Source organism: Tamandua tetradactyla, chromosome Y, assembly GCF_023851605.1.
Source record: "Tamandua tetradactyla isolate mTamTet1 chromosome Y, mTamTet1.pri, whole genome shotgun sequence".
NCBI classification, from domain to species: domain Eukaryota; kingdom Metazoa; phylum Chordata; class Mammalia; order Pilosa; family Myrmecophagidae; genus Tamandua; species Tamandua tetradactyla.
In genome coordinates, this window is record NC_135354.1 from 11,579,595 (window position 1) to 11,651,683 (window position 72,089).

Sequence of the window (72,089 nt, forward strand, 5' to 3'; positions counted from 1 at the left end):
GAGAAGAGGCAATTTTTCCTATTTCTCTCAGTTCCCCCTCTGTTCCTGACCATTTATTGGGCTACTCTCACCACTTATCATGGGTGGCTTCACCTATTTTATCTAGGCATAGGTACTTCTCTTTCTGACCTTTGTTGGGCTTGGTGGATGCTTGTTTGAGCAACATAATTGACTTAGCCTTTCTCCCCCACCTATGGGAACCACATACATATTTTGTAAAATTCATTGAATTAGAGAGATAAAACAAGGAATTACATGAGGTAATATAAGAAGCATGTCAAAAAACTCCATTTGGCATAGTTTTAATTTTAGTCCAGTGTCCAGGGAAGAAGGAATGAAAGCAGCTGGCCCAAGAGGTGGTATTCACACCAGAATGTTTAGCTAGTTCTTCTGAAAGGGCCATTAGGCCTTTGTGTTAGTTAGGATTCTCTAGAGAAACAGAATCAACAGGAAATACCATAAATATAAAATTTATAAAAGTGTCTCACATAACCATGAGACTGTAGAGTCCAAAATCTGTAGGGCCAGATTATGGAGCTGTGCTTCAATGGAGGGTCTGGATAAACAGGAGAAGCTTCCTGTCCAAAGCAGAAAGAGAGAGACTGTCTTTTCTGAAGCCTACTTAAAAGGCTTCCAGTGATTAGATTAAGCATCACTCATTGCAGAACACTCCCCTTGACTGAATACAAATGGAACAAACTGCGGTTGCAGCTGACATGATCATGATTTAATTCTATGAAATGTCCTCATAGCAACAGGCAGGCCAGCACTTGCCCAACCAAACAGGTACCACCACCTGGCCAAGTTGACATATGAACCTGACCATGATAGTCCAACTTTTGTCAGTTTGGCAGCTATACACATCACCTTAAACCACACCTAATCTCTAAATAGAAAACAATAAAAGACACATTTTTTTCCTCAACTGTCCTGCATATAACTGGAAACACATTAAATTTTGTTAGAATATGGTACAAGTCCGTGGGTAATATTCTTTCTTAAACTGGATATCTTACAACTTAAAAAGGATAGCATGAACAAAACAGCATTACAGTCCTTGTTTTGTAACTGATCACATGATCATAATTCATATTTATCACTACCTTCTTCGACTACTCATTCCATGTTCCCTTTACCCTCAGAAAGCACTTCAGATGTCCATGATTCTTTGCCTGATAGGGTAACCCAAACTGCCATTCCTGGAGTTTAAGAGCCATTGGTAGTCCTGTTTGATTGGGTTGTTTCAATTTTCCATTTATTTTAATCACAAGGCACAGTAGTACTAAAAGATGTCATACAGTTGGTCTACATACCAGGAAATCTCATCTTTACCTCCATTGAGTATTTGCAGTCCTATTTCTCCCTGATAGTCAGAGTCAGTCACCCCAGCCAGTAATGTAATCCCCTTCTTGGCTTGTTAATCCAGGGGCTTGAATAGCCTAAGGTGACCAGGTGGCAGTCTTAGATTCCAGTTTAATGGAGTAATTGTTGTTTCTCCTGGTGGAACCACTTTCCTTTTGGAACTAAAACCTGTAGAAAAGCAGAGCTCAAGTTCACAGGGACAGAAACCAAAAATTTTCCTAGTTGATCACTAGGAGTAATAGTGAGTGGTGCCACTCACATTTCCACCCCTTGGTTCCTGGACCCATGGATCCTGGCTATGGGAGAAACAGCAACATACTGTTGATGCTGATTCAGAGCATACACAGAACATTACCCCAGCCCTTCTAGGTATTGCCACCTAATTTGCACTGTAATTGAGTTTTCAAAAGACCATTCCACCACTTTATCAATCCAGCTGCTTCTGGATGATGAGGGACATGATATTACCACAGAATTCCATGAGCATGTGCCCACTCCCACACTTCATTTGCTGTAAAGTGTGTTCCTTGATCAGAAGCAATGCTGTGTGGTAAACCATGATGATGGATAAGGCATTCTGTAAGCCACAGAAGATAGCTTTGGCAGAAGCCTTGCATGCAGGGAAAGCAAATGCATATCCAGATATGTGCCTATTCCATTTAGAACAAATTGCTGCCCCTTCCATGAAGGGAGTGGTCCAATGTAACCAACCTGCCACCATGTAGCCATCTGGTCACCACAGGGAATGGTGCTGTATTGGGGGCTGAATGTGGGTCTATGCTGCAGGCATACTGGGCACTCAGCAGTGCCTATAGCCAGTTCAGCCTTGGTGAGTGAAAGTCCATGTTGCTGAGCCCATGTATGACCTCCATCCCTACCATCATGACCATTTTTTTCATGAGCCCATTGGGCAATGACAGGAGTTGCTGAGGTAAGAGACTGACTGGTTTCCACAGAAAGGATCATCTTATCCACTTAATTATTAAAACTTGCCTCTGCTGAAGTCACCCTCTGGTGTACATTCACATGGGACATAAATATCTTCATGCTTTTAGTTCACTCAGAATGATCTATCCACATACCTCTTCTCCAGACCCCTTTTTACCAATTTTCCAATTATAGTCTTTCCAAATCCCTGACAATTCAGCCAAACCCTTAGTAACAGCCCATGAGTCAATATACAAATGCATCTCTGGCCAGTTCTACTTTTAAGCAAAATGAACAACCAGGTGCACCGCTCAAAGTTCTACCCATTGGGAGGAATTCCTCTCACCACTCTTCTTCAAGAACACCCCAGAAAGGGGTTGTAGTGCTGCAGCTGTTGACTTCTGAGTGGTACCCGTATATCATACTGAACCATCTGTAAATGAGGCCTGAGTTTTCTCTTCCTCAGTCAGTTCACTGTAAGGATCTCCCCAAGAGGGTATAGCTTTAGTCTGAGAAAGAGAAGGTAATGTGGCAGGAGTGGAGACCATGGGCATTTGGACCACTTCTTCATCTAACTTACATGTACCTTCATTACCTACTCTGGCCCTATCTTGTATATACCATTTCCATTTTATGATGGAGTGCTATTGTGCACACCCAACTTTATGGCTTGGTAGGTCAGACAATACCCAGTTCATGATAGCAACTCAGGTCTCATGGTATCTTGTAGCACATGGTTAAGTGTTCAGTCTCTACTAAGTTCCAGTAGCAAACCAAAAGCTGTTTCTCAAAAAGAGAGTCGTTATCTGCAGCCAATGGTAAGGCTTTGCTCCAAAATCCTGAGTATCTGCATTGTGATTCTCCAAAGAGTCCTGCCAAAGGCTCCAAACAGCATCTGTATTTACCACTGACACTTCCAGCACCATTGGATCTGCTAGGTCATATGGTTCAAGTGGCAGAGCAGCTTGTACAGCAGCCTGGACCTGTCACAGAGCCTCCTCTTATTCAGGTCCCCACTCAAAATTGACAGATTTTCTGGTCACTCAATAAATGGACCAGAGTAACACACCCAAATGAGGAATATGTTGTCTCCAAAATCCAAGAAGACCATCTAGGCATTGTGCCTTTTGTTGGTCATATGAAGGGCCAGATGCAGCAGCTTATTCTTCACCTTAGAAGGGATATCTTGGTATGCTCCACACCACTGGACACCTAGAAATTTCACTGAGGCAGAAAGTCCCTATATTTTTGTTGGATTTATCTCTCATCTTCCAATGCACAAATGCCTTACCAATAAGTCTACAGTAGTTGCTACTTCCTGCTGTACTAGGTCCAAGAAACATGATATCATCAATATAATAGACCAGTGTGTTGTCTTTTGGGAGGGAGAAATGATCAAGGTCCCTGTGGACAAGCTTATGACACAGGGCTGGAGAGATTATATATTCATGAGATAAGACCATGAAAGTATACTGCTGACTTTGCCAGATGAAAGTGAACTTTTTCTGGTGGGCCTAATAGCTATTGAGAAAAAAAAACATTTTCCAGATTAACAGTTACATGCCAGGTGGTAGGGGATGTATTGATTTGCTCAAGCAATAATACCACATCCAGAACACGAGCTGCAATCAGAGTTACCATCTGGTTGAGCTTATGATAATCCACTGTCATCCTCCAAGACCCATCTGTTTTTTGCATAGGCCAAATATGAGAGTTGAATGGGATTGTGGTGGGAATCACCACCCCTGCATTCTTCACGTCCTTAAGAGTGGCAGTAATCTCTACAATCTCTCTAGGAATATAGTATTGCTTCTGATTTACTATTTTATTAGGTAAGGGCAGTTCTAGTGGCTTCCACTTAGCCTTTCCCACCATAATAACCCTCATTCCATGCATTAGATGGCCAATGTGGGGATTCTGCCAGTTGCTCATTATGTCTATGCCAATTATACATTCTGAAACTGGGGATAAAACAACAGAAGGGGTCCGGGGGCTCACTGGACACACTGTGAGAAAGACCTGAGCTAAAACTCCATCAATCACCTGACCTCAATAAGCCACACTCTCACTGGTGGACCAGAGTGATGTTTTGGTCCCCTGGAATTAATGTCAGTTCTGAACCCAGTATCTGATTATTCAATAATTACCAAAATATTTGATCATTTCATATTTCCCCCGGTAAAAGGTCATCAGTATCCTTGGGGAATGTTTGGAGGAAGATTAATGGTATAAATCTGTGGTAGTGTGATAGGGTTCTCCTCCAAAGGGACCTGGCCTCCCCTTCATTCAAGGGGCTCTGGATCTATAAACTGTCTCAAGTTTGGAAGTTGATTAAGGGGCCATGACTGTGTGTTTTTGTAGTTCAAGTTAGGCTTCTGTTCACTTGACCTAAAACTCTTTCGTTTACACAGCTCAAACAAGAATTTAATAGACTGCCCATTTATTGTACTTCTAGGCACCCTGTGATTTACTGGCCAGTGCCACAAATCTCTGCAAGTTGGATTATTTTGACTCCTGCTTTGAGTTTGCTGTCCACCTGTCTTTGGGGATTAAGTGCTGCCACCTGGCTTCTGCCAACTCAAAATCTGGTTATCCCCATTATGTTTAAGGATTCCAGCTCAGTGACAGCACTTCTCATGGTAATAGCTGACCTACAGAGAAGTGCAACTACAGAGCTGTTCAGGGATGATGGCATTTGTCTCACAAATTTATTTCTCACTGTTCTGGTAAAGTGTATATCCTACAGAGATTCCTGGGGTGCAAGAGCAGGCTTTGCATGATAAATCCACTGTAACATCCCAATATCTTTACGTCTCTGGATCCCCTCATCTACGTATACCAGAGAATTTCTGGCCTTTTAACCTCAGGTAATTTTGGCCACCTTTGATCCATATTTCAGCTAATCATCCAAACAAACTGTTAATGCCTTTTCTAACCCCTAGAGCTATAACAATAAGAACCTCTGATTAGTGCATCCATATCAATAAATTCAGCCTGATCCAGCTTGTATTCCTCCCACCATTATCCCTCACCCTTAAAGTCCATTGCCACACATATTGCCCTGATTTCAGTCTATGTAAATTGGAAAACTATACACAGTTCTTTTGGGGTATAACATACCTCCTCATGTGTGATACTTTGTACCTCATCTTTAGGGGCTCACTGAGACTTTAATCTAGTTATAGGTCTGGAAGAAATGAGGGGTGATGGGGTGGGTCATGAAAAGAATTAGAAGTCTCTTCCAAGCCATTTGCTTCAGGACATTCATTTGCAGTTTCATCTGGTGAAAAAGGATTAATCACTCGAGGGCTACTCCCTTCAGGTGGAGGTTGGGTGGTCAACTACTCAAGACAGGCTGGAGGTGGGGTGACTATATCCTCAGGGCAGACTATTACAGGGTTATCTAGAGAAGGCTCAGTATGACCTAGGATTTCAACCTCAACCCTGACATCATTATCAATCTGTATGACCCCATCCCATTTTTCGGAGTCCCACTCCTTTCTAATCTATGCCCTCATTTTAATGGCAGACACCATGCAAGATTGAGATTTCAGTTTACATTGTAAAGTTGCTACTCTAACAATATGTTTCTGAGTCTGATTTTTGGAGATCTCAAGTCTATGGCTACACAAAATAAGATTTCCTTCAGGACACTTATAAAAGCATTTACATCTGTCAGACTGCTTAAGCTTCTCATTTGAAACCTTGAGGCTATCCCTTTCACTCCTTAATGTATCCAGTGTATCTAACAGCAATCAGCCAACATCTCTGTACCTCCCATTTCCACTAAACTCTGTTAAATTGTCAAAAATATTATCTCCCAGAGCTTGGCTTCATACATGAAGCATTAGAAGAATTGAATAGTGATATTTTGACTATCTGTTTTGCCAAGTCACTCCATGGATTAGCAATATCCATGCCAATATAGGAATCAGGGTCTTTAGTGCTTTTGAGTCTGGTCAAAGTAGAAAATCTTTGGAATAAAAACATTTTTAAGGTTCTATTTCTAAGAACCACTCCTGGTACCAAGTTGTAGTAGTTAGCTTTCTCTATATAAACAGAATCAATAGGAAATATCTGTAAATATAAAATTTATAAAATGCCTCACATAACCACGAGAATGTAGAGTCCAAAATCCATAGGACAGGCCATGAGACTGATGATTCTGATGGAGGGTCTGGGTGAACTCCACAGGAGAGGCTCACTGGCCAAAGCAGGAAGAGGGAGGCTGTCTCTGAATCCTCCTTAAAAGGTTTTCAGTGATTAGATTAAGCATCACTCATTGCAGAAGACACTCCCCTTGGCTAATTACAAATGGAATCAGCTGTGGATGCAGCCAACATGATCATGATTTAATTCTATAAAATGTCCTCATATCAACAGGCAGGCTAGCTCCTGCCCAATCACACAAACAGGTACCACCACCTGGCCCAATTGACACCCGACCATGACATCTTGTAATGCTCTGATAACAGATCCATTGGGTGCTATGTTATTTGGAATGAAGGTACAGCAACTTCCTCCTATTATGACACAAACTCCTCCCCTTTTTGCTAACATCATGTCTAACACTAGTCTATTTTCCCAAGCCATCTGACTTGTTGCATTCAATTGTTGAAAAAGGCCCCATGTAGCATCTCTTGGGTAATTTATGAACCTTTATTGGTTATAGATTAATCCAATCTGTATTTTTATTTATAGTGACCCACAAAAACACAGAAGACTTTAATCCTGATGCAGTTTGGTTGTGAGCCTTATATCTATCAGGAGCTCCTCTTGGAATTCCTATTATATCAAAAGAGACTTCAGGGACTTCTAATTTACACTGAATTCCCAAAGTTGCCCTTGGCTGGTGATTTGGTTCAGATATGCCATGGTAAAAGTAGTAAAGGGGATAGCAAGTTGTGCTAGGGCATACATACCATGCCAGTTGACTAGAGTCTAAGTGTGGGTCCTCCCCACATCCACCCAAGTTCTGCCCTTGACACCATTAAGTTGTGGTAGTGGGGATCTTCAGTGACATTACACATTTGACTGCAGGTGCAGTGAGGGGTCAGACTCTCAGCTGCAAACTGTGAGAGGCACTCAGTGTGACTCCAGAGGATCTCTTTGGCCAGAGGAATTCTCTTATTCTAGTCTTTACTGGTTGGGGGAAATAGGATTGCCAGGGGGCTGTGGTTGGTGTAGTTTACAAAGCTAGAGAAGAGGGAGATCACACAATGAAGCTCTGCAAAGTGATGGTCCATTCCCAAGGGAAAGGGGACCACCTGAGCACCAGATGGCTGGCTATACAAACATAACCATTACTTTTTCCCAGGCTTTCCATGGTATATCTTACTCACTCCCACCAAGCATTTGTTTACTGTATCTGTCTCTATTTTAGATTATCCTTTGTGCTTTTAATGGTTATGATTTTGATATTGGGAGCCTTTGGAGGGGACAGGAGTTCTAGTTCTGTGGGAGAGTCTGTGGAGCTTAGGGAGAGATAGAAGTGTTAGTCCGAGGGGGACCACCAGAATTCTGAACCTAGCTATTACATTTGCTTTACTGGATCTGGCAAAATGATAGTGAGATTACATTGGTTTATGCAGCATTCCCCATTCACCTTCCCTCTGGAAAATACTAATTACCTAAGTGATGTCCAGTGTTTGCATGAGGACTGCAGGCCAGTTCCAGTGGTGCCACTGCTGGGGACATAGGGGTTGCTTAATGCACCAGGGCACCAATGCTGTTGGAAAGATGTCCATCCTCTAACTTGTGTAGTCCACCACATATCCTGCCATGGCCAGCATGGACTCTTCACCCACCCAGCCCCCCTTGCTTGAGGACATAGATATTTTTCATAAAGGCTTAATGTTCTTTAATTCTCCAACCAGCACAATCAATTCCTACTCAGGTACAGAAATAAAACTGGATAGTTTGGGAAATTTTTCCTTCATTAAGCATTATGGTGATACAGGAAAAGAAACTTTATAGTGTAGGCTAACTTGGAGAAGGATTGAGAGGAAATTGGGGAAAGAGGTCATGTTCAGAAGAGGATACCACTTATTTTGAGAACGTTATTGGAGGTAGGATGCAGTTTCTTTCTCTTCCTTGTGGCTACAGTCCAGGAGGAAGGAATTCCATGTCCAGGCATTGAGATGGAGATGGGTTCCTTCACACCAGTATACTGGATCCAGCCCTTCTCTACAATTCTCTACTGAGGTACCCATGGTTAGCAGAGCTTGGAACAGGCTAACCCCTTCCCAGGCAGGGGTTAGCTTATTATCTTCCAGGTGCAGATGAGGACCCAGTCTTCAGGCTGAAGCTGGTGGTCTGGGAAGCCCAGGGGAGGACTTTGGGCAAATAAGGCCTTTTTCTGAAATGAAGAGAATGTTGAGGCAAGAGGTTGTACATATTTTCTTAAAAATTTGTCTTTACTTTCCCATGGAAAGGGGGACCCCTTTTTTGTTGGATAAGGGCATTTGAATAGAATTTCATATCAGGACAAGCCAAGATCTCTTGTAGGCTTTATCCTAATCCTTAGTAATTCTAGTGGCAGGCATTTGGTCCATGGTAAGCCAGTTTCTAACATTAATTTTGTGAGTTGCCTTTTGAGTTCTTGATTAATTCTTTCTGAGTAGAAAGAATTCCTCTTTCTGAGGAAGGGAGATGCCAAGGGGTGTGAAAGTCCAATTAACCTCCAATGCCCTATTAACCCTGTAGGACTTGAGCAGTGCAATGAGTTCTATTATCCAAGTCATGGTTTTCGATGAGCCCATATCTGGGAATAACATCTTCTAACAGTAATTTTAACTACAGTTTACACAGTGGCCTAGGGAATGGGATAGGTCTTCACCCAGAAATGAGGTGATCAACAATTACCAGGAGGAATTTTAATTTTCCATTGATGATACCTCAATGAAGCCCATTTGAGTTCTTTGAAAAGGCCTGAATCCTAGAGGGCACCCCACCACAGAGTCTTATTCCTTAGACTCTGTTTATTTATTTCTTTATTTATGTTTTACAGATTATACATCCATTGACCTCTTGAAAGGCCATGGCATATAGCTGCACGCATGCAAAATGAGTTAGGACTGTGTCACTTAAATTTTGAACATCCCAATGGCTGCCTTGGTGGAGGTGATTTAGGAGTCCCCTGGCAAGGACCTGATTTATGATTTCTTTACCATCTTTTAAAACCCATTTCCCATCCTTAGCTTTAATTTCCCTCATTGCCTTTTCTCATGGTATTTTCTTGTCTTTAAAGCTGGGCTTGCCAATTTCTATGGGCAGACTGGGTATTAAAACCTTCCTCTACTCCTGCTCTTTTTGCTTCTTAATTTGCCAACCTATTTCCCCTTGCCTCAGTCATGCTTCCCCTTTGATGGCCATTCACATACATGATGGCAAAGGAGTCTGGGAGAAGTAAATTTTATAGCATTGGACTAACTAGGTTGATGTGCACCAATTCTTTTCCTTTGCTTATTATCATTCACCTTTCTTCCCAAATTTTTCTAAAAACATGTGTAACCGCCAAAGCATGCCAGAAGTCAGTATAAGTGCTTCCTTACTGGTTTTCTAATAGCTTTAGGGCCTGGTTTAAGGCATACAATTCACAAGTTTGGGCTGACCAAGAGCCTGGTAACTGACCCTTTTCTACAAGGGCTGACCTTTTTCCATCCATACACATTCCTTCTTTTCCCTTCTACCATCTGGGAGGAGATATCAATGAACAGGTTGCTTCCCAAAGGCAGAGGGGTTTCTTGTAAGCCTTCTCTAACTTTTGCTTAGTATTTTATTTGTTCACTGGAATTATTCTCTTCCCCTCCCAGGCTTTCTTCTTCTTTGACTGTTAGGACATATTACCCTGACTTGGGAAGCCAAAGGGCAGTATAGGAATATCCTTTCTTGCATTTGGGTTGCTTTAGATTCACATATAAATTTAAGCCTAGCAAATCCAGTCCTCTGCATAGCCAGACTTTATAGCCACTCTGCCCTTAAGGAGAATTCCAGCCCAAATTAAATGACAATATTTTATCATGGTCTTTTTACTTTTTGCCCCTATATTTTGAAAGATCACCCCAATTTTTCAATTTTGTCCCTAATGGGCTACTATCTGATACTTCTGGTAAAGTTTCCTGCCAGCTGCTTTTAGAATTGACTTTTCCCATTTTCACTCCAGATACTTCTGAGGGGGTATTGGCCCTCAACTCCTACTTTCTGCCCTGTATCTTGTCTGAGGTGTCATGTAGTACTCAACTCACAGCCTCAACAGGATCTTTCAGAATCAAGTCCCTCCCCACTTCACCTGAGTCACCCAGGACACAAGGTTCATTACCTGGGTCTGTGCACAGACTTACACAACTCCTCTCATCTCAGCCATTCTCTAATTTTATGGTCTGGACTTTTCTTCTCTGTTTCAACCTCTGATTCCTTCAGGTTCAAAGGCAGTGAGATGCAATAATGTCTTTAGCCTAGAAAGGATAATGTGTTCAAACACCAAGGACCACCATAAAACTTTGGTGGGATGTCCTACAGATTGAAGAGGGAGTTTGAGGGCCTCAGCCTGGCCCCCAGATTCTGGATAAGCCCCCAACTGAGTGGGACAATAGTTGTCTACCCAAAAGAAGATTTCTGAAGACAAGAGGTTAAATCAGAGACATGCTTCATTTTCTTTCTTTCGTACAAGAAAGGGGACCCACCAGACAAGTGGTAGTAGGCTCTTTGTTACTGGCTCTGCACAGTAACAAAGATTATATAGGTCCCCAGATGCAATTACCCCTTCCCTCTACTTACCCATCTCCCTTTGGTTGGGAGTTGTGGGCTTACAGTCTTGACTATGAGAGTTAATCTAATTAGAAAAAGACACAACCCTTGAGCTTGAAAGCCAACCCAATTACGAAGAGAATGACATTTCATTTGGAAGGTCTGCAGTTACTGTAAAGCCCCTTATTGATGTGGATTGGGGGATATGGACCAGCCTAGAGGAATGCAAAACTTAACTTGCACTTATTGGGACTTAAACAAGGAATGAGAATGTAGGAAGTTTAGCAAACAGGAGGGTGGCAAGCAGATCTGAGCCATTTTGTTTCCTGAGAAGAGGCCATTTTCTCTATTTCTCTCAATACTGTGTCCCAAAGGGGGCAAAGAATAGCCCCTCAGGCCGTGCTTTTTGCAAGTGAATAGAACTGAGGATGCTTGAAGCCATATATGGCTCTGATGTCTTCATAACTAACTAACTTGAAGGAGCCCCAGGTTATACTCAATAGAACATGGCAGATTATTATTTCATAATTAATACTGGAGCCACTATGTTAAACTGTCACTTTGGGTATATCTCCATTCAGACATAACTAGTTATGAAAATTGACTGTAAAGCAAAGACTAAAGTCTGCATTATTCTTTCTAGGCTAAAGACATTATAGTGTCTTTAGCAATTTCTCATTGTCCCTGAATACCATGCTCCTTTCTAGGAAGATCATTTTCACTTCCTGGGGATCACTTTAAGTCTAGTAAACACAGCTGATGTTTATCCCCTTGTTTTATTTGAGGCCTCTACTGGATTGAGGGCTCTTGGCATCCCAGAGAAGATCCTTAAGCAAATAAACATGCTGTATAGGATGAAGGTATACCAGGACTAGTCTCCAAATAACCCTGAATGCAGGCAAATTTTCATTATTAAATCTTAAAAATGGATTTTTGATTCCTCTTCACTTAAGCTCTCAAAATTTATTTGTCATTGAATGCCAGGGACTTAAAAACAAGATTTGTACCCTATTGAGACAATGCTGCCCTAGGGATATCAAGATAATCCCTAAATCTTTAAAAAATACCTTAGCAGCAGAATGTAGTAACATCCAACAGCCTCAAGGTGCAGCACTGCAATACTGTTAACTTTGGAAATATTCCTAATGTTAGAGTGAATTTCATTTGTTATAATCATTACTAACTGAATAGTTACAAAAAGTTGCAGAAGGTTTAATGAAATGAGTTTTGTAGTCCTTACTGATTTAAAGTCCTGAATGGGTGCAGAAGATGGTGGAGAACTTGATGGTTTTGATTAGTGGTCACTTCTGACTACAGGAAACTATAGAGAACTTATAAAAATGAATTGTGTCTGTCCTAGCCAATGCCATTCTTTGTTAAATTGCTCTTAATGAAAAGCAATAAAAATTATTCTTAACTATCAGAGTACTGTATCTAAAAGGAAAAAATTTTACATCATATCTGAATAATATGCTGGTTAATATTTATGCTAATCTTATCCTTTATGTCAGAAAATGACTTCTCACTTTTAAAGGAAAACTGAAAAAAAAGGCTGTGCTTTCTCACCTTGTAAGGTATTAAAATAGTTTAATATGTTACCATAAAGAGTGCTCAATGAGTATTACAATAATTAATTAGAGATTTTCTATCTTTCTGTTAGCTAAATTTGCATAGGTGAAATGTTACTTAACTATTTAGAAATTGTTTAGGATTCCTAAATAATTAACAGCATTATTGTCTCATAATACTGAGCCATATGTAAAAATTTACAAATATGTACACTAAACAAATTTACTTGTCAGTTAACTATTCTAGTCTGACTTCTCTAAGTCATTAGCTATAAGTTAGAACTTCATTTTCAAAAAAAACTTTAAAGGAGAAACAAGGAAAGTATAAAAACTATGTTCTATCTGTTAATTAACATTCCCTGGTAAATGTGTAAAAGTAAAACAGAACAAAACTTCCGCTATAGTTTGTATTTAATGACCCCAATATAAAACAATTACCAAACACTTTTATTTCTAAAAGTACATTAATTTAAAAATACTTATAAAATATAAAAATTAAAGTGTAAAATCATAGCAATCACATTTATTCCTAAGCTATAACTGTTACTTCTAAATTCTGAGATGCTTTGTTCTTTCTGTAACCTAGTAGTTCCCTGAAACTTTTATTTGTGTAACACTCAAGACTCAGAATTAAAGTTCTCCAGCTCTGAAAATCAGCTTTACTCCAAACACCAAAATGTAAATGATGCAGATCTATTTAGAACTAAGATAAATGTAATGTTCTCTATATTCTAAAATGTTAACTGCTGAATTAAATCATAAAAGAACTAGAGGATTTTAAGCAAAATAATAATAAAATATATATTTTTATAAAATCCCTTAAACTAAAAATCATGAAACGATTCAATTTCCCCACCAGGGGAGTTCCTTCTAATGTCTTAGGCACTAAGGGCTGTCTCAATTTAATATGCCAGAGCCTGACTTCAGGGACTTTAGGTCAGAAAGTAAGCAAATTACCATCACTTGAGCTCTAGAACTTGTAAATGGAAAACTATATGCCTTCCTAGTCCTGATAAAGTGTCTTTTATATGGGGAAGAGTTTAAAATATTCACAGTTAATTAGAAACTGAATTCTTCAGCAAAAGCCCTGACTTGGAGAAATAAATATTATAGGGAGTTCTGCAAGATGAAAGGAAAAAGAAGTAAGCAGGAGAGGGTAGAAATGAAGATTATCAATAAGGAAAACTAAAAGGGAAAAAGAAAGACAAAAATAGGATAATATATATAAATACAAAGGATAAAATGGTCAAAGTAAGTATAGCTCATTCAGTAATATCCTTGACTATTAATGGATTAAACTTCCAAATAACATAATAGTTTGGCAGAATGGATACAAAGTATTTACTCAAGGACTCAACTTAAACCCAAAGATGCAAGTAAATTGAAAGTGAAAGGTTGGAAAAAGATATTCCACAAGCAAATATAGCTTTACTAGTATGAGATGAAGCAGGCATTAAATGCAAAACCATTTTAAAGACAAAGAACACTATATATCAATAAAAGAGCAGTCTACCAAGAAATAATATCAATCCCAAATAATTGTGCACTCAACAGAAGTGCACTAAAATACGTGAGGCAAATATGGCCAAACTAAAGGGAGAAATAGACATCTTGACAATTATAATTGTTACACCAAATCATCAATAGAATATCTAGTCAGGGGGACAGTAAGGAGATTAAAAAGTAAGAATAAGGTTAATGAACTGGACATAACAAACATATCACAACATTTCACCTCAAAACATCATGACTCTTTATAGGTGCTCATGAAAAATTCCCTAGGATAGGCCTTATGTTTGGAGACAAAACAAAGAGTATAAATTTCAAAATATTGAAATTATGCAATCACTTTCTCTGATCAAAGTGGTATGAATCTAGAAATCAATAAGAGGAGGATAAATGGAAATTTCACAAGTATATGAGGTTAAGCACTTTTAAAAAATCAGTGAATCAAAGAAAAATGCAAGAGAACTCAATAATTATCTTGAGATGAATGAAAACAAGAACTGAACCTATCAGAAATTATGATGTGCAGTTGATGCAGTTCTTTGAGGAAAGTTTATATCCTTAAATGCCTACATTTCAAAAAAATGAGGGCTAAAATAAGAGACTTAATTATACACCTGAGGGGCCTAGAAAACAACAGTAAGCTAAAGCCAAAACAAGACAAAGAAAAAAATTTTTGAGAAGAATTAAGTGAAATAGAGGATAAAAAAATAACAGAGAAAACAGCAACATCAAATGCAGCCTCTTTGAGAAGAGCAGTAAAATTGACAAATCTTTAGCTACACTGATAAAGAAAAAAGAAAGAGGATGCAAATAAATGAAATCAGAACTGAGAGGGATGACATTACTACAGACCCCAAAGAAATAAATAACTCAGAAAAGGACACTATGAATAACAGTATTTCACAAATTTAATAACTTTTGTGAAATGAACAAATTCCTAGAATACACAAATAACCTAAACTAAAAGAATCAAAGAGAATAAAAGAGAATAACCAAAGAGAAGAACCAAACCGAACATAAAAGTATGGAATTTTAATCATTCATCAAAAACTTTCCAACAAAAAAAAAGTCCAGGACAAAATGACTTTTCAGATGAATTCTCTCAATACTTATTATCAGCCCTGTTTATATTCTTAAAAAAAGTTGAAGGAAGGGAATACAGCCTAACTCATTCTACAAAGCCAACGTCTCCTAATACAAAACAAGAAATACTACAGGAAAAGGAATTTTCAGATTGATTTATCTGATTAATAGATGTAAAAACTTCTCAAAAGCTACTTGCAATTAGAATCCAACAGCACATTTAAAGAATCATGCATTATGATCAAGTGAATTTTATCCAAGTTGCACACAAATGGTTCAAAAGAGTATATAACACACCACATTAACAAATCGAAAAGAAAAAATGATATGATCTTGATTGATGCAGAAAGGACATTTGACAAAATGCAGCATACCTTCCTGATAAAAACACTTTGGAAGATAGGAATAGGAAGACATTTCCTCAACATGATAGAGGGCATAAATTAAAATCCTACAGCAAACATTTTACTCAATAGTGAAACACTGAAATATATCCATCTAAAACCTGGAAAAATACAAGGAAGTGCCCTGTTGCCAGTATTATTTAACACTGTGCTAGAAATTCTAGCAAAAGCTCTTAGGCAAGCAAAAGAAATAAAAGGGATTTAAATTGAAGAGGAAGTGGTAAAACTTTCATTACGTACAGATTGTATAATCTTATAAAGAGATAGTCTTGAAACTACAGCCAAGAACCAGAGGTAATAAACAATTTAACCAAATTGGCATAAACAGAATAATATGCAAAAATCATTAGCGTTTCTACACACTTGTAATGAGCAATCCGAGATGACAATCAATAAAAATGTTGTTTTGATAAAAACTAGAAGAATCAATTATATACCAGTAAATTTAATCAAGGATGTAAAGGAATTGTAGCCTGAAATTGCAAAACATTACCAAAAGAAATCAAGGAAGACCAAAATATATGGAAGTATATTCAGTGTTCTAGGATTGGGGGACTAAATATAGTAAAGGCATCAATTTTACCCTAATTGATTTAGAGATAAAATGCAATCCTTATCAAAATTCTAACAGCCTATTTTGCAGAAAAGAGAAATCCAGTTGTCAAATTTATTTGGACTGCTAAGAGATCCCAATGATCAAAAGCCCTTTGAGGAAAAAAAAGAAGAGTGAAGTTGAATGACTCACATTTCTGACTTCAAAGCATATTACAAAGCTACAGTGGTTATAAAGCATGGTATTGGTATAGAGATAGAAATATTGAACAATGAAGTAAAATTTAGAGTTCAGAAATAGACCTTGAAATCTATGGTGAGCTGATTTTTTATAAAGTGGCCTAGTTTGCTCAACTGGGGCAGAACAATACCTTCAATACAAAGTTCTGGGATTTCAGGATATACACATCTAAAAGAATAAAATAGAACACCCTCTCTCATACCTAATGTATGATTAACTCAAAATGGATCAAAGACTTTAATATAAGAGCCACAACCATAAAAATCCCAAAAGATATGTAGGAAACTACCTCCATATGGTTCCCTAAACCAGATAAGTCTGAAACCTAGAGGGGTCTCTCCAGAACATCATCTAATTCCATCTCCCTACACTGTATTACTGACAGTCCCTTCCAACATGAAAAGTTAGACTGCCATAGCCCAAATACTTCTCAAGTGAGAGATAGAAAGATCAAAGGTAATGGTGGGATTATTCAGACAAGAAAGGGATTAACAAGTGAGTATGAGTGCTGAACCATTATATTGGTATTTCCTTTTGTTTCCAGGATCTTAGAGCAGCTAGGAGTAAAAACTTAAAATTGTGGAAATGCAACCCCTACCAAACTCTGCAAACTGTTCTACAACTAATTGTGCTGTAGTTTGAAATGTATTGCTTTTTTGTATATAGATATTTTCCACAAAAAAGAAAAAAAGCCAATTGTGATAGTAAAAAGTATTTATTCCTTCTAGCCTCCTATATTCTAGAGCAGCTAAAAGGAAAAATCTAAGATGATGATATGGTGCCCATGACACACTCTGGAATCTGTCCTGTAACTTCTTGTTGAAGACTGCTTTGAAATCTATTGCTTTTTTCTTTCTTTGCTTTGTATATATGTTATATTATATGATTTTAAAAGTTAAAAATAATAAAATTACATGTGTAATTACTGTACATTAAAGTATCTGCTTGGCAAGCTAGAACTCTGGAACCAAATCTAATTGCTGTCCATAATTTTTAATTAAGTTTAATTGGGACACACACACACACACACACACACACACACACACACACAAAGAATATGTAGAAAACATTCTTTGAGATATTGTGGCAGTCGATGGTTTCATAGATTTTGTACCCCAAACACAAGCAACCAAAGAAAAAAATAAATAAATAAATGGGATTTCCTAAAAAAAAAAAAAAAAACTTTGTGTTCCATGGGACTTTGTCCAGAAAGTGTAAAGCCTACTCAATTGGGGGAAAATATTGAAACCACATATCCAATAAAAGATAGTGTCCAGTATATATAGAGAAACCCTGTAAATCAAGGTCTTTATAATAAAGTGGTGTTTTTAGTTAGCTAATGTTGCCAGAATGAAATAGCCAAGAGATGAGCCAGTTTTTATAAAGGGGATTTAAGTTACAAGTTTACAGTTCTAAGACCATAAACATGTCCAAACTAAGGCATCCAGAGAAAGATATCTTGATTCCACAGAAAGGCCAATGTCTATCAGATTGGAAGGTTTGTGGCTGGTGTCTGCTCATCCTTTTCCTGATTCTGTTGCTTCCAGCTTCTGACTCCAGTGGTTTCCAGTGTAAAGGAAAGTCTGGTTTCAACTCTTAGATCAACATCTCCCAGGGACAGGCATTTCTTCTTTTCAGGTTCCTGTTATTTCAGTGAGTCTTTGCTTTGCACCCAGGCATTTTCTATATTGATCACCAAACATTTGTGCTTGTGTCAGTTCTGAGCTCCTTCTCTCTCTGTGCACTCTCTTAAAGACATCAATAAACTAATTAATAGACATGCTTAACGGGTGGACTCACATTTCATCTAATAAAAAGGGCACACCCACAAGTGGATGTGTCACAGTGGGTGTGTCCCATCTTCATTAAAACAACCTAATCAAATGATTTTACCTACACTATTGGATGAGGATTAAAAGGTCATGGCTTCCCTTACAAGATTGGACTAGGATTAAAATAATATGGCTTTTCTGGGATACATAACAATTTCAAACAGCACATTTAATTCTATGAACTCAGAGAAAACATATTCTTTCCATGTACAAGACACACTCAGTCTATCACATTACCACAAAAGCCTTGAACAATTTCAGTAATAATTCAAATATCCCATCAAGTTAAAAAATCCCATCAGGTTAGTTATAGGCATGGTCTATTTTAAGGCATAATTATCCTCTGTCAAACTCAGAACAAGTTATCTGTTTTTAATATAAAAGGAGAAGCAATCTAGGATAAGCAATCTCATTCCCATATGGAGAAATCAAAAGTAAAACAGACATAACTGGACCCAAGTGTTCGAAAAACCTACAAAGCAAATTCCATTATATATCCAAATCTGATGAATCATTTATTTATCCTTAGGGCTTGGGAGGACAGCAGTCCCATGCTTTCCAAGGGCTTATGCAGAGGCCTTGTTTCCTCCAAATGCTGGCATGAGGTGGCAATTTTAGGAAACCTTGGGAGATGATCTTTTGTCACCTCCACCTTCTCCAAGCATTGGCAGTACCTGGACTCTGTTCCATCTCCAGGGCACATGCTTTCAGGATACTGGCAAGGAAGTGAGGCTCCCCTCAACTCCAAAGGAATGTGCTCTACCCTCTTCAGGTCTAGGATATCAAAACTCCTCCTGAACATCAAGGCAGAAGGTCTGTCCTCTGTCTTCAGGGTAAATATACCCTTTCCACATATATAGATGGATTTACTCTCCTTGTCTGAGATTTTCTAACTCAAAAGTTTAGTCTATATGATTCTGCCTTGGAAGTAATGTCTCCTTCAATTTGTCCTTTTTATGCCCTTTTTAATCCAGAAAGGCAGTGGTACTGATTCTAAAGATTCCACAAAAATTTGTTGGTGAAAGGTTTAGGAGGAGAAAGGGTGAGAAGGAAGGAAAATAGACAAGGAAATTTAAAGTCGTGGGGGGGAGTATTTCTGTGCTCCTGGGCAGAGCTCACCGAATCCAAGATGTAGGGAGGTGCATCAGCGCCTGGGTGATGGCACGGGCAGTTTTTAAGTAAGGGAGTCAGGTGAGGTCCACAAGGGGTGGTTCTCCAGAAGTCAGCTGTCCAGAGGGGTGGTTCTTCGGAAGTCAGTTATCCAGAATGGGTGGTTCATCAGTTCTGGAAGTTAGGTGACCAGAAGGGGCAGTTCTCTGGAAGTCAGGTGTCCATAGGGGTGGTTCTCCAGAAGTCAGGTATCCAGAAGGGGTGGTTCATCAGTTCTGGAAGTTAGGTGACTGGAAGGGGCAGTTCCAGAAGTCAGGTGTCCAGAAGGGGCAGTTCCGGAAGTCATGTTGGGTGGGGCAACACAGCCTCTGCAACTCCAGTTGCAGTGCCCTTCCCAGTTCCCCTGATTTAACATTCCAACCATAGGGCGTAAAAGTTCTTCTGGCTACTTTCTGCTATACTGGGGTGATGTGGGGTGATAGGCTGGGGTTGTCATGGTCAGGGGAGGGAGGAGGTTAGCTATTGGAATCTGATGAGGAGGGCAGGCGGGGGTAATGATGCAGGAACATTTGGTTGGCTGCTACCCATGACAGTTCCTTCATGCATCCCGAAGGAAGTTGAGGAGGCAGGGAGCTAGAATAAAAAGAGACAGATTAGGATAACTGGTCCTAGTAGTGGCACGAGCCATGTCACCAGGGGGGGAAGAAAACCAGTCTAAGGCAGGGGTGGTTCCTTGTTTTCCATGGTAGAGATCCTCTTTTAGTTTGTTTAAGGTTTGGATATTTTGCTTCACCAGACCTGACTCATTGATGTAATAGCAGCATTCTTCTTGGAGGAATATGCATATCCTTCCTTTTTCAGCTGTTAGCAGGTCTAAGGCCCATCGATTTTGAAGAGTTACCTAGGCTAGTGAGGTAAGCTGTCATTGTAGAGAGGAAAGGGATTCTGATGTCGATTCCAGGGCTATATGTAGTTGAATCTCAAAGTTTTGAGAGGTTAAAATACCATGTCCCAGTGCCCCTCCCACTACAGTTGAGGCTGTGACTGAGGCAGTTAGGCTGATGTCTACCAGGATGGGAAGAAAGGCAGCCCTTTTGGAGTGAGGAGAGGGCAGTAACCAAGTTAGCTCAGACTTCCCATAAAGGGTTAATTGAGGAACAGTAGTTACCAGGAAACATGGTCCTGGGGCACTGGAGTTAAGGGACTTGGTAAGAGTTCCATTACACCAGAAATATTGTCCTTTGGGGGCATAGGTTGTGTTGTGGATAGTGATGATAGTTTGGCATCTATTATGAAGTTGTGTCTGATTTGCAGTTGTGTGTGTAAGATAGCAGGTATTAAGGGAGTAGGGAAGGTTTTTGGGCTTTGGTTCCCAGAGGGGGATGTTCTTTAAAGGAGTATGGCGGGAATCAGGGTTATGATTATGTATTTGGGTTAGATTTATAGGGACAGCTGCCAATAGTGGCTTATTTAATGATGCATAGAGGAAACAGTGGGTTACATTAGGGAGTATTTGCGTTTGGTTGAGGAAAAGTAAGGTTTGTTGGAAGATTTGGAGCCACATAAGAGAGGCTGGTGAGGCAGAGGTTTGGGCAAAGTAGCTGGAGAGGCTTTGCTAAGCTCGCAAAGTGTCAATGGACACCTGGGTAAGTGGAGGATTAGTGAGGACATATTCTTGGTGTATTTCAATGGTTCCTATAGGGTATTGGAGAGTGGGGAGCTGATGCTAAATTTGTGCAGAACTTTTAATTAGTTGATTATTACTATTTGGAATTGGATAGAAGTGATAGTAGTCTATGAGGAGTGTAATTAAAAGCTCTGAATTTTGCATGTGAATGTGATTGAAAAGTGAAGTTGATGGTTAAGCATTTCTCTAGAAGGAGAAAGCAAGAGGGTAAAACATGAAGTGTATCACATAGTGAACCCTTTTGTGGATGATGACTGTGGTTAATATTACATATATATGAGTCTTCTTCCATGAGCTAGCATAAATGCATGTCATTATTATATACAAGTTGTTAGAAATAGGCTGACAAATGGGAAAATATCTGTGGGCTATAGTTATGTAACTATATTTTAATATTCTTCCATCAATTTTGACCTTACCAATGCTAATTGCCAATATTAAGGGGGTATAAAAGTTATGGAGATTTTCTTTTGAGGTAATGGAAATGTTCTGAAATTGATCATGATGATAAATACAAAATTATTTTTTATATTCTGTGAGCCTCCGATTGTACACTTTTAATGGATTTTATGGGGTTTCAATATATCTCAGTTAAACTGCTTAAATAATGCAGAAGTAATCACAGAAAAAAATGATTAACTTGACTACTTAAAAGAAAAGTGCTGAAAAGGAACAGTCAACAAGTGAAAAGACAATTGAAGTTTTGACACAATTTTTCTGAAATATGGCAAAGGGATAATATCCCTAATATATAAATTATTTTGAAAATGAGTGGGTAAAAACCTTACAGAGACATGAGAAAAAAAAAGAAAATTTGTACACACATATATGAATACACATACAAATTACAGAAACATATGAGAAACACTCTAACTTATCAATGAAAATGCTTGGATTAAAACCACTCTGAAATACCATTCTCACATATAAGTAAGCCAAAATTTAAGATATTCTATTACTGGTAAGGAGAAAATAGACATTTCAAACATTGCAATTAGAATGTGAGGTTACCACAATATACTAAAACTTACCGGACACAGGAAGTCACTATTCAGAAAAAAAAAAACATCATACCTGTAAATTCTACATTAAAAAAATACCAAATTAACAATAATCATATCACCTTAAAACCTTAGACAGAGCACAAATTCAAACCAAAGCAAGGAGAAGAAGGGAAAAATAATTAGGACAGAAAGAAACAAAGTAGGAAGAGAAATAACAGAGAACCAGCAAAAGCAAACATTTATTCCTGGAAGAACTCAAGAAAATGTAGATGATTTCAGTTGGGTTGATCAGAATAAAAAAGAGAGGAGTTATAAATGAATAAATCAGGAACAGAAAGAGAGATGAGATATTACTACCGACCTCACCACATAAATAGTATTATAATGGGACAGAACAATGGAACCAAAGTGAGATAAATTAGATTAGACTAATAGATTACAAGAAAGAAGAAACTACCCAAGCTGAACCAATAAAAAAGGGAAATCTTAAAGATCAGTAACAAGTAGAGATGAGTTATTAAGTTTAGAATATTTCCAAAATAAAAGCTTTCCACTAGATGGCTTCATCAGTGAGTTCTATATACAAAACCTTCAAAATATTTTCTAAAGAACAGAAGAAGGGAAACTTACAAACTTATTACTTTAGGCTGCAATTTGGAAATTCCTCAAAACGTTTATTTTTGAGGAATTTATCTCAAATTCCTTTATCTGAGTAGCAGTTCTTTTAGGTATATATAGGAGAAATGAAAAAGTATTTCCATATGTCTTGCAAATGAATATAAATTTTATTCACAATATCCTAAAAGTGTAAACAACCCAAACAACTATCCATGGAGGACTGAAAAAACAAAATGTGGCATATATATATATGTATATATATATATATATATATATATATACATATATATATACAATGGAATATTACTTAGCTATAAGTAAGATTCTTCAACAAAAGCTTTAGAAATATTCTAAACTTACTAACTCATCTATTTACTTATTATTGATCTGATAAAGGAAGATCTGAAAGGCCAAAGGCAAAAACAGGAGAGGCATTTGGCATAGTGCCAAGAAATGAAGTTTCATTAAGGGTAACTAAAAGAACAAATGCAAAACCCAAAAGTACTGTATCTTCAATATGCAACCCTACTCTTTAATTCCTATAAGAGTCAGAATACAATATAATGTAAAAAAAGGAAGTATTTCTTGATAATGGAATGAAATATTGAGATAATGTGGAACCAAAGTAACATAAAGAGGGGAACAGAGGGATATGGGGACAGAGAAGATGTATGCTATTTAACCTAAGTTGGTATATTTGCAAATTAGTAGGATATAGGTGTGGATTGTGTAATATAAACCTTGGAGAGCACAAAGAAAGTAAAAATATTCAGAAACAGAAATGAGAAAGGTATCTATCTGATAAGAGATGCATCCCAAGTCAGTTTTATCGCAGATATACAAGGATGGTTCAACACTAGAAAAGCAATTAATGCAATGTACCACAATAACAAAAAAGGAAAACTACATGATCCTTTTGATTGATGGCAAAAAGGCATTTGACAAAATTCAGCTATCTTTCTTCATTTTTAATTTTAGAAATTTTTTATCTAATATATTACTATAGTTTCCTATTGTTTTGTTTTGTTTTTACATTTTTGCTGTAAACAGTATATACATGAAGAAAAGAAGAAAAAAACAATACTTTTCAAATCACACTTCGACAAACAGTTATAGAACAGTTCCAGAGTTTGTCATGCTCTACATGCCCTCAACTCAGATTTTTCTTTAGAGTTGGTCCAAAACACTGGCAACTTTATCAGAGTCATAGTAATGTAATCATACACTACCTGTCCATTTGTGTCTGATTTATTTCATTCAGCATTATTTCTTCAAGGTTATCTATGTTGTTCTATATTTCAGGATATCATTTCATCTTCATGCTGCATAATCTTCTATTGTATTTACATACAAAATTTTGTTTATCCACTCATTTTTTGATGGGCACCTGGGTTGTTTCCATCTCTTGGAAATTTGACTAGTGCTGCTATGAACATCAGTGTGCAAATGTCTGTTAATGACATTTCCCTCAACTCTTCTGGGTATATACAAAGTACTGGTATTGCCAGGTGCATTATTTAGGGTTCTCTAGAGAAACATATTCAACAGGAAATATTTGTAAATATAAAATTTACAAAAGTGCCTCACATTACCATGGGAATGTAGAGTACAAAATCTGTAGGGCAGACTGTGAAGCTGATGGTTCCAGTGGAGTGTCTGGATGAACTCCACAGGAGAGTTCTCTAAGCCAAAGCAGGAAGAGAACCTGTCTCTTCTGAATCCTCCTTAAAAAACTTATGGTGATTAGATTAAGCATCACTCATTGCAGAAGACACTCCCCTTGGCTGATTACAAATGGAAGCAGCTGTGGATGCAACTGATGGGATCATGATCTAATTCTATAAAGTGACCTCAGACCAGCCAAACTGGTCAACTGAACAGACTAGCACTTGCCCAACCAGACAAACAGGGGTCACCACTTGACCAAACTGACACATGAACCTGACCATGACACTGGGTCATAGAGCAATTCAATATTTAGTTTTCTAAGGAATCACCAAACTGACTTCCAGCAGCTGATCCATTTTACATTCCCACTGACAGTGAAAAAAGTGTCCCAATTTCTTTGCATCCTCTCCATCATTTATAGTTTCCTGCTTTTTTATTTTTAGCAGGAAAAAGACATTCTTATAGGTGTGAGGTGATAGTTCATTGACATCTTAATTCCATTTTCCCCATAAACAATGAGAATGAGCAGCTCTACATGTGTTTTTTTAACCATTTGTATTTGCTCTTCAGAAAAGTGCCTTTTCATTTCCTCTGTTCAATTTTATAATTGGGTTGTCTGTTCTTTTGTTGTTGAGCTGTGTAATTCTTCATGTACACAGGGTATCAAGCCTTTATCTGATATGGGGTTTTCAAATATTTTCTTCCATTGAGTTGGCTTCTTCTTCATCTTTTTAACAAAATTCTTTGAGGCATAGAAGCTCTTGATCATAAGAAGTTTCCATTTGTCTATTTTTCTTTCACAGTCTGTGCTTTAGGTGTAAATTTAAGAAGGTAACTCCTATTACTAGATTTTGAAGATGTTTCCCTATATACTGGCTCTGACATTTAGGTTTTTGATCAATCTTGAATTAATTTTTGTATAAGGTGCAAGGTAAGAGTTCACTTTCATTATTTTGGCTATTGATATCCAGTTCTCCCATTCCCACTCATTGTGAAGACTATTCTGTCCTAATTCAGTAGATTTGGGGGCTTATTAAACAATAAATGTCCATAAATTTGATAGCCACTCTCTGCACACTTGATTCTATTCCCCTGTTCAATCTTTTTATCTTTGTGCCAGTACCATGGTGTTTTGACCAATGTGGCTTTATAGTAAGCTTTAATGTCAGGAAGTGATAGACTGCCCAGTTTGCTCTTCTTTTTTTAGATTACATTTAGCTATTTAAGGTCTCATTACCTTCCATAATAATTGATAGCCAGATTTTCCAGGACCTCAAAGTAGGTTCCTGAGATTTTTACTGGTATTGCATTGAATCTATAGATCAGTTTGGGTATAATTTGGTAGAAACCCAAATATCTTTAACCTTCTTGCCATGAGTATGGAATATCTTTCTATCTGTTTGTTTTTTTTAAATTTCTTTTAGCAAATTTTTGTAACTTTTTGTGCCTCAGTCCTTGGAATCCCTGGTTAGGCTTATTCCTAGAGACCCAAGTGTTCTGGTTGCTATTCCAAATGGATTTTTTTCCTTTATGTTATCTCAGATAGGTCATTGCTGGTGTATAGAAGCTTTACTGATTTTTTAAAATTAATCTTGTGTCCTGCCACTTTACTGAATGTTTTAGCCCAATTAGTTTTGCTGTAGGTTTCTTAGAGTTTTCTAATTATATGATCACATCATTTGCAAATAATGAAAGTTTTACTTCTTTGGATGCTTTTATGTCTTTCCCCCGTGTAATTGTTCCAACTAGTACTTCTAATTTAATGTTAAACAGAAGTGGTGACGATAGGTATCCTTGTTTCATCCCTGAACTCAAGGGAAATTATTTCAATTTCTCACCATTGAATATTATGCTGACCATGGATTTTTCATATGTGCCCTTTATGATGCTGAGAAGGTTTTACTTTGATTTCTACCTTTTTACGTGTTTTTATCAGAAAATAATGATGGATTTTGTCAAATACTTTTTCAGCATCAACCTGTATAATCACATGACTTTCCCTTTCAGTTTGTTAATGTGCTGTATTACATAGATTAATTTTCTTATGTTGTACCACCCCTGCATTCCTCAAGTGAATCCCACTTGATTATGATGTATAATTCTTTTAATGTGGTATTATATATTACTTGCAAGTATTTTTGTTAAGAATACTCACATCTATATTCATTATGGAGATTGGCCTGCAGTTTTCTTTTCTTGTATCATCTCTATCTGATTTTAGTATTAGAGTGAGGCTAGCTTTATAAAATGGGTTAGGTAGAATTTCTTTTTCTTCTATTTTTTGAAGAGTTTGAATGGAATTAGCATTAGTTCTTTTTGAAATGTTTTCTCTTCTGAAAAAATGATCTGATCCTGGGCCTTTATTTTGGGGGAGCAGATTTTTGATGACTGATTGGATTTCTTTACTTGTAATTGGTTTGTTGAGATCTTCTGTTTCTTCTTGAATTACTGTGAGTAATTTAGTGTTTCTAGGAATTTGTCCATTTCATCCAAGTTGTCTGGTATTTGCACAAACAGTTCATAATATTCTCTTGTGATTTTTAAAATTTGTTCATGATTTATGGTAATGACCTTCTATATTTCTGATTCTGTTTATTTGTGTCCTCTCTCTTTTATTTTTTGTTGGTCTAGCTAAGGTAACATCAATTTTATTGATTTTCTCAAAAAACCAACTTTTAGTTTTCTTGATTCTTTCTATTGTTTTATTATTCTCCATTTTACTTATTTCTGCTTCAGTCTTTATTTTTTCTCTTCTTATGTTTGCATTGGATGTAGTTTGCTGCTCTTTCTCTAAATTCTCCAGATGAGTCATTAAATGCTCAAATTTTGCTCACTCTTTTCTTTTAATACAAATATTTAGGGTAATACATTTCCCTCTCAGCACTGCCTGTGCTACAGCTCAAAGTTTAATATGTTGTATTCTCATTACCATTCATCTCTAGATATTTACCAACTTCTCTAGCAATTTCTTTCTTGACCCACTCATTATTTAAGAATGTTTTGTGTTGTTTAATCTCCATACATCTGGCTGTTTGGTGATTATTAATTTCCAGCTTTGTTCTATTGTGATCAAGGAAAGTGCTTCAGATAATTTCAATCTTTTTGAATTTATAGACTCAGTTTGTGTCCCAGCATATGATCAGTCCTGGAGAATATTCCATGTATGTTAGAGAAGAATGTATATTCTGGTGTTTTGAGATGTAATGATACATATATATATATTATATATATATGTATATATATATATATATATATGTATACATATGTATATATATGTATCATACATATATATTATATATATATGTATGTGTTTTTATATATTAGATCTAATTCATTTATCCCATTGTTTACATTCTCTGCTCCCTTTTTCATCCTCTGTGTGGTTATTCTATCTATAGTGAAAATTGATGTTTTAAAGCTTCTGATTATTACTGTAACTATGTTTGTTGGTCCCTTCAATTTTTTCCAATATGTTGGGAGCATGCACACTTATGATTGCTATTTCTTCCTGATGAATTGTTGATTTTATTAGTATGTAGAATCCTTCAGTGTCTCTTATGATGTCTTTACATTTAAATGTTATTTTATCTGATATTAGTATAGATAATCCTTCTTTCTTTTGGCTATAGCTTGCATAGAGGATTTTTTTCCACGTCTTCACATTCAATCTAACTTATCCTTGAATCTAAGTCCACCTCTTGTAAATAGCATATCATGGATTATGTTTTTTGATCCATTCTGTAAGTCTGTATCTTTAAATTTAGTGAATTTAGTCCATTAACATTCAAAGTAATTACTGTAAAAGTGGCTCTTGACTCTACCATCTTATCTTTAGTTTTTATCTGTCTGATCTATATATTATTTTCCTTCTCTCTTTCTTTTCCTTTAAACTACTTTTACTATATTCTTTAATTCTGTGTCCTCCCCCATACCTCCCTGTCCTGCCTTTTTTTTAATCAGCTGGCAGAGTTCCTTTTAGTATTTCTTGTAGTGCTTGCTTGCTAGTTCTCTCAATTTTCATTTGTCTTTGAAAATTTTAATGTCTCCCTCAACTTTGAAGGATAACTTGGCTGGATAAAGAAAGTTTGGTTGAAATGTCTTCTCATTCAGGATATTAAAATTATCATTCCACTGTTTCCTTCTTTCTGTGGTTCTTATTGAGTAGTCTGAAGTCAGTCTATGGGTTTTCCCTTGTATGTAGTACATAGCTTTTCTCATGCTGCTTTCAGGACTTTCTGTTTCTCTTCAACACCTGACAGTCTAATTAGCATGTGTCTTGGAGATGGCCTATTCACATTTATATTCTATTTGGAGCTTGCTGGGCCTCTTTGATTTGCATATTCATGTCTCTTATAAGGATTGGGAAGTTTCCTCTGATTATAACTTTAATTGGCTCTCCCAACCCTTCATTTTTCTCTTTTCCTTCTGGGACACCAATCATTTTTATATTTGTGTGCCTCTGGTTGTCCATCATTTCCCTAAGATCCAGTTGCATTTTTTCCAACTTTCTTACATTTATTCTTTTGTGCACTTAAATTCTGGTGATTATTAATTTCCAGCTTTATTCTGTTGTGATCAGAGAAAGTACTTTGGATAGTTTCAATCTCATTAAATTTATAGAGACTCAGTTTGTGTCCCAGCATATGATCTATCCTGGAGAACATTCCATGTGTGTTAGCTCATTTAATCTTCCTTCTCCTTCTTCAAATCTGCTATAATGCATCTCCTGTATAATTTTACCTTTATCTACTGTATCTTTCATTTCTATGAGACCTTCTATTTTTCATTCAACCTTCCATATTCTTTATGTTCTTTTAGTGTCTACTAATATACTTTATTTCTTTATAAAAAGTCCTTGAGTAGTTGTTACATATTCTGTGTTTCTTCTGAAATTTTGATTTGGTCATTTGTTGGACCATTTCTGCCTGTATCTTCATGTGCTCTGTGATTTTCTGCTGTTTCAGAGCATTTGATTATCTTGATATGGCTATTTTGCAAGTACTTTCTTTCATTCTTCTAAAGTTTTATATTTTCTTAGTTTTGTTGATTGTTTCCTTTTGGACTTTTTTTTGGTTATTCTTCACCAAATCAAAGTCCAAATCTTATGTAATGGATACAGTTCAACTTAAAAGTCTATCAGAAGTAAGGGTGGGGTGCACAGGTAATCCAATGGAAGAATGGCTGGCCATCTTGCATGATATCTAGGCTAACTTCCAGCACCTTGGGACTTACAGTCCTGGACATTTTCTCCCCATCTCCTATTTTGCTTCATGGGGCAAGAGTGAACTCACTCTACCCCATTCTGCCATCTTCAGTATCCCTTCCTTGTAGAAACACTTTATAAGTAGGAACTGAAGAAAACTTCCTCAAAATGATAAAAGACATATTTAAAAACCCACAGTTATCACCAAACCCAATGGTGAGAGTTTGAAAGCTTTCCCTACAAGATTGGAACAATACAAGATTGCCCACTGTCACCACCTCTATTCATCACTGATTATCCTAGAAGTTCTATCTAGAGCCAGTTAGTTTAAAAAAAATTTTTTTAAAGGCACTCAAATTCGAAATGAAGAAGTAAACCTGGCTTTATTTGCAAATGATATGATTCTATATTTATAAAATCCTAAAAAAACAGCAAGGCTACTTGTGCTGACAAAAAAAAGTAGCAGGATACAAGATCAATATGCAGATATCAGTGGTTGTTCTATACTGAAGTAATGATCTATCTTAGTTGTCAAGACTAGCCTAATTGATCTAAAAATTCAAGGGCATCTCAATCAAAATTCCAACAGACTATTTTTCATAAATGTAAAAAATAATCATCAATTTTATTTTGAAGGGTAAAGCCTCAAATAGCTTAAAAAAACAACTTGAAAAAGAAGAATTAAATGTCAGGTACCAAGCTTCCTGAATTTAAAGCATATTATAAATTCACAATGGTTAAAATAGCATGTTCCTGGCATAAAGTTAGACATTTTAACCATTGGAAATGAATTGAGAATTCAGAAATAGATCCTCATATTTCATGATTTCAACTGGGACAGAACAGTCTGTTCAATACAAGGTGTTGGGAGAATGGGATATCCATAACCTAAATAATGAAGGAGGAGACCTGTCTCACACACTCTAAAGAATTAACTCAAAATGGATCAAATCCCTAAATATAAGAACGAATAGTGGAGAGAAAGACAGTGATATTGGAGGGTGTGGAATTTAGTTAACCCTGTAGAGCAGCTAGTAAATAGCCAGGAACTGTCTGGAACAACTTTGGGAGGGCATTTGTGACTGGAAATACATCCTACACATGATCTGGAATGTGTGGAGAGGGGGAGATCATGGAGCAGAACTTAGATTTATTTTAGTAAGTCTCTCATACTGTGGAGGCTGGAGCTCCTTCCCAAATGTTTTGGAGACACTTCCCCATGGGAGAGAGAAGCAGTCTCTTCTAGGATCAAGAGAAGTTAACTCAATCAAGTTCCAATTGTGGTTTTGATTAAAAGTTGGACCACTTAATACAAATTCTGTGCATATATTGACTCAGAGCAAAGAGGAAAGGAACCCAGAATTCTTTCCTGTCAAAGAGGAAGGAGTGTTGATAGGAAAAAAACAGAACTTTTGGAGTCAGATGAGCTCAGAATAATGAAAATGCTGTGCCCAAAAAAAAAGGCTACAAAAAGTAGCTACTAACTTTGGCTTTTAATTGGCAAGTCTTGGGGCTAAAGACCAGTGCTGAAGGTACCTTTTATATTTTTAAAATATTTGTAAACTATTTTTTAGGAGCCCATAAGAAAGTCTCTACCATGACCCTGGCAGGGACAAGGTCTGCTGAGAATTAAAAGACTGACAAAAGGTAAGAAACTGGGTCTCACCCTCAGGGAATCTTCATACTAGTTACACTCTCCTCCTAAAATCTGAGCCTGCCTTGTCTGGGAAAATCTGATTGGGGTCAATCATATCTGAGTGAATTCTTCTCAAAAATATGTTCCATATTGTCAGGGTAAGAACCAGAAAAATTCTGATCAGTTAAACAGAAGCTATGATAGGGGTATCAAATAAGTTGAACTAAATGTCCAAGAACAGAAAACAAAGCTAAGCAACATGAAAATGAGAGAAAAAGACCCCCAGAATAAATTAATCAAGGAAATCAATACCTAGAAAAGAATTTTAAAAAATCATGTCATACCACAGAGCATGAAGATATGGCCCAATCAAAGGAACAAACTCAAATGAGATGCAGAAATTGAAACAACAAATTCAACATGTTCAAGCAAGCATGCTAAATCAAATCAACAGGTTGGAAGAAGATATGGCAAAACAGATGAAGTATATAAAATAGACATTGGATGGCCATAAAGAAAAACTGGAAATCTTTAAAAAGTAAATAACAGAATCTATAAGAATTGTACTGGTTTGAAACTGTTATGTACCCCAGAAAAGCTATGCTTTTTAAATCCAATCTTGTGGATGTATTGGTCAAACCAGCATGGTATTTGCATAAAGACAGTAGTGTCCAATGGAATTGAATTGAGTGTTCAGAAATGGACTTACTCATCAACATCAAAAATTGGTCTTTGATAAGGCAGAACTGGACAGAGGAGCCAACTCAACGAATGGTACTTGGAGACTGGCTATCCATATAAGAAGAATGTAGGGGGCTCTATATCACACTTTATACAAAAAAATTATTAAAAATAGATAAAAAAAAACCAAAAACATTAGCACCAAGACCAAAAAACTTTAGAAGAAAATGTATGGAAAATCTCAAAATATCTTGTGATAAGGGCTGGTTATCTAGACTTTATGCCCCAAGCATGACCAATATCAGGTAATGATTTAATATCCTATATATATAAAGAGAACCAGAAACTCAACAGAAAGATAAATAATCCGAATGGAAAATGGGCAAAAGACATAGACTGTTTCCAACAGAGAAATACAATTGGCTCAAAAACATATAAGGAAAAGATGCTCAATTTCACTTCTGATTAGAGAACTGCAAATCAAAACCACCATGAGATATCATCTCATTTCCTACTAGAATGGCATTAACAACAACAACAACACAGAGAACTAAAAATGCTGGAGAGGATGTGGAAAAAGTGATACAGTTACTCATTTTTATTGGGAATGTAGAACAGTGCAAATGCTCTGGAAGACAGTTTGGCAGCTTTTGAGGAAGCTAAGTATAGAATCGACACACGATTCAGCAATTCCATTAAAGTATATGTGTATATATATATACAGTGTGTATGTGTGTGTATATACATAAGCAGTGTATGTGTGTGTGTATATATATATATTATACATATATATATATAATATATATATATACATGCATATATATAAAATGTAAAAGATCAGGTATTTGTTCACAATGTTTGTAGTGGTATTATTCACAAACACCAAGAGATAGAAACAGCCCAAACATCCATCAATGGACTATTGGATTAATAGACTGTGGTATATACATACAATGGAATATTATGCAGCTGTAAGATGGAAGAAAATCATAATGCATGCAAAGACATGGATAAACCCTGAGGACACTATATTGAGCAAAATTAGCCAAAAAAAAAGGGCAAATACTGTTTGGTCTCACTAATATGAACTATCTATAATCAGCATTTTCTCAGAGTAAAAGTTGAGAAAAATGTTAACAGGAGATACAAAGAGGATTGATATTCATCATTTGATGGTGAAGGAATACAGAGTGTTCAATATTGTTGATTGTAAAGATCCAGAAAATGATAGCACAATATCCTAAGTATAATTTAAAAAGCTAAGTGAGAGTATGATTGAAAGAGGAAATCTAGGGTCATGCATGACACCAGAAGGAAAAGGGAGGATAAAACCTGGAACTATTATTTAGCAAAGCCTAGAGTGGACAAAGATAATGATTAAATGTACAGATGTGAGCAGGTTTTTACATGAGGGAGATCAAATGAATGTTAACATTGTGAGGTGATGAAAATGAGATGGTATATGGAAAAAATATATAATTATGCAAATTAGGACCTTTATAGTTAACAGCAACTTTTAATATACTTCCACTAATTGTAACAAAGGCAATATACCAAGGCTAACCATCAATAAGAGGGGGGTGTATGAGAGGGGCATGGGAATCTTGTCCTTGTTTTTATTGTTTCTTCTTTTATTATTATTCTTTCTATTCATGTTACCAAACAAAGGTCATGCATTCTTCCACCCAATACACTCAATAACCAATTCCTGAGACACTAGGCTTTCAAAGAGAGAAAGAATTTATTACTATATTGTGTAGTAGGAAAGCAGACAGCCTGACAGTCCAAAATATGTCTCCCTATTTAGGGGACTCAAGATTTTTAAGGCATTTAGGGGATTCAAGATTTTTAAGGATTCTAGCAAGGGAAGATGAGGTCATTTTGGATAGTAAATTCAAAGCAAAAAAGAAAATAGTGTTAACATAAGTTGAAAGGAGGGGAGGCAGAACTATCTATCTTTCAATGGCAGAGCCTAGCAGAAATGATTTACAAATGTAAGCGACTGAGGCTAGCTAATGATTATCTTCCTTAGCATTAGGGCAATTAAGAAAATAACCAGATAAAGAGGCTTAACAGTTCTCACAGTCACCAGATTAAATATAAGGGCTTTACAATCTTTCTAGATGTCCAAACAGCTTAACTATAGTTTAAGGTTTCCCAGGTATATTTTATCAATTCCAAAAGGAAAAGGAGTTGATAAAATATAAAATATATATATATATATATATATATATAAGGAGTTGACAAAAAGAATATTTGAGGAATGTTCTCATACAGATTATGACAGTGAATAAATAACTATGTGATTATACCAGGAGCCATTAATTGGTTACTTAAGACAGATTGTATGGTGTGTGAATAAAACTGTTTAAAAATAAACAGAAAGCTACAAGTACTGGAGAAAATGTAGAGAAGTAGATGTACCTATTCACTGTTGGTTGGGAAATAGAATGGTGCACCATCTCCAGAGGATAGGGTGGTGGTTCATAGGAGGCTAAATACAGGGTTGACACATGATCCTACAACAACATTTTTAGGTATATAAGTGGAAGAACTGAAAGTAGAGACATGAATGGACATTTGCACAAGGGTGTTTATGGCAGTAATATTAATGGTTTGTAATTGATGGAAGTGGCTTGAGGGCACATCAACTGATGAATGGAAGGGTGAATTTCCTTGTAAGAAAGAAACTCAATTGAAAGTTAGCTGCCTTTCCTCTGAAGAACTATGCATTAATTGAATAAATCCTCTTTTATTAAAAGCCAATCTGAAGCAGTGCATGGGTAGTTTATTGGTTAGAATGCCTACCTTCCATGCAGGAGACCTGGGTTCAATTCCTGGACCATTCACCCCCCCTAAAAATATTGAAAAAAATCCATGTCTTTTTTTCTTCTTCTACATGCTCAGGCTCTGGGAATCAAACCTAGGTCTCTGGCATGGCAGGCAAGACTTCTGCCACTGAGCCACCTTTGCACTGCCCACAAAAGCCAGGTCTTGTAATTCTGATTCAATTTTGCTTAGGATGGAAGTTTCAATTAGATTGTTTCCATGGGGACTGACCTTTTGATTAGATTACTTCTGAGGAGACTTGATATTTTGATTAGATGATAATGTGAAAGCACCTATTCTTAGAAGGTAATGACTATTATACTGGAGTCCTTTCAAAGTGGAAACATTTTGGAGAAAGCTCAAACTCTTAGAGAATAGTTGCTTCAGAGCTGACAAGAACACAGACACTTGGAGATGCTTGGAATGCTTACAGAGAGAGGACATACCTAGGCACAGACATTTGGAGATGCAAAGCCCAGCAGATGTTGCCATGTGCTTTCCCATGAGCTGCTAGCAAGCCAGAATCCAGAGTTGTGCCCCAGAGAAGCTAAGTGAAGGCCACAGATGATTAGAGAGTAACTCACTGGCATCAGAAGCTGGAAGAAACCAACATGTAACAAGGACCAGAAAACACCACCCATGTGCCTTCCCATTTGATTCTTTCTTGAGTCAAAGAATATTTCTCTGGATGTCCTAGTTTGTACAGTTTTAAGACCTTAGAACTGAGAACTGATGTACTGGACTTCTGGAAGTATTAACAAACAAAAACACTAGGTATCCACTTACAGAATACACTATAAAAACAATATGCAGAACCATCTTCTCTGTCACCTTGCTGTGTTGGTTTTCTCCTGTGGGGTGTACAGGTTGCATAATTATGTCATGAAGGCAATTATTGGCAGGGCTGGTAGTGTGTGTGCAGAGGACCTTAAAAAGTGGCCAGTTTCCAGTGGCTGTGTGGGGTTGAAGTGCTGCCTAACGGCTCCACGGCAGCTGCAGCCAGCATGAAAGAGGATGAGGGAGAGTTTGGAGGTGCCTTTAATCTGAGATCACTGGTGGTTAGGCTTCCAAGAAACCCTCAACCCCCTGGGGGTGACCACAATCAGTGCGTGACCAAGCCAGGCAGTGCCACTCCTTGAACAGCACACTGAACGCATTGGTGGCAGAGCCAATGACTGAGAGCTTACTGGCGTGAGCACCTGGCCTCTCTATTATCTGTTCTGCTTCAGTATAGAGTTGGGCAACAAACTTTTTTACAGCACTTTGTTCCTTCTGGATCTGGAAGCTGGGCCCCTTGATGGGCCAATGGGTCGTGGTCATCTGGGTGCTGATCATGTACCTGGACCAGTGCATCAAGGACAGCATCCCCTGGCTGCAGCCTGTTCACTACCCATGATCAAGTTGGAGGTCTTCTACAACTCTGAGTACAGATGCCTTCCACCCACGCCATGTCTGCCACCTCCATCCCCATTTCCATGGTCTTCCCAATTTTGGGCTGTTGGCAGTATCTTTTTATATATGGACTGATTCTTATTTCCTTCTGGTGTTCTCTAGTATACCTAAGTAGAATTTATGTGGAAATGCACCTCATTCTGGATATTATCGCTGGAATTCTATATGCTATTTTAATCTTGGCTGCCTTCTATCCCTTTGTTGAGCTGATTGACAATTTTTTTTTTTTTTAAAGGAAAGACAGAGAGAAGGAAGGAAGGATAGAAGGAAGGAAGGAAGGAAGAAAGGGAAACATTTTTAAACATTTTCTTGTTTTTATTGTATTCTGTTTCTCCGTTTTTGTTACATGGGCTGGGGCCGGGAATCGAACCGAGGTCCTCCGGCATAGCAGGCAAGCACTTTGCCCGCTGAGCCACCGCGGCCCACCCTGATTGACAATTTTAACAAACTTAAAAATATGTTCCATTAATCATTATCAGGCTTCATTTGGCCTTTGGAATCTTTTCCTTCACCCTGATACCTGGTGTATATCCTGAGGAGACAGCTGAGATTCTAGCAAGTGGTGGCGGAATTGCATAGGGATCTCATGTTACTTATAACATGAGTCTAATATTAGATCCTTCTTTAGATATATTACCTTTACCTAAGCCACCATAACCATGACTCTGGAAAAGCCACATTGTGGATCTTCTTAAGAATGGTAATTGTACTAATCGTCAGATATCATGAAAAATAGCATCATTCCCTTAGACTTTAAAATCTTCAACATAACATGTCATGATGATCAAAAAGCAAGACAGCAGGTGGAAGTTCAACTTCATTATTGATACCTATGGAATTGCTGGCTTCTCCATCATATTTTTGATTCCTCAAATATTTTTCTTTATTAGCCTCTTTTGATAGAGAACTGTTGTTTATGAAAGAAGGAGGGTTTCAGTGATTGATATCTAAAAATGATCTTAGTTAAAAGCCAGATCAGAGGCAGGCTTTTGCAGGAATTTAACTTAATTATTTAAATAAATTTATAATAATCAGTTCATTTAATCATTGCATATCCAGTCATTGTTCTAGGTGAGTTGAGTTATTTCAGTACTGAGAAAAAAAATGTTCAGGTAATGTTTGAGGAGTTTTAGTGCTGTTATGGATTCAAGTTTTATATACTATATTAAGATATATAACATGTAATTGTATATCTAAGATATATTTTATATGAAATAATAAATCTGTTTTTAAAATGTTGGGATATATTATAGAAATAATAATTCATATTTCAACTTAATAGAGGTAGATTTTGTCAACTGATAAATTCTCATTTATTTACTTTGGGAACCATTCATTGTTCAATTGAATTGCATAATTACTAGATTTGTGTCCTACCACATATTGATTTTCTGCCTCTATTTACACTGCCATAACCTTTCACATTATCCATTATGTTGAACATGGGAGGTATTTTTACAGACCAAATTTTCAGAAAAATTAATTTTGGAAATTTTTAACTGTTTTTAGTTCAGTATGCTGTGTTGAACCTTATTTGCAACTGTTCTGGATATCAGTTTAATAATTCAAGCACTGAATATTTTACTTGCTAATTGTGCTTTCTGTGGTTGAATTAAGAAACGCCTCCTAGACTGATTTAACAATAGATAATAACTTTATTTTGCTACACATAACCAGAAAATATTTTTAAAACATGTATCAAGCTAATAGGGTTAGAACCTATTAGCTATTAGGGTTAAATCATCATTAACTCTTTAGCCTTATTTAGAAAGAAATGTGGAGTGAGCTAACTTCCTCACTAATTTATTGGAAAATATAATCGGAAATTATATATATGCATGTATATATAATTCCATTTTGTAGGTATTTTTCTGTACACTGTAAGTTACAGGAATAAGATAAATTTTTTGTACATTGTCTTGATTGTTTATATTGCAGCTAGATATTTCCAGTGAAAGGAAATGTAATTGAAGTTTATAGGTGGAACAATGCAAATGTTTCATATGTAAACAAATCATTTTTTCTAAGTTATTCAGAAGTGTTCAATACCTATTTATTAACTACTTAAGGTGAATTATAAAAGCTAAAAATAAGTATCAGTATTTTAGATCTTAATAGTTTTTCATCTTTTTATTATTTTCACAATGGAAAATTTAAGTATAGTATTAAATTACTCTTTATTTTGTCTGTGCCTTTATGTTTTCACATGTAATTGTAATGTGATTAATATTAAGTTTATTCATAGTAAATTTTTCATAAAGAAGAAAATGAATTTCCACAAATAACATCTGATATGGAATCACAGGTTTTAGTGCAATATCTATATGATTCTTCAGAATTAAGATTTGAAATGTTTCACCTTTAAGCAGTTTAACTATTTGAGCTCATATTTTTATAATTCTGATTGGGAATTTAGGGGCATGGTAATTTTTATCAGAACTAAATGATAATTTTAAGTAAGGCAACTAAATTTACCCCCTTTTCATATTACTTAAAAGAAACAAAGGCACATTCTGGCTAGGAAAAGATAATTTTTTGAGTAGAATAAAAGCATATGAACATTAATTTCAACTTTTAAAGTGCCATGATAAGTGAATTACAAAAACAGTCTGACAGAAACTCATTACAAGACAAATATAAAGCAATGCTACCACCAGCAAAAAATAACAGCTCATAGTAGGAAAATTGAAGATATGGCTCAGTCAAAGGTACAAATCAACAAATGAGATAGAAGAGTTGAAGCAACTAATTTAGGATGTCCAGACATGGAAAATCTCTTTAAAAAATCAAATCAATTAGTTCAGGGAGGATATAAAACAGGCAATAGGTGAAGAAAAAAAAGAAATAGAAAGTCTGAAAAAACAAATCACAGAACTTATGGGAATGACTGGCAAGGTAAAAGATGAAAAAACACAATGGAAAACTACAATGTTAGATTTCAAGAGACAGAAGAAAGGATTGGTGAACTGGAGAATGGGACATCTGAAATCCAACACCTAAAAGAAATATAGGAAAAAGAATAGAAAAATACAAGCAGGCACTCAGGAAATTGAATGACAAGATGAAGTACATAAAAATATGTGTTGTGAGTGTCTCAGAAGGAAAAGAGAAGGGAAAATCAGGAGAAAGACTAATGGAGGAAATTATCACCAAAAATTTCCCAACTCTTGTGAAAGATTTAAAATTACAGATCCAAGAAGTGCAGCATATCCCAAAAAGAATAGTTCCAAACAGACATACTTCAAAACACTTACTAATCAAACTGTCAAATGTCAAAGAGAAAGGAAAAATTTTGAAAGCAGCAAGAGAAAAGCAATCCATCACATACAAGGGAAGCCCAATAAGACTATGCATAGATTTCTCAGCAGAAATGATGTGGGCAAGAAGACAGTGGTATGATATATTTAATATTCTAAAAGAGAAAAATTGCCAACCAAGAATTCTATATCCAGAAAAATTGTCTTTCAAAAATGAGGGGGAAATTAAAATATTTTTAGACCAAAAAAAAATCACTGAGAGAATTTGTGACCTGGAGACTGGCTGTAGCAAGAAATACTAAAGGGAGCACTAAAGGCAGATATAAAAAGACAGGAGAGAGAGGTGTGTAGAAGATGTAGAAATGAAGACTATCAGTAAAGGTAAAAAGAGAAAAAAAATTAGATACAACACATATAATCCAAAAGGCAAAAAGATAGAAGAAAGTAATACTCTTAAAGTTATAATACTAAATGTTAATGGATTAAGCTCACCAATCAAAAGACATAGGCTGACAGAACGGATTAAAAAACAAGACTCATCTATATGCTGTCTATAGGAGAGACATTTTAGAACCAAAGACAAATAAGGTGAAAGTGAAAGTTTAAGTAAAGATATTTTATGCAAACAAGAATCCGGAAACAGCAAGAGTAGCTATACTAATATGCAACAAATTAGACTTAAATATAAAACAATTAAAAGATACAAAGAAGGACACTATGTATTAATAAAAGGAAAAAATCAACAAGAATACATAGCAATCATAAATATTTATGCACTGAGCCAGAGTGCTCCATGGAGTGTTCCGTGTTGAAGCAAACATGGAAAATAGAAATAGCTATGTCTACCATAGTGGTTGGAGCCCCCAATTTCCCCATTCTCATCAATGGATAGAACATCTAGACAAAGAATCAGTAACAAAACAAAGAATTTGAATAATACAGTGAACAAACTAGAGTTAACAGACATTTTTAAACATTACACCCACCACAGAAGGATACACATTTTTCTCAAGAGCTCATGGATCATTCTCAAGGATAGACCAAATGCTGAGGTAGAAAGCAAGTCTTAATAAATGTGAAAAGATTGAAAAATATAAAACACCTTCTCATATTATAAAGGCATGAAGTTGGAAATCAACAACATGCAGAGGGCCAGAAAATTCACAAATATATGGAAGTTCAAAAACATACTCTTAAACAGCCAGTGGGTCGAGGAAAAATGACAAGAGAAACAGTGAATATCTCGAGGCAAATGAAAATTAAAATGCAATGTATCAAAATTTATGGGATGCTGCAAAGGCAGTGCTAAGAGGGAAATTTATTGCCTTAAATGCTTATATCAAAAAAGAAGAAAGAGCAAAAATAGAGTAATTACCTGCTCACTTGGAAGAACTAGAGAAAAAACAGCAAACTAAAAGGAAGAAAAAGGAAAGAAATAATGAAGATGGGAGTAGAAATAAATGAAATTGAGAACATGAAAACAATTGAGAAACCAACAAAACCAGAAGTTGGTTCTATGGGAAAATCAATAAGATTGAGGACCCTTATGAAGGTTGACAAAAAGAAAAAGAGAGAGAATGCAAATAAATAAAATCAGAAACAGAAGAGAAGACATAACCACTGACCCCAACAGAAATGAAGAAGATAATGAGAGGATACTATGAACAACTTAATGCTAATAAGCTGGACAACATAAATGTAAATGGACAACTTCCTGGAAATGCCTGAACAGCCAACATTGACTCAAGAAGAAATACTCAATCTCAACAGACCAATTACAAGTAAAGAAATTGAATTAGTCATTAAGGAGCTCCCCAAAAGGAAAAGTCCAGGACCAGAATTCACATGTGAATTCTACCAAATGTTCAGGAAAGAATTGGTACCAATCCTGATCAAACTTCAAAAAATTGAAGAGGATGTAGGTCTACTTTATTCATTCTATGAAGCCAACACCACTCTCATACCAAAGACAAAAATAAGATAAAAAATTACTAACCAGTTTCTCTAGTGAATATAGATACAAAAATACTCAACAAAATTCTTGCAAATTGAATCCAGAAGCACATTAAGTGTTATACCCTACAACAAAGTGGGATTTATCCCAAGTATGCAAGGATGATTCAACATAGGAAAATCAATTAATGAATACACCAAATCAGTAAATTAAAGCATAAAAACTACGTGATCTCTTAGTTGATGCAGAGAAAGCATTTGACAAAATTCAACAGCTTTTATTGTTAGAAAAAACTTCAAAGGATAGGAGAGAAAGGTAATTTTCTCAACACGACAAGTGAAATATATGAAAAACTCAAACAGCTAACATCATCCTCAATGGGGAAATTTTGAAAATTTTTATCATAAGATCAGGAATGGGATAGAAATGTCCCCACTGTCACCATTGTTATTCAACATTGTGTTAGAAGTTCTAGCCAAAGCAGTTAGACAGAAGAAAGAAATACAAAGCATCAAAACTGGAATGGAAGAAGCAAAACTCTCACTGTTTGCAGATGATATGATACTGTATGTTAAAAACCCTGAAGGGTCCACAGCAAAGTTACTAGAAGTTATAAGTGAGTATAGCAAAGTGGTGAACTGCAAGATCAACATCCAAAAATTTTTATTGTTTCTATACACTAGTAATCTTCAATCTGAGGGAGAAATCAAGAAAAAAATCCATTTACAATTGCAACCAAAAGAATAAAATATTTAGGAATAAATTTAACTAAGGATACAAAAAAAACCTATACATGGAAAACTATGAGAAATTGCTAAAAGAAATCATAGAAGACTTAAATAAATGGAAGGACACTGTGTTCATGGATTGGATGACTAAATATGGATAAGATGTTAATTCTACCTAAATTGATTTATATATTCTATGCACTACAAATTAAAATACCAAAAACTTATTCTGCAGAAATATAAAAACCAATAACCAAATTTATCTGGAAGGGCAAGGTGCCCTGAATAGCAAAAAATATCTTGAGAAAGAAAAATGAAGTCAGAGGTCTCACACTACCTGACTTTAAGGTATAATTCAAAGCTACAGTGGTCAAAACAGTATGGTGCTGGCATAAAGAAAAATATACAGACCAATGGAATAGAATAGACAGTTCAGATATAGATCCTCTTATCTTTGGATAATTGATCTTTGATAAGGCAGTCAAGCAACTCACCCAGCACAGAGCAGCCTCTTAAAGAAATGGTGGTTGGAGAACTGGCTATTCATATGCAAGAAGTATGAAAGAAGACCCATATCTCACACCTTACACAAAAATTAACTCAAAATGGATCAAAGACCTTAACATTAGAGCTAAGACCCTAAAACTTTTAGAAGAAAATGTAGGGAAATATAAAACTTGTAATAGGAGGTAGTTTCCTAGATCTTGCATCCAAAGTATGAGCACTGAGGAAAGAAATAGATAAATGGGGGGCTCCTCAAAATTAAACATTTTGCACCTCAAAGATCTTTGCTAAGAAAGTAAAAAGGCAGCCTATGCAAGGGGAGACAGTATTTGGAAACCACATCTCAGATAATGTTTTAATATCAGAATATATAAAGAGGTCATTCAACTCAACAAAAAAAGGTAAACAACCCAATTACAAAATGGGCAAAAGACATAAGCAGACACTTCTCAGAAGATGAAATACAAATGGATAAAAGGCACAGGAAAATATGCACAATTTCTCTGGCTGTTAGGTAAATGTGAGTCAAAACCTTGAGGAAACCTTCTCGACACTGAAAGTGGGAAGAGAGAAATGAAACAAAATAAACTGTCAATGGATGAGAGATTTCAAACAGAGTTGAGAGGATATCCTGGAGGTTATTCTTATGCATTATACAGATATCCAATTTTTAGTTCATGGTATATTACAGCAGCTAGAGGGAAGTGCCTGAAACTGTAGACCTGTTTTCCAGTAACATTGTTTCTTGAAGATAATTAATTGTATAATGATACAGCTTTCACAATGTGACTGTGTATTGTAAAAACTTTGTGTCTGATGCCCCTTTTATCTATGGTTTGGACAGACGAACAAAAAATAAGGATAAAACTAAACAAATAATAGGAGAAAAGGTTAAAATAAATTGAGCATATTGAAATACTACTGGTCAGTGATGAGGAGTGGTAAGGGGTATGGCTTTTATGAGTTTCTCTTTTTTCTTTCTTTTGTTAAAAAAATTATCACGGTTATGAATACACAACTATGTGATAATATTGTGAGCCATTGATTGTAACCATGTCAAAAATATATGTATGTCAAGAATGCTTGTATGTTCATTGTTTATACTATTTTTTTTAAAAAGGTGCATCTATTGGAGCAATGTTTACTGAATATCTACCGTTAGTGGTGGTAGTTTTGTTCTTACTTCACCCACTATAGGTATCAATATTTTAACCTGTTTCCTGAAATAAGATTAAATCTTCAGTTCCTTTGGTTGATCATGCCAAAAGAGACCCCAGTGGAATAGCACCTGCCAATCAAAGTGATAAATGCTGCAATATTATCTGAATCAAAGTACCTACACCTACCATCTGTCCATATAATAGACCTGTCAGACCAATTTTTTTTTTTTTTTTAAGAGAGAGGGAGGAAGGGAAGGAAAGACAGAGAAGGAAGGAAGGATGGAAGGAAGGAAGGGAGGAAGAAAGGGAAACATCTTTAAACATTTTCTTGTTTTATTATATTTTGTTTGTTTGTTTGTTTTTTACATGGGCTGGGGCCGGGAATCGAACCGGGCTCCTCCGGCATGGCAGGCAAGCACTCTTGCCCGCTGAGCCACCGCGGCCCACCATCAGACCAATTTTTAAACCTCCACCAATGAAGGCAATTGACCATTAATTATGCCAACTTTAACATACAAATCCTGTTCATCAAACATCTTCTAATTAATAAAAGTATACACAGGAGCCTGGACCACCTCTCCTTCCTTTGTATCCTTTGTTATTAACTTGCCAAAATCTGGGTCATGGAAATATTTGATGTACTAACTCTGACATTATAAAATTATGGCTTTCAATAATTGGCCTCACCTGTTCAGTACCAAAAAGTTGAACAAGTCTATTGGTGAGAAGGTGAGCTTAATTAGGAATTAACATACAAGAAACTGGAGGATTCTTTCCAAGATCAGTTTAAGGTAACAAAGGAGGCTTGAGATTTTATAGTCCAAGGAGACAAAGAAAGGGCAAGGGAGAGAAAAACAGAAGGTAGAAAAACTGAGAAACAGTCAGAGAATTCATTAATAATTAAATAATGATTGCCCACTCCATTCTGGTATGGTCAGCACCTATTTTTCCAGCTCCAGTGATCTACCAATCATGGCTTTAAACACAGTATGTATTTTGGCATTGATGTAAAGCTGCCATGTGCAGACTCATGCTTTCTTTCTTTATTTCTCATCCCAGGCATTTTAGACCTCTGAGGAAGGCAGGAAAGTACCGATATACTGGGCCATATGGTGTTTCTGTCACCATTCAGTCTAGCTTTAAGATGATGTCTCATTCTGGCAAATAAGTATGAGAAAGTCTGTTTAATGTAACTGGAATAAAAAGTAAACTTCTAAGATTAGGTCAACAGCAAGGTATTTAGACTTTAGGAAAATCAGAGCTCTTGAATGAAGAGATTGTAATAAACATTTCTAACTATCTATATTTTATCTAAGCATTTTCAGCTAACAGATTGTATTGAGAATTTTCCAAAAATGAACTCCTAAATTCAGATTTTCAGTTGTTCCTAAGGCTTTGGTGTAATTTTGTTCTATGTTGAGGGTTTCCTTTAATGCTTAACCTGTTGTACTAAGCCTATACGTTCATCCATAGTGAACGTGGGTTATGTAAAAATCTTTCACAAATCTTTCTCAATATGCACTCTGCCCATGAAATTCATGGAAATTTTTAGATATTCCCAGAATGTGCAATTTTCCCCTTACAAAAAAAAAGGTGTTCCTTTGAGATTTGTATTTTATATCTTAATATTAGGCAATTGTGGTTTGCTCAACTCTCCTACATTTTTGTACTCCATCTTTCCTTACCACTTCACACCCCTGATAATTCCAGCTTAGGCAATATGAAAAATACCAACAGAAGTACACAAAATGAAAAAATAAAGGGACAGGGAAACTTCCTTGACTAAATCACAAACATTCCTGTTTTTTGGGAGTCTAGGGCTTTTTATAAGGATATTGAGACCTCATGGAAGGCCCATTTCATCCACATATATACTTAAATGTTTTATCCCCACATATACTTATATGTTTCATCCACATATATACTTATATGTGTACAGGTCTCTAAAGATATATACATTCATATGTGTATGCATATGCATTTGAACACATATTTATACCTTAAAATCTATAAACATTTAATTAAACATTATGTTTATTTAATTAAACATAGGTTAATTAACATTATATTAACTTATGTGATACATAGATATATATACATTTATAGAGCAATATGCGTAGCACCATACAAAAATAAATACATATGTACAGGTTAATAAGCACATGTTTATGTGCATATATATGCACATGTATATACACACATATATATACATACACATGTACACATACACACACATATATACGTATACATACATAAGACACAGATCCATTCAAACTTGCATGCTTAATACTTTCATAACCATTTTAAATATGTGTACATTAATATATTTATGATAATTTAAACATATTTACACATTCATATTTAGACATGTGTAAATGTACAATCTGTACACATATGTATATGTATATAAACTCACTGGTGTGCATGTGTGCAAACATACCATCATGCATACATAGACATGTATAAATGCGGATTGTTATATGCATGTATGGGTACACTTACATGCTTATATATTTATGTATGCATTTATAAAATACATAGAGTGCTACACAAATATATATATAAGTACATAAATGGTCATATACATATATACATGTATTTCTAATTTCATGTAGGCAATGATAGTCATGCATACATAATAAGAAAAATGATTGATAAAAATGCCTAGAAATCACATATAAATCTTTTTAAAAAATAATTACAAACTGTTATAAAAATGCAAAAAATAATATTATTTCCTACATCACAACCTTGTTTGCAAAATGTAAAATACTACTACTTTTGCATAACCTATCCTCTCTCTCTCTGTAATATGCACCAACAATATCGTATTATTGTTTTGAAATATCTTAGGGTAAATTGCAGATACTGTGTTCCTCTAACTAAAATCCCTGTCTGCAACAACATAATGCAACCTTCTTTAAGCACAATGTCAATGCTGCATGCAGGAACATTTTATAGTATCAAGTCTATAATTTAACAGATAGTCAAAACAAAATGAAAAGATAAATTCATCTACTCTAACAGAAGTTTCTTCACTAATAAACAATCTCTGTCCTCCTAAACAAGCTACCTCACTTTGATTTCTGTGTCATCTTGCAGTGGAAATTCTGACAAATAATGGAAAGTCCCAGCCCTTTTCCGGGTAATTTAAATGATTTTAAATTACCCGGGGCTATCAGCCTGTGATTTACTTTAGACTAGTATTATAAGAATCAAAGGCAGAGATATGAGTACAGGTTATAAACTTAGAGGAGCCACACATCACTCCATTATTTAATTTTAAAAGAGTATCTTCCTTTACACAGGAAGAATGTAAAGAAGAAATGGATATTTATAAAATAATAGTTGGAGGCTTCAATACACCACTCATCAACAGATAAAACATCTAGCTTTAGGATCAGTAAACAGAGTAATTGAATAATATGATAAATGAACTAGATGTATACTGAACATTGTATCTCCAACAGCAGGATACATGTTCTTCTCAAGTGCTCATGAATTCTTCTCTAGGTTAGACTATATTTTGAGTCAAAAGCAAGTATCAATAAATTTTCAAATTATGCAAAGCATTCCTTCTGACCATAATGAAAAGAAACTGTAAATTCATAACAGGTAGTACATTCTTATACAATCTGTGGGTCAGAAAAGAAACTACAATGGAAATTAGCAAATATATTGAGACAAATGGAAATAAGAACATAATATATCAAAATTCATAGGATGCAGTAAGACAGTGCTAAAAGGAAAAGTTATACCCCTAGATGCCTACATTGAAAGAGAAGAAAGAGCTAAAAAACAAAATCTAAATGCACACTAGGAATAACTAGAAAAAGAATAGCAAATAAACCCCAAAGCAAGCAGAAGGAAAAAAACAGTGAATATTAGAGCATAAGTAAATATATTGAGAACAAAATAAACAGAGAACTAGCAAAAGATAGAGTTGGCTTTTTGAGAAGATCAATAAAATTAACAAACTCTTAGCTAGAATGACAAAGAAAAAGAGAAGATGCAAATAAAATCAGGAATGGGAGGGGGAACATTATTATCTCATAGGAGTCAAAGGGTATATAAGATGGTCTATGATCACTGAAAAAGAACATATTAGACAATTCAAATGAAGTGGTCAATTTCCAAAAAACACATAACCTTCACTGATTTTACAAGAAATACAAATGAACAGACAAATTACCAGTAAAGTGATTGAACCAATCATCAAAAATATGCAAGAAATTAAAAGCAAAAGGTAAGGTAGCTTCCCAGGTGAATTCTACCAATCATTCCAAGAAAACATATTACCAATTTTGGCAAAATTCTTCCAAATTGTTGAAGAAGGAAAAGTACTTAGTTCATTCTATGAGCCTAACATCATACTAATATCAAAGCTGGATACTATAAGACAAAAATTTTTCAGATCAATTTCTCTTGTGAGTATAGATGCAAAAATCCTTAATAAAAGATTTGCAAATTGAATGGAATAGAATACTAAAAGAATTATACACTATAGTTACGTTGGTTTTATCCCAGGTATGTATGGTTAGCTCAACACAAGAAAACCAATTAATATAATAGCCCTAATAAACAAATTGAAGAGGATAAAATTCATGATCATCTTGATTGATTTCTGCATTGATGCAGAAAAGGAATTTGAGAAAATCTAGCAAATTTTCATTTTTAAAAATGAAATGAAAATTTTTAAACATTTTTATTGTATGGTATAACATATATATAAAATAAAAAATTAAAAAAAGTTTCATAGTACTCTTCAACAAGTAGTGACTGGGCAGATCACAGGTTTTTCCCAGCTTCTCTCAGATTTTTCCTTCTAGATGCCCCAGAAAACTGGAGATTAGAAGGCTTAAATATTTTTTTTATCATCACAATTGACATTTTCTCTTCTTTTTCTGTGAAAAATAACATACATACAAAAAAGCAATAAATTTCAAAGCATAGCAAAACCATTAGTTGTATAACATATTTCAGAGCCTGACACATTACAATTCCACAATTTTGGGGTTTTATTTGTAGTTGCTCTAAGATACTAGAAACTAAAGGAGATATCAACTAAATTTGTTAAATCCTATTTTCACTGTATAACTGCACCATCATCTTTGATGTTTCTATCTCTCTTTTTAGAGGTGTTTGGGCTATGGCCATTCTAACTTTTTCATATTGGAAGTGTCTGTCACTAATATGGGGTATGGAGATGAAACTATCTGATGTTCTGGAGTTACTGGGCCCTTTAGGTTTCAGGGCTTATCTGGATTAGGGGCACATCTGGAGGCTATAGATTTCTAGAGAGTTACTCTGGTGCATGGAACCTTTGTGGAATCTTATATATTGTCCTAAGTGTTCTGTAGGATTGGCTGCAATGGTCTTGGTTGGGGTTTGGCAGGTTATGATAGGTGGCAAAGTCTAACTGAAGCTTGTGTAAAGCAACTTCCAGAGTAGCTCTGTACTGATACTTTATTAGTTACAATTTTCCCCCTTTTGGTAGGATGGAATTGTTGATCTCATGGTACCAGGGCCAGATTCATCCTTGGGAGTCATCTCCTACAACATCAAGGAGACTTTCAGCCCTGGAAGTAATATCCCATTTGGGGCAAGGACAATGATTTCACTTGCAGAGTTGAACTTAGAGAGTGAGACCACATCTGAGCATCAAAAGAAATCCTCCAGAAGTAACTCTTAGGCATACCTATAGGTGATCTAAACCTCTCTGCTACTTACATAAACTTCACAAAGTTAAGCTTTAGGATTGAGGGCATGGCTCATTGGTTTGAGTGTCCCTAAATTTTGCATAGTATCAGAGGATTCCCTGATGGTCAAGTTTAATAGTTCATATTGTTTCTCCCATTCCTCAAGGGACTTTGCCAATACTTTTTTATTATTTACTTAATATACTCTAGGATGTATTCAGGTATTACATTAATCTATATGGGATTAAAGAACTTTTTTCTAATTCTGGGCTCCCTGTATTTCAATTGTTTATCTTCTGAATGGTAATAACTACTTATAGACCCACTAGAGAACTGCCTTTACTTTCTGTCTATTCCCTTATGTTGGAGTTCAACCTCATTAGATAACCCTTCACCCATCTTTGGCTTCTATGTATCTCTAAGTCCCATTTATTCTGTATTATAAGCCTCTGATTATATGTTATGCTGGTCATAGAAGTAGAATCATGCAGTATCTTTCCTTTTTTGTCTGGCTTATTTCACTCAGCATTATGTCCTGAGGATCATCTATCTTGTCATGTACTTCAGGACGTCATTTCATCTTCTGAATAATATTCCATTTTATGTATATACCACATTTTGTTGATCCACTCATCTGCTGATGGGTATTTGGTTTGTTCCACCTTTTGGCACTTGTGAGTAGTGCTGCTATGAATATTAGTGTGCAAATGTCTGTTTGTGTCATTGCTTTCAGTTCTTCTGGGTATATACCAAATACTGCTATTGCTGGGTCATAGAGAACTTGATATTTAGTTTCCTAAGGAACTACCAAAAGTCTTCTATAGTGGCTGCACCATTAAATATTCCCACCAGCAGTGCATGTGTCCCCATTTCTCCACACCCTCTCCAACATTTAGTTTCCTGCTTGTTTAACAGCAGCCATTCTAATAGATATGAAGTGGTATCTCATTGTAGTCTTGATCTGCATTTCCCTTATAGCCGGTGAAAATGAACATCTCTTTATGTGATTTTGAACCATCTGTATTCACTCTTCAGAAAAGTGCCCATTCACATCTTTAGTCCATTTTGTAATTGGGTTGTTTGTTCTTTTGCTGTTGAGTTGTATGATTTCTTTGTTTATACAGGAAATCAAACCTTTGCCCAATATGTGATTTCCAAATATTTTCTCCTATTAAATTGGCTCCCTCTTTACCTTTTGACAAAAGGCGCAGAAGCAATTGATTTTGAGGAGTTTCCATTTATCATTTTTTTTCTTTCATTGCTTGTGCTTTGGGTGTAAAGTTTAGGAAGCTATCTCCTATTACTAGGTCTTGAAGATGTCCCCACATAATCTTCTAGAAAATTTATGGTACTAGTTCTTATAGTTAGGTGTTTGATCCACTTTGAGTTAATTTTTTTGTAGGGTGTAAGGTAGGAGTCCTCTTTAATTCTTTTGGCAGTATTCTGTTCTTCCATGCCCAATTATTGAAAAGATTATTTTGGTCCCAGTTCAAAGGATTTGGGGGCCTTGCCGAAAATCAACTGACCATAGATTTGGTAGTCTATTTCTGCACTCTCTATTCTATTTCATTGGTCAATGCTTCTGTCTTTGTGCCAGTACCATGCTCTTTTGACCACTGTGGCTTTATAATAGATTTTAAATTCAGGAAATATAAATACTCCCACTTCATTCTTCTTTTTTAGGATGCTTTTAGCTATTTGGGGTCTCTTTCTCTTCCAGATGAATTTGATAATTAGCTCTTCCAACTCTTCAAAGGAGGTTGTTGGAATTTTGATTGGTAAGTGTTGACTCTGTATATCAATTTGGGTAGAATTTACATGTTAACTATAATTAACCCTCCTATCCTTGAGCAGGGAATGTATTTCCACCTATTTATACCTTCTTTGATTTCTTTTAGAAATATTATGTCACTTTCTGTGAATGAGTCCTTTAATTCTCTAGTTAAGTTCATTTTCTAAACATTTGATTCTTTAGTTGCTATTTTGAATGGAATTTTTTCCTTAACTGACTCCTCAGATAGATCATTGCTTGTGTACAGAAATGTTACTGATTTTTTCACATGAATTTCATATCCTGTCATCTTGCTGTATTTGTTTATTAGCTCAAGTAACTTTGCTGTAGGTTTCTCAGAATCTTCCAAGTATAGTATTATGTCAACCACAAATAATGAGAGTTTTACTTATTCCTTTCCAATCTGGATGCCTTTTATTTCTTGATCCTGATTGATCGCTCTAGCTAATATTCCTAGCACAATGTTCTTAATAATAGTGGTGACAGTGGGTACCCTTGTCTCATTCCTAATCTTAAGGGGGAAGCTTTCTGTCTCTCTCTGTCTATTGAGTATGATGATGGCTATTGGTTTTTCATATATTTCCTTTATCATAGTGAGGTAGTTACCTTTTATTCCTATTTTTAGAGTGTTTTATCAACAAAGGATGTTGAATTTTGTTGAATTCTTTTTCAGCATCAATGGAGATGATCGTGTGATTTTCCCTTTTGATTTGTTAATGAGCTGTATTACATTAATTGACTTTCTCGTGTTGAGCCATCTTTGCATTCCTGGTATAAACTTCACTTCATCATGGTGTATAATTCTTTTAATGTGTTGTTAGATGTCATTTGCTAATATTTTGTTGAGAATTTTTGCATCAGTGTTCATTAGGGAAATTGCCTGTAGCTTTCTTTTCTTATAGCATCTTTTCCCAGTTTTGGTATGAGCATGATATTAGCTTCATAAAATGAGATAGGTAGAGTTCCTTTTTCCTCAATTTTTTGAAACAGTTTGAGCAGGATTGATGTTAGTTCTTTCTGGGATGTTTAATAAAATTCCCCTTGTGAAACCATCTGGCCCAGGGCTTTTTTTGAGGAAGACTTTTTTTTTTTTTTTTTTTTTTTTAAAGGAAAGACAGAGAGAAGGAAGGAAGGATAGAAGGAAGGAAGAGAGGAAGAAAGGGAAACATCTTTTAAGCATTTTCTTGTTTTTATTGTATTTTGTTTCTCCATTTTCGTTACATGGGCTGGGGCCGGGAATCGAACCGAGGTCCTCCGGCATAGCAGGCAAGCACTTTGCCCGCTGAGCCACCGCGGCCCGCCCTGAGGAAGACTTTTGATGACAGTTTGAATCTCCTTACTTTTGTGTGGTTTGTTCTAATCTTTTATTTCTACATGAGTCAGTGTCTTTTTTTGTGCATTTCAAGGAATTTGTCCATTTTATCTAACTTGTCTAGGTTTTTGGCATGTAATTATTTATAGTATACTCATGATTTATTTATTTATTCAGGGTCTGTGTTTATGCACCCTTTCTCATTTCTGATTTTGTTTGCATCTTCTCTCTTTTTCCTATGTCAGACTTGCTAGTTGCCCATCATTTTTATTGATTTTCTCAAAGAACCAACTTTTAGATTTATTGATTCTTTCTATTGTTCTTTTGTTCTCCCATTCATTTAGCTCTATTTCAATCTTTGTTATTTTTCTTCTGTTTGCTTTTAGTTTAGTTTGCTAGTCTTTCTCAAGTTCCTCCAGGTGAGCAGTTAAGTCCTCAATTTTTGCTCTGTCTTGATTTTTAATATAGTCATTTAGGGCAACAAATTTCCATCTCAGCGAAGTCTTTTGCTGCATCACATAAGTTCTGATAAGTTGTATTCTCATTTTCATTTATCTCCAGATAGCTACTGATTTCTCTAGCAATTTTTCCTTTGACCCACTGGTTGTTTAAGAGTGTGTTATTTAATCTTCATATATTTGTGAATAAATGTTCTCATTCTTCGGTGGTTATTGAGATCCAGCTTCATTCGATTGTGATCAGAGAAAGTGCTTTGACCAATTTCAATGCTTTTAAATTTATAAAGACCTGTTGTGTGCCTCAGCATATGATCTATCCTGGAGAATGTTTCATGAGTACTAGAGAAGAATGTATAACCTTGTGTTGTGGTGTAATGACCTATATATGTCTGTTAGGTCTAATTCACTTATCAAGTTATTTAACATCTCTATTTCTTTGTTGTTCTTCTACCTATGGAGGAGAATGTTGTATTGAAGCCTCATACTATTATTGTGCTTTGAAGCTCCTTGATTGGGAGCATAAATATTTATGATGGTTATATCTTCTTGGTGAACTGTCCCTTTAATTAGTATGTAGTGTCCTTCTTTACCTCTTATGATGTCTTTACATTTAAAGCCTGTTTGTCTGACATTAGTATAGCTATTCCTGCTTTCTTTTGTTTAGAACTTGTGTGGAAAATCTTTTTCCATTTTTTCACTTTCAATCTATTTCTATTCTTGTGTATAAAATGAGTCTCTTGTAAACAGCATATAGCTGGATTATTTTTCTTAATCCATTCTGCCAATCATTATCTTTTAATTCATAAATTTAGTCTGTTAACATTCAAAGTCATTACTGAAAATGCGTCTCTTGAATCCACCATATTATCTTTTAAATTTTATTTGTCAGAGCTATATATTCTTTTCCCTCTTTCTCTTTTTATTCTTTAAGTTACCCTTATGGCACTTTTCAATTCTGCACCCTCTTCCAAACCTCCCTCTCCTTTTTCTTTCAGTCAGCATTTAGTATTTCTTATAGGGCCAGTCTCCTGCTCACAAATTCTTTAAGGACTTTATTGCCTCTGAAAACTTTAATCTCTCCCTAAGTTTTGAAGGACAATTTGGCTGGGTAGAGAATACTTGGATGGAGTCTTTCTCTTTTAGGAACTTAAATATGTCATGCCACTGCCTTCTCACCTTCATTGTATTATTTCAGTAATCTAGCTAAGTCTTATATGGTTTCCTTTGTACAGAGTTGATTATTTTTCTCTTGCCACTTTCAGAATTTTCTGCTTCTCTTCATCATTTGACATACTGATTAATATGCATCATGGGGAAGGCCTGTTTGGATTTATTCTGTTTGAAGTTTGATGGGATTCTTTGACTTGTATATTTTCATCCTTTATAAACATTGGGAATTTTTCCCCGTTATATGCTCAATTACTCTTCCTAGCCCTTTACTCCTCTCTTCTCCTTCTGGGACAGCAGTGAATCCTATATTTGCCCGTTTTTTCTTTTTTTTTGTTTTTTCTTTTTTTGTCTATCATTTCTTTGACATCCAATTCAATTTTTCCATCTTTTCTGCCATTTGCTATTTTGAGTCTTCGTAGTCATTTATCCTGTCCTCACGTCATTTATTCTTTCTTTTGTCTCTTCAAATCTGTTGTTCTGTGCCTCAAGTTTGTTTTTTTTTGATTAGTAAACACAGTCCTTAATCTCTGAAACACCTGCTATTTTTCTAGTTATCTTTAAAATTCCTCTTTATGCTGTTGTACTCTCTTTTTGACCTCCTTTATGTCATTTGCCATCCCAGTTACCTTATTATATGAACATCTTTGATTAGTTGTTCCAATATATGTGTCTCCTCTGGTGGTTTTAATTTGGTAACTAGGCAGGGGGTTGTCTAACTGCATTGTGCTATGCTTAGTGATCTGTTGTTTTCATCACAGGAAAATATCTTGATTTATTTACTTTGGGAGTCGATTTCTTTCAGTATTTGAAATCCTTGTGTTTGTAGGATGGATGTGCAGTAAGAAGCAATTTGGTGATTCTTTGCAGGTTGTGGATGTCATGCTTGTGCTTGTGACGGTGGGTGTCCAGCAGTCAGGGAGGGTATAGTCATGCAGGTGCACAAGTCTGGGGGGCATAACCCTGGTGTGTGCTGATCTAGGATGCATGGCTCTTTGTTCACATGTATACAACTGTGGCAGCAGGTTGGCATTATGCCTTCGTGGATTAGTGGCAGATGTGACCTGGCTATGCAGTTCAGTGCTTTCTTAGAACTGGGAGGCATGACTGAGGGTCATGCACTTGTGTGGGTCTAGGAGAGCTGTAAATTCATTTTGCCTGATTTGAAGGATGTGATTGTGGGCCTGTTGGCTGGTGCGTGTCCAGGAGTGTCATAAATTGATGTTCCCAGAACTGAAGGAATTGATTGTGGATCCATGCACATGAGCAGACCTGGAAGTGCTGTAAATTGATGTGCAGAACTCAAAGGGTTCAGGATGAGGCTGTGTGACATGACATGATAGACATGGGTTGGGTATAGCCTGCATATGAAGGTATGTAGCCACAGACTCTATGTGCTGGCAGCAGCCTACAGAGAATAGGGAGGGAAGGTGTGCTCAAGAGGATGAGTTGGGCTGCACTTTGGGTGGGTGCTTGGAGCATGGGGAGTGGGAGTGGGTGACTGGATCCATGTGCATTGGGTGTGGGGTGAGTTGAAGGTCATGGATCTATGCTAGTGAGCATAGCATGTTCAAGGAACATGACCTGGCTTACTTCCTAGTCCCTGGTTCTCTGTCCATGCACTCTCAAGGGCTCTGCACCTCTGTGCCAGATTCCAGATTTCTACTTCCCTGTACCTAAGCATCAGCAGTTAGGGCTGCCCTGTCTGGTGCAGAAGGCTCTCCCACTAAGTTGCACTCTTGAATGTCAATCTCAGTCATGCTTCTGTTCCTTCTCTAATTTTTCCACAAAGCAGGACTAAACTCAAGATACCCTATTCAGCCATCTTCCTGGAACTTATGCCTCTTCACCCCTTTAACAAAATTCTTTGAGAAACAGAAGTGCTTGGTCTTAAGGAGTTCCCATATGTCTATTTTTCTTTCACAGCTTGTACTTTAGTTGTAATGTTTAAGAAGATATATCCTATTACTAGACATTGAAAATGTTTCCATACTCTTTCATTTAGAAGTTTTATGGTACTACTTCTTTCATTTATGTCCTAGACCTATTTGAATTAATTTTTGTATAAGGTGAAAGGTAGGGGCCCTCTCATTCTTTTGGCTATTGAAATCCAGTTCTCCCATACCCATTTATTGAAAAGACTATTCTGTCTCAGTTCAATGCATTTGAGAATGCTATTGAAGATCAAATGTCCATAAATTTGGTGGTCACTCTCTGAATTCTTGGTTCCATTGCACTGGTCAGTCCTTCTGTCTTTGTGCCAGTTCCATGCTGTTTTGACCACTATGGTTTTATAATAAGCTTTAAAATCAGGAAATGATAGTCCTCCCAGCTCACTCTTCTTTTTTAGTATATCTTGGTTATTTGGGCTCTCTTTATGTTCCATATAATCTTGATAACAGTTTTTCCAAGTCCTCAAAGTAAGTTCTTGGGATTTTTATTGGTATTACACTGAATCTATAGATCAGTTTGGGTAGAATTGACATCTTAATGATATTCCACCTTCCCATCTGTGAGCATGAAATATCTTTCCATTTATTTAGGTCAATTTTAAATTTCTTTTGGCTTTTTTCATAATTTTCTGTGCTTAAATCCTTCACATCATTTTTTAGCCTTATTCCTAGATAGCTGATTATTTTCATCATCATTATGAATGGATTTTTTCCCTTAGATGTCACCTCAGGTAGGCCATGGCTTGTGCACAGAAACATTACTTGTTTTTGTACATTAATTTTGCATCTTGCCACTTTGTTGAATTTGTTTATTAGCTCAAGACATTTGTCTGTATATTTCTCATTTTTTTCAGTATATGATCATGTCATCTGCAAATAGTGAAAATTTTACTTTTTCCCTTCCTATTTGAATGTCTTCTATTTATTTCTCCTAATTGCTCCAACTAGTACTTCTAATACAATGTCAAATAATAATGATGATAATGGGCATCCTTGTCTTGTTCCCAATCTCAAGGCAAATGTTTTCAATTTCTTACCATTAAGTATGATGCTGGCTATGGGATTTTTTGATGTGCTCTTTATGATATTGAAAAGTTTTCTTTGATTCCTAACTTTGGAGTGTTTTTAACAGGAAAAGACATTGGATTTTGTTGAATACTTTTCAGCATCAATCAATATGATCATGTGATTTTTTTCCCTTTCAACTCATTAATGTGCTGTATTATGTTCATTGATTATCCTATGTTAAACCACTCTGGCATTCCTGGTATGTATCCTACTTGGTCATGATGCATAATTATTTTAATGTGGTGTTTGATAAGATTTACTAGCATTTTGTTAAGAATTTTTGCATCTATGTTCTGTAGTTTTCTTTTTTGTGTCATCTTTATATGATTTTAGCAATAGAGTAATGCTAGTTTCAGAAAATGTTGGGTAGCATTCCTTTTTATTCAATTTTTTTGAAGAGTTTGAACAGGATTTGCATTAGTTCTTTTTGAAGTGTTTGCTAAATTTCTCCTGTGAAGATAACTGGTGCTGGAGTTCTTTTTGTTGGGAATTTTTTGATGGCTGATTAAATCTCTTTATTTGTAATTTGTTTGTTGAGATCTATTTTTTCTTGAGTCTGGGTCATATGTCATAGTTGTATTTCAGAGTATTCTGGGTATAAAATAAAAGCATATTTACAAGCCTCTATTAAACTTCCCCACTGGGGGAATTCCTAATATCCTCTCAGGCTATAGATTTTAAGAAGCCAGCCTCTTAATCTTGAGGCTTGCCCTTATGGAGCTTTTTTCTGCAATGGCACACTTGACCTGCATAGTAATTATGATTAAGATTTACTGCCCAAGAACTTATTTTATTGCTCAGATTTAGCCTTTATCTTTAAAGCAACTCTGCAGATAAACTCACCACCCCACTCATACAGAAATGAATCTCAGGAGCATCAGTGTCCCCGGCAAGGTATCACACATATATAACTCCTGGGGATGAGCCTGGTCCTGCAACCACAGGATTGAGAATGGCCAAAAGAGACAAAAGATATGGAAGAAGTAAAATTTCAGTGATTAAAAGAGTTCAAATAAAACTAAGAGAACATTCTGGAGGATACTCTTATGCAAACTTCAGCTAGTTTTTTAAAACTGCCAATATGCCATGCCCCAACCTACTACATTTCTGAAAACCCTGAGGAGTGCCCTAGGCTTGAAGATTTTATAAAAATTTTTCTCACTTATTGTTTCAAAAATATAAGGTCTTCAGGATTTGTTCCTATGCCAGATAAGTCCTGAAGCCCAGAGGAGCCAGTCACTCCAAGAACAATAACCAGATCCATTCCTCTATTGCAGAATGTCAGTACTCCTTTCAGCACAAAGAAATTAAAATGATCAATGCCCAATTATCCTTAAAGATTGAAAACTAAAATGAGAGGAAGGATGTGTAACTGCAAAATAAGGGCTCATCAAATTACTGTTACTACTGATTTACTTTAAAGATGTCTCTTTTTGTGTCTTTTTAGACTTATTCTGTAGATACATACACTGTAGTGTCTGAATAACCAAAACCCAAAGTTGTTGAACTGTAATCCAGTAACCCAGATTTGTGATAATGATTGTATAGCTGTGTTGAAAGAAAAAGGAGTCAGTTGTTGTGTTGATATAGATATACTTCTGGGTGTTTTGTTTTCTTTCACTGATATAAGATCTATCAATGCTACATGGTCTTCCTTTACTTACCTCTATTTTAGGTTTTAAAATTGGGTATATTTAAATGCTAGTTTTAAATAAGAGGGAAAAATAAGGGTATGGTGTGTATGGGTTTTTGTCATTTTTTTTCTTCAGTAAAACTTTTTCTAAAAATAATCATTATATGATTGCACATCTATTGTGATGACATTGTGAATGATTTATTGGGTTCTCTGAATGGATTGTATGATGTGTTGAGATATCTCAATAAAAATACATACTAATATTAACTGTTCTTCCTCAGTGAAATTTCTATGCCTTCAGTGTATGGGGCATGTCAACATATCCTTTCTAAAGTAAAGGATAAGCTGTTGCATCTGCTCATCCTATAACGAAAAAAGAGAGGCACGATGTGTAGTTGGCTTCTTTGGATTTTGGTGACAACATTCTTCATTTGATCTTGCTGATGTAGGCCATTTACCTTATGATCCCCAAAGCTGCCTACTTTGAATGATGACTAACAAGAGGAGGATCTGCAACATGTCCAGGCTATTCTCAACATTGCTCTGTCAGTTAGGTCAAATGTTCCAGCATATCCAATGGTGCTAGAAATTTCTGTGGCAAATAAAGATGCTATCTAGATACTTAACTAGGTCCCTATAGGGAAATCACAGGGAAGACCATAGTATTTTGGAGCAAAGTTTTCCATCCTCTGTGGATAGCTACACTTCTTTTGAGAAACACCTTCCACCTGCTACTGGGTCTTAGTGACTACACACTGGATTGTCAGGCACTTGGAAGGAGCATGATTGAAAAATTGATGACAAAAAGGTCTGGGGGAGAGATAGGGTAGACTCTTCTGAGTGGGCAAAAAAATATGAAGGTATGCAACAGAGAAGCTTAGCCTACCTATATGTATGCCTAAGAGTTACTACCAGAGGACCTCTTTTATTGCCCAGATGTGGCCTCACTCTCTCTAAGCCCAACTCAGCAAATGAAATAATTGCCCACCCCTTACATGGGGCATAAGATCCAGGGGTGAAAGTCTCCCTGGATGTGTGGGAGATGACTCCCAGGGATGAGTCTAGCCTTGGCATCATGGGATCAACAATTCTATCCTGACCAAAAGGAGGAAAAGAAATTTTTAAAATAAGGTATCAGTAGCTGAGAGAGTTCAAATAGAGTCAAGAGGCTACTGTGGAGGTCACGCTTACATGAGCTTCAGTTAGACATTATTACCCATCATAGCTTGCCAAATCCCAACCAAGACCACTCCAGCCAATCCTAAAGAACACCTAGGGTATTATATAAGATTCTACAAAGTTTCCATACATTATAGCAACTTTCCAGAAACTTATTACTTCCAGACAGATCCCTGAACTAGATCAGTCCTGAAATGTAGAGGGGCCAGCCTCTCAGAAACATCAGCTAGATCTATCTCATTACCCTATATTTTTGATAGCCCCCTCCAACATGGAAAATTTAGAATGGGCATAGTTCAAATACCACTAAAGAGTTGCAGAAAGATCAAAGGTGATGATGGAGCTATACAAAGAATATAAAATTTAATATATGAATATGATTGCTGAATCATTACATTGACATTTCCTTTCATCTCCAGCATCTTTGAGCAACTAGAAGTAAAAACCTAAAATTGTGAAATTTTAACCCATACCAAACTCTGTAATCTGTTCTACAACTAATTGTGTTGTACTTTGAAATTTATTTCTTTTTTTGAACATCATTTTTCACATACAAAAAAGGGAAAAAAGTAGACTGTGATAATAAAATATTCCTTCTGTCCTCCAATGTTCTGGAACAGCTAGAAGGAAAAATCTGAGATGATGGCATTGTAACCCATTACAAACTCTTGGATCTGTCCTGTAACTACTTGTTGAAGAGTGCTTTGAAAACTTTAGCTTTTTTTTTCTTTCTTTGCTTTGTGTGCATGTTATACAATAAAAAAATTCATGAAGATATTTGTCACTTGTGAATGCTCACCAAAGAGTGATTTCAGCAGAGGAAAATTTTAATAATCAAGTAGATAAAATGACCTGTCATCGATGCCAATAGACCTCTTTCCCAATCTATTCCTGTCACTGCCCAATGGACCTGTGAGCAAAATAGCATTGGTAGTAGGGATGGAAGTTATGCCTAAACTTACTAATATGGACTTCCACTCATTAAGGTGAACTGTCTACAGCCATGGCTTAGTGTGCATTCTGTCAGTGACTGAGAGCAACACTAGTTTTAGAGTGGATGATATGACACTATCCCCCAAAGTGATCAGCTGCCCACCTGGCAGCAGCAATTTGTTTGAACTCTGGGAAAGGGACAGCAATTTATTTGAATCAGAATAAATAAATACTCCAGATATGGGTTGCCTTCCTTGAACACAATATTCTGCCAAAATACCATCTGTGGGATTACTGAATACCTTATTTATTGTCCTGGCATTCTACACACAGAATTGCTTTTGATCAAGTCACCCTCTGCATTGAATAAAAAGTGTGAGAATAAGCAAAAGCTTTTGTAACTCATTGGTCTTATCATGTTACCCATCATCTTGAAATAGCTATGTTAATAGAATGCAATGGCCTTTTAATGGCTCATTTATGCCAACAGAGGGTTGGCCATATATTGAAGGCCTGGGACAAAGTTCTCCAGGAAGCTGGAGATGGACTAAATCAGCTCCACTCTATGGTGCTATTTCTCCAGTAGCCACTCAAGGAATGAAGGGGTGGAAATGGAAATAGCTTCACTCACTATTACTACTAATGATCCATATCATTACAGAAATAATTGGAAAAAAATTGTTCCCTGTCCCTGCAAATTTGGCTGTGTTGCATGTCTTAGTTGCAAAAGGAGGAGTGCTTCCACCAGGAGACACAAAACTCATTTCATTAAACTGGAAGTTAAAATTGCCAACTGGAAATATTTGTTTTTCTTGACTAATTGTTCTAGCTCAAATTCCAGCATATTTCTAAATAATAATGGTGACAGAGAGCAACATTGTCTTGCTCCAGATCTTAGAGGGGAAGCTTTCATTATTTCCCTATTGATTATGATTTTAACTGTGGCTTTTTCATATATTAAATTCATCACATTGAGAAAGTTTCCTTTTATTTCTATATTTTTAGAATTTTTCCAAGAAATAATGATGAATTTTACCCAATAACTTTTCTGCAACAATCAAGATGATTGTATTATTCCCCCCTTTTGTTTGTTAATATGGCATATGTTTTAGTTTGATAAATGCAGTCAGAATGCAGTATGCCAGTAATGGAATGGCTTTTTAAAAAGGACATCTATTATGTTTCAAGTTCATAATTCTAAGGCCATAAAAATATCCAAACTAAGGAATCCAGAGAAAGATAACTCAAGAAAGGCTAATATCTGTCACATGGGAAGGCATGAGGTTAGCATCTCCTGGTTCCTTCTCTGATTCCATTACTTCCAGATTTCTGATGTTTCTGGATTCCATATAAGCACCTGTGGGTCTTCATTTAGCCCTCTGTGTCACAATTCTGGGTTCTGGCTTGCTTAGCTTATCATGAGAAGGCACACAACAACTTCTGCTGGGCTCTGCCTCTCCAACATCCATATTTAGGCATTCATTCTCTCTGTCAGCACTCAAGACATCCCCAAATGTGTGTGTCTGTGACTTTATCACCTCTGAGCTTCCTCCAAAATATTTCCCCCTTTAAAGTACTCCAGTAAACTAATCAAGATTCACCATAATGGAGTCACATATCTGTCTAACCAAAAGATCAGCACCACAACTGAGGGGGTCAATCTCCATGGAAACAATCTAATCAAGTATTTCTACCACAATATATCGAATCAGGATTCTTGGACATAGCTTTTCTTGGAGTACACAACACTTTAAAACTTGCACAGTGTATTACATCAGTTGATTTTTTTGTGCTGTAGCACTCATACATAACTGGAATAAACCCATTTAGGTTTAGAAGAAAACCTAGAGAAATATCTTAAAGATCTTATGATAGGAAGTGGTTTCCTAGACCTTACACCCAAAGCACAAGAAATGTAAGGAGAACTAGATAAGTATGATCTCCTTAAAGCTGAACACATTTGTTCATCAAAGGATGTCAGCAAAGTAAAATGGAGTCTATATCATAGGAGAATGAGATCTTGTTATTTTGTACTGGTTAATATAATTCTCTGATGCATCTCAGTGGAATTTGAGCAGAAATTATAAAGTATTTGCAAATTCCCCTTGAAGGGCTAGGAAAAAAATGTGGAAATATGCCCATCTGGAAGACATGATATTTTCATAAACATAAAGGGTTCACAATTTAATAAATTGAGACCTCTGTCTTGGGGTTGGGTAATAAACTTATTCTGGCAAAAAATAAGCTAAGCCTACTTGTAATTATGCCTAGGAGTCACCCCCTGAGAGATGTGACCTCTCTCTCTAAGCCAACTCTCCAAATAAACTCACTAACCTCCTTCCTATTGTGACATAATTCCCAGGAATGTAGATCTCCCTGGAAATATGGGACCTCACTCCATGGAATGAGCCTGTTCCTGGCATTATGGGATTGAGAAACCTTCTTGAAATAAAAGAGGGTAAAGAAATTGAAATAAAGTTTCAGTGGCTGAGAGAGCTCAGAGTTTAGAGGTAATTCTGGAGGTATTCTTATGCATTGTATAGAAATTCCTTTTTTAGTTTCTAGTATATTAGAATACCTAGAAGGATATACCTGAAGCTGTTGAATTGTAATTCTTTTTTTTTTTTTTTTAGGCTCAGATAAATTTATTGGTGAATTCTGCCAAACACTTAAGGAAGAAATGGTACCACTTTTACACAAACCCTTCTGAAAAATTAGAAGAGGAGGGAATACATCCCAATTCATTTAAAAAGGCCACCATTACCCTTAAAACAAAACCAAAGATATTATAAGAAAATAAAACTACAGACCAATACTCCTCATGAATATAGAGGCAAAAATTAGCAAATCATTCTGGCAATATATAAAAAGAAGACAACATCAAATCCAACCAAGTAGAGTTCATCCCAGGAAAGCAAGATTGGTTTGACATTCAAAAATCAACATGATTCACCCTTCTCTCTTTTAGTGGGCAAATAGCAGTCCACTGCTGGGTTCTTGGATCATAACATTCCACAGACTCAAAAAGTTTTCCATATGACCCTCCACCCATGGCATAGATTTTCTTTTTCATAGCCGCATAGCAGCCAATCTTCCTGACCATGGTCAAATCAGGTTGCTTTGTCCAAGTTTTAGAATAAATGTCATAACACTCCATGGAAATTAGCTCCTTTTCACCATCCTCGCCTCCTAAAATATACAGCATTCCATCTATCCCCACAATTCCAAAGTTATGTCTTGCCTCATTCATAGGTGGCAATGTAGTCCATGTATTTAAATCTGGATCATATTTTTCTCCTGAGCTCAGTGTCTGTTTATTTTCATCTTGGCCTCCAAATACAAACAAAAATCCTTCTGCTGAGAGAACACCGTGGTTAATTCTTGGCATGCTTAAAGGGGCCAGTTCGATCCAAAGCTGCCGATTAGGATCATAGAGAGGGCACATACATCGCATCGCTGCTGTTGGTTTCCGTGAAACTCTTTCTTCTCCACCAACAGTTACAATACACTCAGAATAACCCCGGGGTTTGAAATTTGCTAGCATTGCCTCTCCTTGCTGTGGCTGGCTGAGTGGTATGTTGCTACACTCTTTGACAATTTCTCGTACTAATGGTTCATTCAGCATCTGTTCCCGTAAATAGCTGGAGTCTAACCCCGAGACCCACAGTGCTGACATAACATCCTTCATGTGGACCTTTCTTATTTCTGAATCATGTGCTATCCATCGAATTACTGCTTCAAATACATATCTTTCATTGCCAACATTAAACTTCTCAAGAGAAATCACTTCTTTAAGCTTTTGAGGACTCAGTTCTAGGAATTATTCTGTGCTGCTGACGTCTCAGAAATGAGTCTCCAGGTACTCTGTAGCAAGGTAATGTACATGATGCAGGCAGTAATGCAGTGCAAAGTCACGGATCCCGATGCAGTTCTCAGCAGCAATGCAGCCTTCTAAGAACTCACAGCACAGGGTCTTAAGGTCTGTTAGCAGTAGCAGGTCTGCTGCCTGTACAACATCTTGGATTGTATCTTCATTTAGTCTGATCTGCCCACTGAAGATGTAATCCAGGATCTCTCTCATAACCATTACCGATATCCCTTCAAGTTCAATCTTATAAGTTGATCCATCATCTTTTGGAGGATTATAGTTTAACTTTGTCCTGCTCACTGGAGTAGTTTCTTCTCCTCAGAGCGAGAAATAGCTACACAATTAAAATAGCTTTTGTTCTGAACTTGCTTTTTCACAAGTGAATTGTAAACTCTGAGGGCAGATGCTGTACTTGTCATCTTTTAAACTATTCCCAACCTCACAGTAAGTGATAACCATTGTTTATTGTTGATAATGAGGAAGTCCACAGTGAACCTGAAAGTCATCTCCAGTCTCTGGTCTCTCTGCTTTTCCTCAAGTCCTATTACCAAATATCTTCAACCCGGCCACTTCGTGCCAATTCCACAGCCAAATCATAGTCCAGATCATCCTTATCTCCCACTTGCACAACTGCAGCATCCTCCTAATTGGTCTCTCTGCTTCCATTCTTGACTCTTACAACCCATTTTCAACACTGGAGCCAGAGTGACCTGATGTACGGGCTAGCCGCCGCCAGAATGTTCTTCCGCACCGGGATCTCCTCCCCGTCGAGGACCAGGTGCGCGTCGCAGAAGCGGGACTCCTCGCGGAAAGAGCTGAGCGCCCGCAGCAGGCGCGCGGCGTGATGAGGGTCGGACACGGTGCTGCCCTCGGCCATCGCGCCGCCGTCACTGCTGGCTTGCCCCGTGCGCCCTCTCCTCGGCCCGCCGGTCCCGCTCGCATCGCCGCCCCGCCGGACCCCCTGTGCAGTCCGCATCCGGCGCGCACCCCGTCCTCCCACCCCGCGCGCGCGCCCTCCGGGCCCGGCGCTCGGCGTTCGGAGCACTAGCGGGAGCCCCCGGAACGCGCCTGCGCCATGAATTGTAATTCTTTAGCTTGGATTCTTGATGATTATTGTAATGGTTTTTATGGTGTGATCCTGATGTGAAGATGTTTTGATTGGCATTCCATTGAACCAGTGTATGTGCAGATGAGCAAGAAAATAAAGACAATTATAAATAACAGATTAATGAATTAAATAGTGGGGGAAAGGAGTATGGGATTTTAATTAATTAATTAATTTTAATTTATGTATTTATGTATATATTCATGTATATATGCATTTATTTATTTACTTTAGAGGTGGTGCATGGTCTGGTAATCAAACCCAGGTCTCCCACATGGAAGGTGAGCATTCTAACATTAAACCACCTGTGCACTCTTATTGTTTTTTGTTGCTGTTGTTTCACAATAATGAAAATATTCTAAAATTGATTGTCATGATAAGTGCACAATTCTTTGATGATACTGTGAAATGTATACTTTGGATGATTACATGGTATGCAAATGTATCTCATTAAGGTTGCATAAAATCCTCTTGATAATTTTGTGTAATTCTTCAATTGTGTTACTGTGTTCTACTTGAAATTATGTTTTGAGAATTTTTGCATCTATATCTATTAGAAAGATTGGTCTGTAATTTTTTTCTTATAATATTTCTATCTGATTTTGATATTAGGGTGATTTTGACTTTATAGCATGAGTTAGGAAGATTTTCTTTCTTTTCAACTTTTTTTGAAGATTTTGAGCCATGTTTGTACTAATTCTTGGAGTTCATTTTGGAATTCACATGTGAAGCCATCTGGCCCTGGACTTCTGTTTCTTGGGAGGTGTTTAATGACTGATTCAATCCCTTTACTTGTGATTGGCTGGTTTTGTCTTCTATTTCTTCTCAAGTCAATGTAGTTTACTTATGGCTTTCTAGGAAGTTGTACATTTTGTCTAAATTGGCCAGTTTGTCAGCATACAGTTGCTTCAAAAATCCTCTTATTTATGTTTCATTTCTGTGGGGTCAGTAGTGATGTCTACCTATCCTTTTTATGATTTTATTTACTTGCATCCTCGCTGTCTCTCTTTTTTGTTTGTTTGTTTGTTTCTCAACTAGCTGAGGGTCTTTATTGATTTTCTCAAAGAATGAACTTCTGGGTTTCTTGATTCTCTCAATTGTTTTTATGTTCTCATCTTTACTTATTTCAGACCCTATCACAGTTATTTATTTCCTGCTGTTTTCTTAGGGAATAGTTTGCTGTTCTTTTTCTAGCACTCCAGGTTAGCAATTTTTCTCTTTCTTCTTTTTCAATCTAGGCATTTATGACAATAAATTTCCTTCTCTGCACTTCCTTCACTTTATCCAAATTTTGATATGTTGTGTTCTCTTATACATTTGCCCAGAGATATTTAATGATTCCTCTTGCAATTTCTTCTTTGACCCACTTTAAGACTGTGTTGTTTACCCTCCATATAGCTGTGTATTTTCCATCCTGTTATAGATTTCAATATTCATTCTTTTGTGTTCTGAGAAAGTATTTTGTATAATTTCATTCTTTTTAAATTTATTGAAAACTGCTTTGTGACACTTGTGGTCTATCCTGGAAAATGATCCATAAGCTTTAGGAGAAAATTCATATCTAAGTAGAATTATATCTGTAGGATACAAGAACCCACATTCAAGGAGAAAGGAGGCACTGGTTCATAGAAACAAAAAATAGAATGGTCATTACATTCAAGAAACCAGCACCCATACCTTTCTTTAGAGAAGTTTAGGCTTACAGAGCAAAGCAACTGAAGTCACATATTGTAAATAATGGGAGAAAATTAGCATGGTCAAGAAGCTAGCATTTTCATCCAAGTAGTGAGGAGATGAGGGATCACACAACTGTAATTCTAGAACTACGTCCTGTTTAGCAATGGAAAATACTTTTTCATCCAGAATGTTAGTATCTAGATCCAAGAGAGGAAATCATGATTCTTAGTCACACGTCCTTACATCCATATCATATTTAAAAAATAGATTGATGTAACAACCATGAAAGTAGAATGAACAACCAATGAGAGGGAGGTCAAGTTTCCCCAAACCAGAACCATTATCTGTAAAGGGGAAAGATGTGGTTATTTCAGCAAAAAAAAAAAAAAAAAAAAAAAAAAAAAAAAAAAAAAACCCAGATAGGATCCATACCCAAAGAAGAGAAGTTTGTAAATATGACTGCCTAATCCTGACCCTAAAAAGAAAAATGCCTTCATGCTAAACTTTGAGGTACAGTTATGCAGAGAGAGATGTAGTCAGATTTCAAACGACTGAGAGCCTATAGATTCTATTTAAAATAAGATTTTGGTTGCTATCGATAGTGAGATATCATTAATAACCTTGGAGACAAGTGCCATTTCTCATATTAAAGTGAGCCTGAATTCAGATCCTATTAAGATTTATGCCTTGGTTGTTAAGACAAGTATGCCAACAAAAATATCTAGGGTAAAAACAGGACAGGACTCATAGAACCTGGAGTGTATGTTCAGATCCTACTGAAATAGAAGAAATGATTTTAGAAACAGTAGGCTAGCATGTATCTCAAGGGAGAGAAGAACAGAAACCATCATGCCAGGCATCCTTATAGAGAAACCTAATAATAAGTAGGCCTTGATATGATACTCAGGAAGCAGCACCTATATGAACATGGGGATAATAATCCATAGAGTCAGTAGAAAATAGACTATTATTTTTTACATTCAGGCAACTAGAAGCCAAACCAAAAGAGGAATTTTGGTTTCATGGTACCTGTGATGGCTGGGTCCAGGAGTCAACTTAGGTAGAAGATAGTTTCCAGTTGTCTAGTCAGGCAAGCACTGGCTAGCCATTATAGCAAAAGATATCTTGTGGTGGGTTGGTAAATCAGAAGGCTGCTTTATTAACTTATCAGCCAGTTGACTGCATCTGTGACTGATTAAATCTATGATCAGCTAACAGAGTGGCTTTTCCAAATGAGATAATTTAATCAGAAAGCTAGGGTCTTCAACCAAAAAAAGTGGAGGCCAGTTTTCCTGAAGCCAGGAGTCTGTATACATATACTAATAAATAAAATTGTATAGTTGGGGGTGGATTGTATAAGTGTGAATACATTTAAATAAAATTGCATTTTAAAAAGGGAATGGTAGTTACATCAATACAGGTAGCATTAACAAACACACAAGTTTATAGAGGCAGGGACCAAGTTCAGATTCTTGTAAAGAAATGTCAGTGTTGATTAAGTCAAGGTAGCCAGCATGATAAGACATGAAGAAATACTGTCAAAGTTCAAGGTGCTGAATGCATAAACTCAAATTCTAGTGAGAATGAAGCCAGATTTGTTAGATGGAAGTCATTTATATCAATGGGAAAAAAGAGTTCAGATTTTGTATAGTCTTATTTTAGAACCTAATAAGAAACATGCCATGATTTTTATGATAAAACTAGTTCTGATTAAGATGAGAAAGAAGAGGTCATGGTTCATATAGTCAAGATCCACATCCCTTATCTTAAGAGTGCCAGTTTGAAACTGTCATGTATCCTAGAAAAGCCATGGCCTTTAATGTTCATTTAATATTGCTGAATGGGATCTTTGTCATTGTCTCCATGGAGATGTGATCCACCCAATTGTGGGCGGTAACTTTTGATTAGATGGCTTCCATGGAAATTCTTCTCAACCCCTTCAAATTGGGGTTCTATACTGGAGCCCTTTAAGAGGGAACCATTTTGGAAAAAGCTTTAGAGTCAACAGAGCCCACTTAGCTAGAGACCTTTGGGGATGCAGAAGGAAAATGCCCTCAGGGAAACTTTTGAAATGAGGAGAGAAAGCTAACAGATATCATCATGTGCTGCCTCAGTGAACAGATAAAGCCCAAACTTCACTGACCTTTACTTTGGACTTAAGTTGTCTATCTCTGGGTGCCTTAACTGGACATTTTCACAGCTTTAGAACTATAAACTTGCGACTTAATAAATTCTCTTTTTAAAAGATATTCCATTTCTTGAATATTGCACTTTGGCAGTTTATAAAATAAAACAGTGGGAAAAAAGCATGGGGCTACAGATAAGAGATCAGGAAGCTAATATCCATTTCCTCTGAAAAAGAAAGTCAGAGTGAATACAGAAGAGAGATACTGAAAACATTTCTTAGTCAAAGAATTGTACCTTGGTTGTATCTGAAGATAGAGCAGGTACAGGTTGTGATAGAAATCTGTATCCTTATTTAAAATAGGGTCTGATTATTATAGCTCAGGAATTTAACATTCATATCAGTGGAGAAAGGAGCCAAAGATTATAGTTCCAGAGGACTATATCCATGTCATAGTAAGAGGCTAGCATCTATATTCAAAATAACGGATATCATATTGCAGTAGTTTCATATGTCAGTTTGGCCAGATGAAGGTGCCTAGTTCTATTGCTGTGGACATGAGCCAGTGGCATGTGAAACTCATCTGTCACTGATTACATCTGTGGTCAGCAATGGGGAGTGTCTGCTGCAATGTATGACATTTGATTTAATTGTCTGGATGCTCAAATGAGAGAGCTCAATGCAACACAACCCAAGCAGTTCAGCATATCTCATCTCAGCACTCACAGCTCACCCCAGACCTTTAGATATGCAGAAAGCAGTGATCCTGGGGGCAGATTTTGAAATCCAGAGGCATGGAGTGAAGACCAGTAGAAATCTCCTTGTACCTTCCCATGTAAGAGAGAACCTCAAAAGAGCCTGCCTTTCATATGAAGAATCATATGGGTTATTTTTTTGCTTTTTTTTTTTTTTACATGGGCAGGCACCAGGAAACCAACCTGTGTCTTTGCCATGGCAGGCAAGAACTCTGCCACTTAATCACTGTGACACCCCCTGAAGAACTATATTTTTTAACTAAATAAATCCCCTTTTATTAAAAGCCTATCCATCTCAGGTGTGTTACATTCTGGCAGCTTTGACATACTTAAACAGATTTGGTTCCAGAGAAGTGGGGTGCTGCTGGAGTTTTCAAATATCAGATATGTTGGAACAGTTTTTTTCTGATGGATAAGGGAAAGATTTTTGAGAAACTGTGAGGTGATTGATGGAGAAGGCCTGGATTGGTTGAAAAGACTTGCAATAAATGAAACCACTGCCAGTTTGGGAAAAGGGGGACAGAAAAGGGAGTGGTTGGAGTTTGCAGAGTAAGAGCTATGAAAGCTTTGGTCTGAAGCCAAGAAACCTCAGCTCAGAGAGTGGACCCACCCATTTTTGTAGAGAAGGTGAGTTTTCCCTGAAGGCAATGAATGAGCCTTTCACTTCATTGCAGTGGAAGAGTCATGCTGCCTCAAGCCTTGGAGAAGGTACAGCACATTCCTCGGGGATTGGGGAGAGCCTGGCTGCCACCACATGGAAGGGTTGAGTGTGTGCCCTGGAGATGGTAGAGAACCCAGGTATAGCCCCAATGCTTGGATAGAGTGGAGCTGAGAAAATGTGGTCTCCCCAATGTCCCCAAAGGTTGCATTCAGAAGGAGGCAGACCACTGCATAAGACCTTGGGAAGGATGTGACTGCCATTTTCTTTGGCCAAAAGTATAAATGACTTTCAGACTTTGAAATCCAATGGAGTTTGTACTGCAGATTTTCAGAATTGTTTGGGTCTTGTGACCCCTGTGTTCCTTCCAGTTTCTTCCTATGGAGATGAAAACATATATCCTATGACTGCCCCTTCTTTGCATATTGGCACCAGATAACTTGTTTTGAGATTCATAGGTCCAGAGTCAGAAGAGAATTTTTGCCACTTAAATATCATGGGTATTTAATAACAGGGTAATGTGTATAATTGACAAGTTGACAAAGGGTAGACATGTGGTAATTAGGTTCAGGTGTCAACTTGGCCAGGTGAAGTTGCCTAGTTCTATTGCTGTGGACATAAGCCAATGGCATGTGAACCTCATTTGTTCCTGTTTGGATCAAGATAAAACATAGCTTTTCATGTGCACACAACAATTTCAAACCAGCTCAGAAAGTTCCTAGAATGTTTCAAACTCCTTACAAATAGAATGGGTTGAGTTTTCTGGACTTATCTTTCCTGATGTTCTCAAGGAGTTGCTGAACTCTCTGACTAGAAAGAAATTATACCATTTAGCCATACTTTCTAGATGAGAGAATTAGGGCTGAGGAATATGACTGTGTCTTATTTAGAGTCATACCGATGATGGGCAGCAGAATCAGGATGAAATTTCATGGCTACTGTTCCCTGCTTCAGGTCACAATATCTCAGTTAAGGGAGGAATACGGTA

General features: G+C 36.5%; 1 protein-coding gene and 1 pseudogene across 1 annotated transcript; one reads left to right on the top strand and one right to left on the bottom strand.

Annotated features, from left to right (window-relative positions):
- Positions 1–6,736: 6,736 nt before the first annotated feature.
- Positions 6,737–37,014, top strand: LOC143672518 (sphingosine-1-phosphate phosphatase 1 pseudogene; annotated as a pseudogene).
- A 26,831-nt stretch (positions 37,015–63,845) lies between these two features.
- Positions 63,846–65,658, bottom strand: LOC143672519 (gigaxonin-like). Its single transcript, XM_077147125.1, is given in 2 exon segments — positions 63,846–65,073; positions 65,492–65,658. Coding segments are annotated over 2 exon segments (1,395 nt in total).
- Positions 65,659–72,089: the final 6,431 nt, after the last annotated feature.